Source organism: Myotis myotis, unplaced genomic scaffold, assembly GCF_014108235.1.
Source record: "Myotis myotis isolate mMyoMyo1 unplaced genomic scaffold, mMyoMyo1.p scaffold_m19_p_4, whole genome shotgun sequence".
Taxonomy (NCBI): Eukaryota; Metazoa; Chordata; class Mammalia; order Chiroptera; family Vespertilionidae; genus Myotis; species Myotis myotis.
This window is the reverse complement of record NW_023416346.1, coordinates 8,579,998-8,650,783: the sequence shown is the minus strand read 5'-3', so window position 1 is coordinate 8,650,783 and position 70,786 is coordinate 8,579,998. Positions and strand designations below refer to the sequence as shown.

Below are 70,786 nucleotides of genomic sequence, written 5' to 3'. Positions count from 1 at the left end.
GGTCTTGGGGTGTTTTACCCCATTTAACACACAGAAGGATCCAGGAGGTAGGGCTCCTTACACTCCCCATTCTGCAGCTTGGAAACACAGGGACAGGAAAGTGAGGATGAATGGTGCTGGACTTTCCTTCTTCTTTCACCACCGTGTGTTGCAGTCGGGGTTCATCGGGCTCTTTGAGAACCTTCTTCACCTTCCTGTCCAGACCCAAGGGCCGCCTGGAGCTTTGAGCAGGGACTAGGCCTTCATGCATCGACTCCAGGACGCAGCTCAGCGTTGATTTCTGCATCTTCCCCGATGGCCTCAGAAGAGTCTTCCTGGGAAGTCACGGCAGCCTGTCCTCCTTCCCTCCCAGAACTGCCCATGGGGCCCCGGTGAAGGGAACCCCAGGCCTGGCACCACCTGCCCTGGCCCTCTACTAGGGGTGCTCCAGCAGCGGCACCGAGGTGAGGACACCCTACAAGAGAGGCCCTGGGAAAGGTCAGCGACCCCTCAGAGCAAAAGCATTTCTCGGACGCCTGAGATGGAGACACGTTGATCCCGCGGTCCCTTATCGGGTCAGGGGAAAACCGGAGTCTCTTCCTCAGGTGGGAGAGATCAGAACCGATTTAGGTGTGAATGTCGGTACTGCCAGAGCCACGGGCCGCCTGTGGGTGGGATGCCTGCGGAGAGGAAGGGGGCCCTACTGCCTCCCTGCGGGGAAAGCCTCCTACAGGGCCTGTGGGCTTGAGGCGCAGCCTGGGTCCCTATCGGCCCGGCCCTCCCTCAGAAGGGCCACTCCGACAGCAGCACGGACAGGACAAGCTCGAACTGGAGGGGTGGCAGGACAGCAGAAGCATGTGCCACAGGCTCCTAAGAGGTTCCCGTGCTTGAAGGACACTGACCATCGCACCTCACCTGACGGATGCTGTGTGTGGTGGGGGGGTTCCTTTTGGGGCCAAACAGTAAGCAGTAGGCGGAGGGTTAAGTCAACCAGTTTGACTGAAAAGGCTTCCGGCATGAGCGCGCCCGGATCCCAGGAAGGTCCTGGCCTTTTCTGGGGGCAGTGGGACCGCCCTGCGGCGCTCCGAGGCCGGGAGGCGCCCAGCAGTGGTCCTCAGCTCCTGTGTCATGGCTCCGTGACGCATGCAGTCACTTTCACACCCGGTCTCTGTGTCCTCCCTGCGCTGCTCTCCTTGGACAGAAAGACTCTCTGCAGGGCGAATGCCCCGCGATGCCCAGGTGCTTCTGTGCCATTGCCTTCACTGCCTCGGGGCAGCAGCCCAGTGAGTGCTCCCATGCACGTGTGCTAATACGAGGTTGCTTTCACGCATCTCTCTTCAGTAAATGGGGATGGGAAAATGGACAGGTACATGCAAAAAGAAGAAAAAAAACTAGACCGCCAACTTACACAGACACTAGAATAAACTCAAAATGGATAAAGGACTTCAGTGTAGTCGTGAAACCATAAAAATCCTAGAAGAAAGCAATGGCAGCAATCCTGTCAGACACTTCACTTAGCAATATTTTAACTGATGCACCCCCTAGGGCAAGAGAAACATGGGAAAACATAAACAAGTGGGACTGCGTCTAATAAAAAGCTTCTGCACAGCAAACGAAACCAGGATCAGAATCAAATGGGAACACACTGTATGGGAGAACATACTTGCCAATGATACATCTGATGAAGGGCTAATTTCCAAAATATATCAAGTTCTCATACAATTCCACGAAAGGAGGACAAAACAATCCAACCACAAAATGGGAAGAGCACCTAAATGGACACTTCTCCAAAGAGAACATAGAAATGGCCTAGAGACATATGAAAAAACGTTCAGCATCACTAATCAGCAGAGAAATGCCAATTAAAATGACAATGAGATACCACCTCACACCTACCAGATTGGCTACCATCAGTAAATCAACAGACGACAAGTGCTGGTGAGGATGTGGAGAAACAGAAACCCTGGTACAAGCTCTGCAGAAAACAGTGTGGCGTTTCCTCAAAAAATTAAAAATGGAACTTCTATTGGACCCAGTGATCCTCTTCTACAAACATACGCTAAGAAGCCTGAAACACCAATCAGAAAGGATATATGCACCCCTGTGTTCCTAGCAGCACAATTTACAATAGCTAAGATCTGGAAATAGCCCAAGTGCCCACCAGTAGATAAATAGATAAAAAGGCTGTGGTACATTTACACCATGGAATACTATGCAGTAGTAAAAAAGAAGGGTCTCTTACCCTTTGAGACAGCATGGAGGGACCTGGAGAGCATTATGCTGAGTGAAATAAGCCAGTCAGAGAAAGATAGGTATCACAGGCTCCCACTCATATGAGGCATCTAATGAACAGGATAAAGTGACAAACAAAATAGATCCAGAGACATGAAAGCATGTAACAGACTGAGGATCCTCAGAGGGAAGGAGGGGGAAGAGATCAATCAAAGAACTAATAAGAAAATCTGCATAAACCATAGACACAGACAATAGTGGGGTGAAGCCCTGGGGAGGGGCAGGAGTGGAGAGGGGATCCATGGGGAATAAAGGGGCCTTCTGTAATACTTTCAACGATAAGACACATTTTAAAAACAAAGTGTGGAAAGGGGGTGTAGAATGGGAATGTGGGGGTGCACCATTGTGGTCTTTGCCACAATGAATAGGACCCCAATGCAGGCAAATGTTCACTGCTCCCTATCACTGAGTCGCACTCCCCTAGGACAGTGGTTCTCAACCTTCCTAATGCCGCAACCCTGTAATACAGTTCCTCATGTTGTGGTGACCCCCCATTTCATTGTTACAAATTGAACATAGTTAAAGCATAGTGATTAATCACAGAAACATATGTAATTATATATGTGTTTTCCGGTGGTCTTAGGCAACCCCTGTGAAAGGGTCGTTCGACCCCCAAAGGGGTCGCGACCCACAGGCTGAGAACCGCTGCCCTAGGAGGAGTTTCTGATGGATAACTTCCTCCTGGCACCCAATAAAGATACGAATTAGCCGAAGCCGGTTTGGCTCAGTGGATAGAGCGTCGGCCTGCGGACTGAAAGGTCCCAGGTTCGATTCTGGTCAAGGGCATGTGCCTGGGTTGCGGGCGTATCCCCAGTGGGAGATGTGCAGGGGGCAGCTGATCGATGTTTCTGACTCTGTCTCTCTCCCTTCCTCTCTGTAAAAAATCAATAAAATATATATTTTTTAAAAAAAGATACGAATTAAAGGAAACTAAGTTTAGAATTGAGATTTCCTCACCCACCGTGGCCCGTTCTCTGTCAGATCTGCGACCACCACATTCCAGTCCCCGAGCAGCAGATCCCAGTTTATCACGAGGAGCAGATTGGGATGGAGAGGAGGGAGGGCCCAGAGAACACGCACGTCACTCTTGGCGGACCGGCAGCAGGACCAGCCTCCGATCCTCCGGGCAGAGGCAAAGGAAGAGCGTCCTGCGGGGCAGGGAGAGCTGGAGCAGAGGGCGTGCCCACAGGAGGGCCCTGCGGTGGTGCTGGTGCCCCTGGCCTCAGGCTCCGGGCCAGGCCTTGTTGCCTGGTGTCCCGGAGGTGAGCGGGAACAGCAGCTTCCTGCTGCTGCAACAGAGGCAGCACGTCATAGAGTTACTGAGGGTCGGGATTTGGGCAGGATGCATTTCATTTCAGGAGGCACGAGTGATTCAATCTTGCCCCCACCCTGAACCTGGTCCTGTCTAGCGAGGAAGGGACCGTGTTCCACTGGAGTGAAAATGAATTCTGCATTCTCTCCCTGTGCTTTCAGGTGGGCCCAGAGCTGTGTTGTTGCAAACACGTCCGCGTCTGCAGACAGAAGTGGCTTGAGAACAGGTGCGTTTATTAGATTCTGAAGCTGTGACCGCAGCAGAGAGTGTGGGAGCTCCCTGGAGCCCGGCAAGCTGGTCCCACAGCCCCGGGGAGAGAAGGTCAGTGAGGCAGGGCGTGTCCCTCTTGAAACACAAGGGCCTGGCTTCAGCCTGGTCATGTTGGGGTGTGGGGGGGTGTGAGCAGGGGAACGTGGCATTTCGCTGTCATGAGTTCCTTACTAGGTGTCGCACCATATGCTCCCTGCTTCCGCATGTCAGCTGACTTCCTCTTTCCCACAGACCCATCCTGGAGCAAGATTCCCGTCCCAGATGTGAGGTGGCGCGCAGACTACAGAGAAGGCGGGGACCGTGCCCACTGGCAGAGGTCAGACCGGGATGGCCTCACTCCGGCAGCCACATCAGGTCAGTCCTGCCAACCACAATCCACCCTGTGCCCTGGAGACGGCTTCCGTCGTCTCCCCTTGCCCCCCACTGCGTGCTAGGCTCGCTGTTGGCAGGGGGAGGAGGAGGAATGGCAGAGCCAGTCCCTGCCCTGGGCAATGAGCCTCTTCTCGGGAAAGGGATCTGACACCCATGCATGTGGTGGAGAGCGCCTCGTTGGCCCCTGTGAGGCTTGGGGGACAGGAGAAGAGTGGGGTGAGAAGGAACAGGGTTGAGTGAGGTGGCATGGGGCTTGCTGAGGGTGGTGCTACCGGCCCACCTCTCTACATGCGGGCGCAAGAGAAGGGGCTAGCAGGGGTAACAGGGAGTCGGCGGACACCCCGTCTCCCCACCTAAAGGCCTTGTCCTCACGCCCACGTGTGGGGTACAGCAGGAGACCCGGGGCCACCTGTGAGACGGGATACGGTCCCCAGTTACAGACTAGGGGCCAGAATCCAGTGATGTGCACACACGTCCAGCATGTCAAGTTCCAGGCCAGACATCAGAGGCGCCAGGAGGCAGGGAAATACTGGGAGAGAGTGGGGGTAGCGTAACCATGAGTCAGTGTTTCCCAAATGCCCAGAAATGGTCCATCTGGAGACAGAGATTAGCTGGCCGCTGGCCTGGGCCCGGAGGTGGTCGTGGAGATGGACTGCGAACAGGAACACGGGGTCTCTTTGGGACGACAGAAAGGTTCTCAAACTGGAGTGTGGTGACGGTGGCAGAACCCTTTAAATTTCCTACCACTCCCTGCTGTGCACACTAACTGCACATTACACCTCGGTACAGGTAATTGCGAAATGCACTGCGAATGCCCCAGCCATGGAGGCCAAGCTGTGCCATCGCTTTCATGACGCCAAGGACTCCCCTGCCTCTTCTGTGTTCTGTGTTCTGGGTCCACCATCCCTGCCTCCTGCAGTGTCCTCCATGCTCCACCAGAGGGAGGCACTGTGCAAAGGCCAGGAGGAGAGCTGGTGAGTGTGCAGGCCACCTGTCTGCCTGTGTGTCCCTGAGTGTTCCTGCGCAGGCGCCCTTCAGGTGGACATAATGGTCGACTCACAATTCCACCGCCCAGGGCCGGCTCCCATAATCCACCCCGCGTCTGCAATTCCACTTCGGGTTGCCTGTTCTTCACGCCTCCCACAGACCCAGCTACAGTTTCCCTGGCAACCAAGCTGGGCCCTTAGCTTCAGCCTCAAATCACAGGAAGGCACACAGAGTGGGGAGGGTTGTTGTCCTCGTCACAGAGCGCCCTCCCCAGCTCGGGACCCAGTGGGGATGCGCAGCAGAGCCGTAACCAAGACGACAGAATGCAGCTGCCTTTCCAGCAGCCAGCCTTCTCCCTCCTCTCCGCCTGCCTGGTGTCAGGCAGCCAAGGGCAGGTGTGGCATAAACACACTCCTCACTCCCAGCAATTGTTCTGAGTGTGAGTATAGGTTAAAGGAAGTATGCCATAGACAGCTCTCAAAAGGCAAGACACATCACAGCGGATTAGCAAACCTGGCTGTAAGCCCAGGATGGTATTTGAAAGCAGTACAGGGGAGGCACTGGGGTGCTTAGGCTTCCCCACCACAGGGTGCCTCCACTGCCGGGAGCCTCTTTAAAAGAGCGGGTCCTGGGCACCCCCTCCCCCCGCCCAGAGGCTGAGTCAGTAGGTCTGGATGTGGCCCCTGCAGGAGCCTCATTGAGTCCTCCTCCCGTGAAAGCCTGGATTGCTGTCGTGGAAACAGCCTGCTAGGGTCCAGCCCCGGGGGTCCAGGGTTTCCCAAAGGTGTGGACGGAGTTGGAGAAGAATGTTTTACACGGAGACAGTGTTCAGAACTCTCTAGCTATCTTTAGTCTCCGTGGATCTTCCTGCACCTGGCTGAGGCCACAGAGAAAGATCCCAAGGCAAACTGAGCCTTTATTTTATAGTCAGAGGTAAATAAGGTAGTGGTTACCATAGTTACACTGTTCTTGTGAGGTTCACTTGTTTTGGCCACTTCCTGCACCTCCCTCAGCCCATTAGCTTCCCAGGTAAGATCTAGGGAGCATCATAAGTTCAAGCCTAATTATGCTAAGAGGGCTGTGCCCTCTAAGCTGGGACTTGTTTGTGACTTTGCTGAGGGTGGTGCTACCGGCCCACCTCTCTACATGAGAGGTCAGTCCTAGCAGGCTTGCTGCACCTCCCTCAGCCCATTAGCTTCCCAGATAAGATCTCGGGAGCGTCATAAGGTCAAGCCTAATTATGCTAAGAGGACTGTGCCCTCTAAGCTGGGACTGTTTGTGCCTTTGCCAACAGGTCAGTCGGAGGAAGCTTAATAGCTTAATCGTATATCGGCTCCCCACAACAGCCATCCTTAGGGAGGAAGCCTAGCCCTGGGCCTGGGAGACTTCCTTCCAGAGGAAGCGGGCTCTCCTCATGACCTGCCGCGCTGGCTGACAGCTCACTCGGGATGGGGGGGGGGGGGAGCCACGTGCCCAGGTACCTGTGTGCTAAAGCCAGCATTGTCCTTGCTCTCCTCCGTGGTCCTGGAACCAAAAGTGTGAAGTTGAAACCTTGCCTTCGCTAACCGATCTTACTGCTTTTCATTTCCTGTCACGATCCCGTGTGCTTAGTTACTTTAAAAGTTTGGGAGACCGTGTACAGAGGCCGTCATGGGGCAGAGCACAGGAGTTCTGTGGGAAGTACAGCGAGCTGAGATTTTACCCGTCCATGCGAAGGACCAGCTGTCAGGCTTCTCCGTGACATTCACTCAGGGGCATTTTCACTTTTTATGATCATGTGTTTTCACGTTCATGCGTGCTCTCCGGGACAGACCATATAGGCCTGGATATTTATGATGAAAACGAAAACTTAGCCAACCCATGTTTCGTGCACAGCCGTGGACATTTGCCGCAGCAAACGTTCTCCTCCAGCCACGATGGGCACTGCTGCTATGGCCTGATCCCTGGAGTTCAAACAGCATCTGTGGAGTTCCTGTAGGAGGTGAGCATCTCAGTGGGTCGGGACTATTACAGGGTGCAGGTTCTCCTAGGACTTCCTGTAGCGGGCCCAGCCAAACCAGGACATAGACGCCATCAGTGACTGGGAAGAGGGAGCCCTCACATGGGGAATTTACCAACATCCGTGGGAACATGAAGATCATGGTTTAGCCTTTTCCAGAGCACGGCGAAGGGAGGCATGGGGTAGTGGAGGTCACACCTAGCGGCATTCCTAGGATTTTGGTTTAAGGACATGGGTAGATGGCAGAGCCTGCCCATGACACAGGGAACATAGGTTTCGGGTCCCCTGGAGAATTGCAGGGCTTGTGTGACATCTGAGGGGAGGTGCCCACAGGTCTCGGCCTGAAGGGGCTCTGCGGTCCAGCTGAGATTGCTTAGGTAGACCTGGTGATGCAGCAAGCCATCAGCACACAAGGGGATACACATGAGAACCAAGCAGGTGGGAGAGATGAAGAGAAAGGAGGGCGTTGAGAGAATGGAAAGTGTTGACTGTGTGCAAGACAGCATTGGGTACTTTGTTTGCCAACATGGAGCTCTTTGGAGAGGTTCACAAGGGAACATTCCCTGGAAGGGGGACACGGAGGAGGATCGAGAGGTGACCAAACAAACAGGCTACTGGAGTCTACACTCCCAAGAAGCTTGGCTTCCAAGGAACCCAGACATGGGCATTGGAAGCAGAGGTGGGTGCACTCCGGGTGTGCCCTTTGAGGGTGTGTCCCCCATAACAAGGGGCAAAATCACAGGACGCAGGTACCAGGAACCCTGAGCGCCCTGAGGCCGTGGTGTGGATGGCAGGGTCCAGAAGACACTGGATGAGCTCAGGGGGGATGCTTGAAGGTGAGGAGTGCACAGCAGGGGTCTCACGCAGCCCTGGGTCTGCAGGAAGACGCCATCCTCACTCCCGCTCCCGTTCTTACATCTGAGACCCGTGCAGCTATGTGTGGGGAGTTACAGCAGCTTCCAAGTCAAAGGCCGCAATCGGTGGTATCCGGGAGAACACGATTGAGTTAACTCCGGAAAGGGGAGAGAATTGGACATTTGGGCAAAGGTGGCATAAGAGGGAAGGTGAGTTGTATGGGAGGGCCAGACAGCAGTCCTGTATGAGGGCAGTGGGTGCAAGGGCTTGGGGTTGGGGTGACGGCAGGAGCTGGAGTCATGGGCACTTGAATGGCCACCAAGTTCAGACAAAATGTCTCTGCAGACATTTCTCCTTGCAGGACCGTAGAAGCCCAGGAAGCCAGGAGAGCTAGGAGAGGTTTGCCTGGTCTGGGCCCTGGATGCGGATGGATTTGAAGCATCTGTAAGGCTAAGCCCTGTGGATGAGACTGGCCTGGGTCACTCACACCTGCTGGTGATGGGGCTGTGCTCTGGGGTCCCTGAGTTGAGGAACAGCGGGCTGGGCCATGGGGCAGTAGAGAGGAGCTCGCTTCTGGTTCTGGTCCCTGCGGAGGTGGGTATCCATCTCCCCACAGATCCCGACAAAGGGCACGGTGGGTTGTTAGAAGGGCAGGGAGAAACATGACTCAAGTCTTCAGCATCTTACCGAGGGCCACAGGTCTCGGGCCACCATGAGACAACTGTGAGCCTGTGCTCTCGGGTGAGGGAGCCGGGTCCAGTCCCTGAGATTTCTGCCGCTGCTACCTGGGCACAGCCGGGCACTCTAGCCACTCAGGGTCTCTGTGCAGGAGTCCGTGTTTTCCCACAGCTCCTCACCCCTGCGTGGGGGTGGGGGAGGGGAGGACCAGAGCTGAGACAGCAAACGATGGGGAGCGGGGCTGAGGCCGACCGTGACGGAAAATGGAAGAACCACGTCCTTCCTACAAATTGACCCTTTCTGTCACCGGGTTGAGACAACAGGATCCCAGTGGCTTCTTGGGGACAAGTCCCTGGTTTCCCCTTGAGAGACTCTAGGGCAGCGGTTCTCAACCTGTGAGTCGCGACCCCTTTGGCGGTCGAACGACCCTTTCACAGGGGTCGCCCAAGACCATCCTGCCTATCAGATATTTACATGACGATTCATAACAGTAGCAACATGACAGTTATGAAGTAGCAACGAAAATAATTTTGTGGTTGGGTCACAACATGAGGAACTGTATTTAAAGAGCCAGAAGGTTGAGAACCACTGCTCTAGGGCAGCTGTGGGCAAACTACGGCCCGCGGGCCGGATCCGGCCCATTTGAAATGAATAAAACTAAAAAAAAAAAAAAAAAAAAAGACCGTACCCTTTTATATAATGATGTTTACTTTGAATTTATATTAGTTCACACAAACACTCCATCCATGCTTTTGTTCCGGCCCTCCGGTCCAGTTTAAGAACCCATTGTGGCCCTTGAGTCAAAAAGTTTGCCCACCCCTGCTCTAGGGCCTCAGATCCTTCCTGTCCCCTTAAGAAGAAGGGGGTAGAGGGTACGGTTTTCTGAGCTGCAAGAACCCAATGAGGGAAGGGGGTTGTAAATGCTTCCTAAGTCACATGATCCCATGTACAGGGACCCCCAGGTGTCCTGTACAGTGGATACTATTTCTGACATTGACTTGATGGTTTTGCATTATTCGATGGGCTCTCCTCTGTTTAAAACACACTCCAGAGGCCAGGGTAGTTGAATTGCCCAGCAGTGGAGACCTGAGATCTGCCCATCACTAAGAGGGTTTGATGGCTGCTCCCCCTGGACAAAAGGCGGTGCTGTGCTCAGGGCCGGGATGTGTAGGACGCAAGGACCGGGTTCCCCTTAAAGAATACAATGTCCGAGGACAGCCGGCTGGGCAAGACATCCTGGGAGATGCTCTGGGCCTGTCAGCAGCTCTTGCGATACTCACCCAGGCCTCACCTCAGAGAGGACACTGGCATGATTCACCTCCCAAAGAAATAAGGAGGAAAACAGCGCCTTCTCCTAATAAGCATACTGACGTTCTGCACCTTCCCCAGGCTTCCTTTCCTGGCTCTGGAAACCTTTTTCTGCAGCCCAGCTCCAGGAGGCCGGCCTTGCAGGGATGGCCCGTGCTGTTACAGGAGAAGGAGCCCGGCATGGCCTGTGGAGGCGAGGACGGCCTGGAGGAGACCCCGCTGCCCTCAGTGACACCCTCATCGGCTCCTCCTCTCGGTGAGTCTGTCTGGGCCTGTCCGCTTGCTGTGATCCGTTTTAGGGTCCATTCATGGCAGGCTACACGCTGTCCTGGCTAAAGGCAGGGGGAGGCAAGGACCCCCAGGTCGCCTCTCACAGGGACAGACTGGACGGCGGGCACAGGAGCACCCGTGGGGAAGGTGTGCCGACATCCCAGAGTCACAGGTGCTCCTCTGACTGCACCGCCACTTGGGTTATGCCTTCTGCCCGACTGTGCTGTTCTTCAGCAGCAGTGCCCGCCCTCTGAACGGGAATAATATTCGTGAGGGAGAAAAGGCCCCTGCCTTGGCTTCTAATCCGCTAGCTGAGCTAAGATGCAACATGTGCGTGGTCCATGTGTACAAATGCTCAGTGACCTCAGTGAGAATGCTCACTCTCAGATCTCTACCCCACATCTCCAGGTCTTTCCCATTGGGAAGGAGCACCTGTGGCTTGTGAGTCTGTGTGATGATGTGGGAAGGGGATCTATAACACCTCTATGGCTCACAGTGCCCCAGGTGGTCTTTGTGGAAAGGACACCTCTTTAACGTTTATTTTTTAATGACAGTTTACATTCCACATGACTCTGTATTAGTTGCAGGTGTACCGCATAGCAGTTAGACAGTCATATACTTTACAAAGTGTTCTTCCGATAGTCCCAGTACCTTCCTGGCACCATACGCACATATTACAACACTAGAGGCTTGGTGCACAAAAATTTGTGCCCCCCGGGGGTGGGGTGTCCCTCAGCCCGGCCTGTGCCCTCTGGCAGACTGGGACCCCTCGGGGGATGACCACCTGCTGGCTTAGGCCTGCTCCCCGGGGGATTGGGCGTAAGCTGACAGTCAGACATCCCTCTGGCAGCCCGGGAGCCCTCGGGGGATGTCCACTTGCCAGCGGGGAGCAGGCCTAAGCTGCAGTCGGACATCCTTACCTCTACTGAGGAGGCTGGAGAGGCTCCCACCACCAACTCTGTACTGGCAGCTGTCAGCCTGGGTTGTGGCTGAGAAGAGCTCCCCCTGTGGGAGCACACTGACCACCAGGGGGCAGCTCCTGCATTGAGTGTCTGCCCCCTGGTGGTCAGTGTGTGTCATAGAGACCAGTCATTCCCAGTTGTTCTGCTGTTCAGTCTAATTAGCATATTAGCTCTTTATTATATAGGATTATTAACTATAATCCCTACGCTGTACATTATAGCCCCATGACTCTGTTGTAACGACCACTTTGCACTTCTTGGTCCCTTCTCCATTTTCACCCAGTCCCCACCCCCTCTCCTTGGCAACCGTCTGTCTTGTTCTCTGTGTCTATGAGTCCGTTTCTGTTTTGCTTTTCATTTATGTTGTGCTTTTGATTCCATATGTGAGTGCACTCCTAAGGGAGTTGTCTTTCTCTAACTGACATTTCTCTGAGCATAACACGTTCAAGGCCCATTTACTTGGAGCCTCTCTGCACGTCTTGACTCACCTCCCTTGTCTGAGCTGTGGTACTTTCCCGTCTCTGCTTCTGTGGGCCGAACTCCTGTGACTGCAACGGACACTCTCCTGGGGCTCGTCTTTCGTGTTGATGAAGATTTCCCATGCTCTATCCAGGTCAGTCGGGCAACTGTGCAATGTGTACCTTGTCACTAACAATGTGAGCACCGCTGGCACATCACCCCTCCCCTCAAAAATATTAAGTGCAGCAGAGTGATAAAGAATGCAGTGCTCACATGTGACCAGTATGACTGACTGACTGTTTCCTAAGATGAGCACAGAGAAGTGGTTGTGGCTCAGAAAACGTGAACATTAGTGGTGGCTTTGAGTAAACCAGTTGCAGTGGAATGATAGGCAAAATAAGTCGTATTGAAGGGGGTGGAGGAGCAAACGGTCTCAGGAGGAGTTCAAGCAGTTTGGCTTTGGAATTAATCCATCAACGTGCCAGTAGCTGCAAAATGACATGTGGGATGGAGGCGGGTTTCCCCCATTTGTTGTGGGGTGGTCCAGTGTACAAAGAGCAGGTGATACTTTAGGAGACGGCTCATAAGTGCAGGTGGAAGGCATGGGATCCTGAGCACAGGTGAGGGCTGGCTGCACTCAGGAGCAGGTATGCTCAGGGGAAGCAGAGTCACAGAAAAAACAGGTCCATTGAGTTTGGGAAGCACTGAGGAGTTCGACCTCAGTGCTTCTGTGTGCTGCAGGCCATAGTAGGGGAGGTCAGTGGGTGAAGTAGGATTGCTCGTGAGTGAGGTAGTGGTGTACGTAGAGTGAGAGGGAAAGTGAGAAGCAACCCCCCCGCCCCCCCCGATTATGCAGTTAAGATAAACAATTCAGTAAGGTTTATATTTGTCTCATCAAAGCTCAGGTGCTCAGGCACAAGCAGGCTGTGTCCCTATGGAGGCACAACAGGAGAGTAGGAAGGCGGTGAAAAGAGCAAGAGAGTTGTTTTGGAGCAGATTATATACCCCGGGGTAGGCTGTAGAGAAGAGGCCTGGTGGAAGGTGGGGGAGGCCGTGGGCTCTACACTGGAGGCACCAGAGGGGTTCAAGGCTGTCTAAGCAGGTGCATTAGAAGGGAGGGAGCTAGACATCCAGGGAAGCTGTTGAAGCGACAAAAGGGTGGAATGCTAGACAAAGACGGCATGGAGGGCCCCGAGCTTCCGATACCCAGGGCATGACCTTGGGCAGGGGGGTGCTCGGCTGGGTCGCGGGAGAACCTTCTGGACTGCAGAGGGGCTCCGAGTTGTCCGTGCTGGGCTCCTGTGCCCTGAGTCCCAGGAGGGTTCTGCGGAGTGAGGTCTGAGAGGACCGAGAGAATGACAGGAGACCAGTGTGCCCACAGCTGGGGAGAGGCCGTAGGGTGACGACCAGGGGTGGTACCAGTCCTGCTGGTGGGGCAGAGCAGCGACTAGGGCCGCGGGGCCACAGGAATCTCAAAACTCCTGTCCAAACCCGCCGCTGATCTTTGCAGCAGGATCCGGACTAAACCTCCAGCAGATGCTGGCAGAGAAGCCGGCAGAAACCTCACTGCGCACCAACGCGCATGCCCAGGACCCGCCAATGAGCGCGCAGAACCGGCCCTTCTGTACGTCATTCCTGTGCGCCTGTCCCGCCTGTGTCTGTGTTGAGGGCTCCGAGGGCCACTTCCCGGAGTCCGTCCGCGTTCCCCCCGTTACGGGATCCTCCTCTCCACCCAGTCAGCCTTCCCCGGCCCCGGTCCCTCTGGCCCCGCCAGCAACTCCGCGGGAAACACGGGTTTCCCTCCGAGATCGGGGCCCGGTGTCTCCGGCCAGCAGAGGGCAGTGGAGGGCCGTGCGCGGGCCAGCCCCCTCCGCCCCGCCTTTCGGTATGGAAAAAACACGGGCGCAGCGAGCAGGGGAAAGTCCTTAGGGCCCTTTGCACAGCGGCCCGCACACTCTTCCCGCAGCTCCTGGGCACGGTGGTTCATTCCTGCAGTGGCCAGTGAGCGGTTTCCTCTGTGATCAAAACCACTTGCTTTCCAAATGGACGATTCTTCCAAAGTCCTTCCTGGGTTCCTTAGCAACTTGCAGTCCCGCGACTCTGAAGGCCAGAGTCACCGCCTTTCCCCAACTGTTTGGGGTTTTCTGGGCCTTTTCAATACAGTGTTCAATAATGACAGTCACCCAGACCTCACTAGGAGACATAGTAATTCAAACGACAGCCCCATCACCCAATATTGACCATTAGGAATATTTTGTGATCAGTTTCTTAGAGATCTTTCATCAAACACCAGGTTCATTTTAAATATACTAAGGGTCATTTTTGCATCACGACTTCACCTCCTCTTTTTAAACTCAGTTATTCCTTTTGGAAAGTCATTTTTAGATTTTTAGTTACGTTACTGAAAAAATAAGGGAGGCATCTTGCAAACTGTTGGCAGTGTCTGTAAATGTGAAGTTGAACATGCAATGATCTATGATCCAGAAGCAGCATAGTATCTGTGTGAGAGCAGGGGCTGCAGTGCGGGTGGGCTGCACTCTTTTCTCTCAGCACCAGGAAGAGTACCAGCAGTTAGTGGGTTCTCAGTAAATATCTTGAGATGAGAGCCTCAGTGCACAAAATTCGTGCACAGGTAGGGTCCCTAGCCCTGGCTGGTGATCAGTGCCGATCAGGGCCTTTCAGCTGCAGGCCGGGGCCTCCTTTCCCCGGCTACCAGCTTCTGTCCAGGGCCTTCCTTCATTCCGTGCTGCCCCCTGTTGTTCAGCACACGTCATAGTGAGCAATCGAACTCCCTGTCTCTTGGTCAAACTTCGAGGGGACGTTTTGCATATTAGCCTGTTACATATATAGAATAGTGGCCCAGTGCATGAAATTCGTGCACATTAAAAGGGGATTAATTAAAGGAAATATTTTAATATTGCTATTTGCCCTTTCTCTATAATAGAATTATCAGAGATGAAAGAAAATTAGTAAAATGTATATGAAAATCTTCCTCCTGTCAGAGTCTGGGGTGCACCACGGGACCCCGAGTCAAGTTCCCACCCACCCATGTGCACCTCAAAATCGCACGAGACCCAGACCCAGTTGGACCCCCCTCATTGGGCTAGATACAGACCTTGCCGGTCCCAACCTTGTCAAGTCCTGCCGGGTGGTGGAGCGCAGCATGGCCCCAGGGCGGGGGGGTGCGGCCTCAGGGTCCCCTGTAAAGCCCCGCCGGGTGGGGGGCACGGCCTGAGGTCCTCCGGCCCAGCACCAGGGCAGGGGGCACACCTCGAGGTCCCCCATCAAGTCCCACTGGGTTGGGGGGGGGGGCGCAGCCTCAGGTCCCCTGGTCTGGTGCCGGGGTGGAGGGCACAGCTTCAGGTCCCCTGGCCCGGTGCCAGGGCAGGGGGCATGGCCTGAGGTCCCCCGGCCTGGCACCAAGGCAGGGAGCGCAGCCTGAGTTACTCTGCCCTGGCGCCGGGGTAGGGGGAGCAGCCTGAGGTCCCCTGGCCCAGCACCAGAGCGGGGGGTGCACCTTGAGGTACCCTGTCAAGCCCTGCCGGGTGGGAGGGCACAGCATCAGGTCCCCCGGCTTGGTGCTGGGGTAGGGGCACGGCCTCAGGTCCTCTGGCCCAGTGCCAGGGTGGGGGAACGCGGCCTGATGTCCCCCGGCCCAGCACCGGGGTGGGGGACGCACCATGAGGTCCACTGTTAAGCTCCTCCACGGTGGGGGCATGGCCTCAGGTCCCCTGGCACGGTGCCGGGGCAGGGGGCATGGCCTGAGGTCCCCCGTCAAGTCCCGCTGAGCAGGAGGCGCGGACTGCGGTCCTGTGGCCTGGCACCAGGGCAGGGGGCATGGCCTGAGGTCTCCCGTCAAGCCCTGCCAGGTGGGAGGCACAGCCTGAGGTCCCCTGTCAAGCCCCATGGGGTGGGGGGGTGGGAGGGCACGTGTCCTCAGGTCCCTGCTGATTGCTCCTTAAGGCTCATTATGGGAACTCAGCCTCAGCTATGGGTGCAGCCATCCTTGTGGCAGAGGGATGGTTAATTTGCATGTTTCTTATTATATAGGATGTTTTTAAATTTCACTTTACTGGTTCTTTCTCTCTCTCTCTCTCTTTCTATATATATATATATGACAGAGAGAGAGAGATTGTATGTGTATGTATCTGTGTGTGTGTGTGTATACATACACACACACACACACACACAATCCATCTTTTCCTATTCCTGGATTATAATATACAAAGAGTTTTCTACATTTATTTTTATTAGACCTTTTCAAGGTCAGGATTTCTCTATGTCATTATTATTTCTTAACATCAGATTTGATTACCTTAGCCAGATTTGAAGACCATTTAGTTTGTTGGTGACAGATTCAGGACAGAACCCAAGTCTTTCTAGTTTCTAGGATCTTTCCTTCATTCCATAAAAACTTTACTGGGATTTAACAAGAAATAGCACAGAATGGCTTTAGTAGACATGGTACATCTTTCACTGTTGCTCCCTGTTTTCATCAGCTTTCAATGTGCTGGGAGTCATTCCACAAGAATCCTGCACCGCAGCATATTCACTTCATAGAACTTTGATTCTGCAACGCATCCTTAAGTGATTTGGTCCAGTGTTTAAAAACTACAGTCACCGTAGCCAGCCACATTGGAGGGTTGGTTTGGGTCATGCAATGAGTGTCAGGGTGCATAAAGAAGAAAACGCTGCGCATGAACTAAAGGGCCCAATGAATGACATGCTATTGGGATTGGGAACGTGGTCATCTGACAGAGAGCAGTGTGCATGAAGCCAGCCCGATCTGACTGCAAAGGTCTTTCTCTCCCCAAGTCCGCTAATGCTTCTGCTTCTGCTTTGGAAGGCCACTCATAACTGAAAAAAGTCCCACATTTCTTACCAAAAACTTTCATTTTAAAGAGTAGTGTGCACAAATAATCTGAACTCATGTATACTAACAACTTCTTTCCCAAAGAGGCTACTTTTTTTCTTCTTTTTCTACATGAAATGGGAGAGGGAGAGGGGGGCTACTTTTGATTAGACATGCAATTCCTCCCTAATATTTTCTTTCTGTAGGTCTCCTGGAGGGCCTTGGGCCAGGGCTCCAGAGAATGCGCTCCCAGTTCCAGCTCTACCAGCCTTCCCCATTTCCCTAAGTCCCTTTGCTTTCTGGGCCTGCTGTTTCCTCAGTCTTAATAAGTGAAGCCCTACCCAGTTTTGGTCAGTGGTAAGAGCGCTGGCCTTCTGACTGAAGGATTTTGGGTTTGATTCTGGTCAAGGGCATGTATGTACCTGGGTTGCAGGCTCAATCCCTGGCCCCCACAGGGGTGTGTGCGCAAAGCAACCAGTCAATGTGTCTGTGTCTCTCACCTCTCTCCCCTTTCCACTCTCTCCTAAAAAAAATCAATGGAAAAAATATCCCCAGGTTGGGGGTGGCGGGGTGGGAAGAGAGAGAGAGAGAGAGAGAGAGAGAGAGAGAGAGAGAGAGAGAGAGAAGTCAGGCTATGTTATTGGTTGAAGAGGAGGGCGCATCTAGGAAAGGGTGTGGTGAGAGAGCCCCTGCTCCTAGTACAGAAACTCCTCTTTTTTCTTGTCTGTATTGGAATTCATTCCAGGAAAGGTTTAATTTACTTTGACAGAGTTTGATATCCCCTGGACTACATGGTCTCTCAGATTTCCTCTGTGCTCAGTTCTGCAGACATGAAAGGGAGAATGGAGAGGAATGAAATCATAAATATGAATAGACTGGGCCATCCTCAGAAGTACCACACACTAAAAATAAACTCAAAGCTTAGGTCCCCAACACTGTCAAGTTACTATACCTGCTCTTGTGTTAATGAAAAAATTATCTCTCATGATAATTTTTTAAAATTATAATTTTAAAGAAAATTATCTTTCATTATCTCTAATGAAAGAGAAACTTCCATCTTTTTAAAGCGAATGTATTTTTGCCCTCATATTCAAAAGACTAAAATGTACCTGTTATATAAGTGCAATGACTGCAGAATCACTAAATAATGAAACTATAGAAATTTGAGTTCTTTTTTTTTTAGCTCCTTGAGTCTTCTACAAAATATCTTTTCCAAAGAACAAGTCATAATCTTTCCTATACTTGTTAACTAATGGCATGTGTAGTATTATTTTGGCACAAACATTCTTTGTTTTTAATCTAAGAATGTAGGGAAATTGCTTTTTTCAAAACAATATACTTTTATTGATTTCAGAGAGCTAGGGAGAGGGAGATAGAAACATCAATGATAAGAAGGAATCATTGTTTGACTGCCTCCTGCATGCCCCACACTGAAAATGGAATGGGCAACCCAGTCATGTACCCTTGACCAGAATCAAAACTGGGACCTCCAGTCCACAGACCGACACTCTATCTACTGAGCCAAATTTGCTAGGGTGAGAGAAGTTTTTGTAGGCCTTGTTTTTTACATTTTGAGGGTTATAGGAACTAAAAACAAAGATGTAACTGGGAAGAGAAAAAAAAGTTTAAGGAGACAGGGCTTGAAGCAAGGAAAACTGGGATTTATTTTAACTAATCTATATTGTCTCCTCCTAGACAAGGGGAACTCATGAAAAATCTGAAGAGCTTTCATCAGTTGATTCTTTTTTATTTCAATCTTTATTGTTGAGAGTATTACTGAGGTCCTCTCTTTATTTCCCCATTGCCCCTCCCACCGGCCCTGCCCTCCCCGTTGCCAGTAAGCCTTCACCATCATATTATCTGATTCCATGGACAAAGTATACAGCATATAGATCAGGGAACAGAACAGAGAACCCAGAAATCAACCCAAGGCATTATGGTCAATTAATATTTGACCAAAAAAAAAAAAAAAAAATTTGACAAAGAGGCAAGAGCACACAATGGAGTAAGACAGTCTATTCAACAAATGGTGTTGGGAAAAGTGGACAGGTCCATGCAAAAAGAAAAGAAAGGAAAAGATAAACTAGACCACCAATTTACAACACACACAAGAATAAACTCAAAATGCATAAAAGACTTAAATATAAGTCGTGAAACCATAAAAATCCTAGCATAATACATAGGAACCATAATATCAGACATCTTTCATAGCAAAACTTTGCCTCCTACATCCCTAGGGTAAGAGAAAAAGATTTTTTTCAAAGAGTAAAGGACGGGATGCACTGCGCAATCTCTGAAACAAAGCGCCATTTGGTGTAGAAAAATTGCCCTGCCATTTTTTCTAAGAAGGAAGGGCGGGGGAGTGGTGAGCAGCTCGGATGCATGGAGCAACACTGCCCCCTGCTGACCAGAGAAACGGAACGGAACCAAACACACAATGAAAACACCATTTCCACGACTTTCCCGCGCGGAGCCTGGGGATGCGTGGCTGAACACGAAACGGACTACGGAAACAGCGCAGAAAGGCACAGAAGACGCCTAGGGGTTCCAGGGAACCAGCCCCCACAATCCCACTTTCATAGTCCCGCCCGAGGAACCCTAGAAACAAAGACAGGAAGTCCCTTGTCCGGAACAGGAAGCTCCTGAAGGGGCTGAGCACTGATTGGCCAGTCGTGCGCATGCGCAGGATATACCAGTGAAGTCCTTGCCAGTACTCCGCCTGCATATACAGTGCGAGAGGTTTTCTTGTACACTATGAAGGGACTTCTGGGTGAGGATCCTGACTAGTGAGGTCCAGATGCTGAGGCCCAACAACGGCAATCGCCCCGCTGCTACACGTACACTTCCCTTAACCACTCCCCTCGCCATCCTGCTCGCCCTGTCCCTAGCCATGACAGCTCTTCCTGTGCCACAGGCTCAGCCCTCACAGGAGACCATTGCCTCTCACTGTCACCCTGCTCCAACCTCCATCACTACCTCACTCACCAGCACCCTCTTCCATTTCAATGGAGAAGACAGAAGCAGTGAGGGTGACTTCTCGCAGGTCCCAAATCCAACCGACCGGGTCTCTGCCCTGACAGTCCCTGCTGCGCCTGGGCATACCTGCTCCCCCCTGCAGCCAGCCCTCACGCGTGCTCAGGATCCCGTGTCCTCCGCCTGCTCAGGGACTCTGCTCCTGCACTTACCATCACTCCTCTCCTGCACTGTCGCCGAGCAGGAAGGGAGAGGAAACCAAAGGGGACCTGTAGAGCCTATACGTGGCTTCCAAGGAATCCACACATGGGTATTAGAAGCAGAGGGCTGTTTGCTTTTCGGTATGTTAATTACCACCCCCAAAACAAGAGAGCACACTCCAAGACGCAGGTAGCAGAAAGCCCTAAGGACCCTGAGGACACTGGCACAAGGCAATGTTCCAGAGTTGGCATGAACCTCAGAGGAGATGCGTTAAGTGAGGGCGGATGATCAGGGGTTTCAAAGGGCACTGGGTCTACAAAAAGACCCCGTCCTCGCGCCTGCTCCCATTCTTTGTCCTGATCTACGACGAAACCTTCAGTACACTCTGGCAGCGACCTCACTGGGTTCCTATGCTCATACCCCAAACCCGGCAATATGAACACAGCACTAGGTGCTGTTAGCAACTTACCTGGTTCCCCTGGACTTCAGACCCCCGGTACTGTGGTTCCGAGAGGTGCACTAGGGAAGTACTCTTGTTGGGGCTTTTAAGCAGGTTCTTTCCATTTTACTGATATCTCACCTGTTTGACATCAGAAGCTGGGAGGGGGGTGTCAGACCTGGCTGGGCATATCTGCTCAGCAGACTGTTGTTACCTACAGTTTGCAGCCTTCAGTTTCTCTGGACAGTAGAGGGCAGTGGTGCATCGTGTTCCACGCCAGGCCTCCTCTCCCCCGCCCTTTGTGTCTGAAAAAACATACTGTGTCTTTTCCAGAATTGGTAGATACTTTCTCAATCCTAGCAACTTCGCTGCCTTAGCAACCACCTTCACTAAATTGCTCCTTTGGGAGCTATACAGGTGAAACTTCTAATTGGCAGACTGGAACACTTTGCCTTTCAGATCGCCTGTTCTTCTAAGCTTCTGCCTGGGTTGTTTAGCAACATTTATTTCTGCTTCTCAGAAGGGGATCCTCATTGGCTTTCCCCAACTCATTTTGGGTTTTATGAGCCTTTATGCATACACTAGAGGCCCTGTGCACAAATTTATGCACTGGTGGGGTCCCTCAGGGTGGCCTGCAGAGATCTGAGATCTGGCCCCAGCTTGCGCCAGGAGCCCTACAGCCTAGCAGCCCCCAGCCCAGCAGACCCACCTTGCACCCTGCCTTGCTTGATGCCACCCGCCTGCTCACCTGCTCCACCATCCAACTATGTCCTGATCTCCTCTGGGCCCATCAGGGCCAGCAGTGCCTTCACTGCTGCCCACTGCTAGTGCAGCCTCACCAATGCCCGCCTGGTGGTCAGCGCACATCATAGCAAGTGGTCATTAGAACTCCTGGTCTAATGACCCTCTGAGGGGGTAATTTGCATATTAGGCTTTTCTTATATACCATAATTCAATGATAGCAGTCAGTCAAACCTCACTGTAGAAAATTGGAGGGGGGGAGAATAAAATATAATAAAGTTATTCAATCGACAGTCTGATCCTCCAAAATTGACCATTAAGAGTGTTTTGAAATCAATTTCTTAGAGGTTTTTCATCAAGCATAAGGTGCATTTTAAATATACTAATGTTCATTTTTGCATCAGGACTTGAACCTCCTCCTGTTAAACACAGGTATACCTTTTGGACACTTGTTTTTATATTTTTAGTTATCTGAGAAGTAATAGAGACATACTGCAAACTGTTGGCAGTGTCTGTAACTGTGGAGTTGAAGGTGCGGTGGCCTATGATCCAGAAGCAGCAGAGCCCGTGTGTGAGAGCAGGGGCTGCAGTGCGGGTGGGCTGCACTCTTCCCTCGGCGCCAGGAGGAGGACCAGCACTTAGCCGGGCTCAGGAAACACTGGGAGATGTTTTCAAGTTTTACTTTTGGGTCCTTTTTCTTTAAATATGTATAGCTCGTCTTTTCCTAGTACTTGATTATAATATACAAAGAGTTTTCTTTTATATATATATGTTATTGATTTTTTACAGAGAGGAAGGGAGAGGGATAGAGAGAGTTAGAAACATCGATGAGAGAGAAACATCGATCAGCTGCCTCCTGCACGCCCCCTACTGGGGATGCGCCCACAACCAAGGTACACGCCCTTAACCGGACTCGAACCTGGGACCCTTCAGTCCGCAGGCCGAAGCTCTATCCTCTAAGCCAAACCAGTTAGGGCGAGCTTTCTACATGGTGTTTTATTTTTTCATTTGGCCCTTGGCACATCAGCATTGTTCTATGTCATTCCCATTTCTTAGAGTCATATTACCTGACCTCGGCCAGGTAAACTCCTGAGTCAAATGCTGGTGAAAAGCAAAGTGGTCCATTGAGTGTGGGACACCTGGGAAAACAGGGACTCTTGTCTCAAAGCCCATCGCCACGTGACCCCATCTCAGTGCAGGCAGGGATTTTACAGGCAGAGAGAGGAAAGCAGAACAAAGACATCGAGGGCAGGGGTTGCAGAGTGGTACGTGGCGGCCTGCACGGTACACGCCGATAAGCATCTTGAAACCTGTCAAGTGATGGTCTGGTGTGCGTCACGCGGGTCCCCATCGTGCCGGCTCTAGGGCGGAAGGTCAGCAATTCCCTGGGAACTGGGATGACTGAAGGCCACACTCTGTATGTTTTCAAGTTAGTTCCCAGGATTCTTAGACAAACATGCTGCTTATCTACCAGCTGCATTTACAGAAAGAATGTGAAAAGAATGGTGGGTGGGTTACCGCTTCCTACTGTTGCATTCCCAAGCGGCTATAATCTGAAGAATTTCCTTTACACCCGGAGGGAAAAGTAATGGAGGGGATATGCGACGGATCACCTTGGTGGGATTCATAAACTCCCATCCCCACCCAGCAGGATCAAGGGAGCAGTTGGCCATCCCTGTGGGGCCAAGCCAGGGTGGGAGAAGACACACACAACAAGTGGGTTTCATGCAGGCCTTTCTGCCAAGCTCCAGTGACCTTTAGTGTGGAAATGGCAGAACAAGTCTGGTCAGTGGAAACTACCACCGTCTTGTTCTTTGAAGTCAAATCCTGTCTTACCTGCCCTGCCCAACCCCTCCAACCCTTGCCCCTGCCATCTGTTCTGAAGACGAGTTTTGTTCCCACAGCTGCCAGGTTCTTTCCTTTGAAAATACTTTGCCTTTATGTGTGGAGTTTAAAATAATCTTCATGCTTGGGGGACCTTCTGAGTCGGAATCTGCGGTAGAACATTTGAGGTAAGAGAAAGCTGAAGCCACAATTGAGGGGGAAGTTTATAGAGGAGCATCTACGGGTGCTAATACCACTAGTCCATAAGCACAGAGGAGAGGTCCATTAGGGGCCTGGGAAGGAGAAATCCTCTCTAGTGTGTTGGCTCCTGTGAAGTGCCATTTGTTCATGGTCTCCCCTTAGTTGGAGGTAGGCAGGGGAATGGAGGTCGGAAAATAGGGATGAAAATAACAGGACAGGCAGATTAGGAAGGGCCTTGTCAGTTTTGTACCAAAGAGCAAAGCCACGCGGGGAAAAAATGACCCTGTAGATATGGCTACATAAAGTAAATTTATCCCTGCCTCTGAAAGCCACAGACATAACTAAAAGGCAAACAAGAACAACACACACACACACACACACACACACACACACACACACACACACACAGCAACAGGAAAAGAACTTGCACCATATACGACAGCATGGCAGTCTCTTTCTATACATACAGCTGTTAAAAGAAATGCGCTCAGTATTTTCAGAACACAAACAGGTTCTGGTGTGATATGAAGGAACAAGAATTCTCACAGAATGTGGGGGGCAAGACAAATGGGTCTGTGTTCCTTGCAGTGCGCACCAAGCCTGTCGCGTGTTTACGCCTTCAATCCAGAACTGTACTTCTGAAGATCTATTCTAAACAACCCAAGGCGGTTAACATATGCATGCACCACACCATGCTTTTCATGCTCCAGGGGCGGTCTTTGAGGAAGGTACCAGTGTGCTTTCCTCATCTATATCCTCTTCACTGAATCTCCCTCCAAGTCACTATTGAGTCTTCCTCCACAAAGCAGAAGCGGCCAGTTGAAGTCACCTGCTGCATGTAAGTGACGAGAGTGCCTGCCTTTTGTCACACCTGGGCTTGTGGCTGGAAACCCTGTGCCGGCTCCACGCATTACAGGGAATACTGCAGCTAGCACCAGCAGTGGTACCTGACATCTCCCACTGCCCAGCTCCGCCCTGTTGGGGGATTTATGCTGGCCACCACCCCGTGAAGCACAGGCTGTTCCCGCCCTCATCTGATACCTGTGGAAGCTGGCACACAGCCAGGGGTCTCAGGGCTCCTCGCAGAGGGCCCCAAAGTTCAGTCCGACGCTACAGATCGCACACTGCTTTGCAGGATGCCTTCCTGCCCCCAACACCAGAGGCTGATAAAAGACTCACTGGGGAAGAGGGTAAAAGAGCCGGCGAAACCTTTCAAAGCATGTAAGACATAGTTATTGCTCACCATCGAGTCCTCAGTGGAAAGGAGGAGGGGGAAGCCATGTAGGAGGTGTTTCATACATATCATCCCAGTATTAGGGAACAATTCAGTATTTACAAAGAAAAGAACCTGAAAGAAATTAATAGGTGCTCATTTCTTTTAAAAAAAAGTGTACTGAGAACACACTGCTTCCCCCTCAGTTTTATTGAGAAAGAATTGGCACACATCACTGTGTGATTTGACGGTGTACAGCAGGATGGTTTTGTTTACATATATTGTGAAGTGACTGCCAAATAGGATTAGCTAACATCCATCTTCTCCTGCTCACATAATATTGCCATAACAAGCCAATAGAGAAGAAAAGAGAACAGTTTTCTCCCTGTGGTGAGAACCTTAGGATTTATTCCCTGAACAACTTTGCTATGCATCCTACAGCAGTGTTAGCTACAGTACTCCAGTTTACATCATATCCCTCGCCCCTTTTTATCTTATAACTCAGGTTTCTACCTTTTGATCACCTTCCTCCAGTTTCCCTTTCCCCCGCCCTCCGCCTCTGGCAACCACAAGTCGGATCTCCTTTTCTGGGACTTTTCTTTTTGTAAAGATCCCACATATAAGTGAAATCATACAGGCCTTCTTTTTCTCTCAATTATTTCACTTAGCATAATGCCTTCAAAGTCCATTTATATGGTTGCAAATGGTAGGACTTATTCTTTTTAATGGCTGAATAATATTCCAGGGCTACAAACTTTTCCCACTTATCCATCAGTGGACACTTAGGTTGCTTGCATACCTTGGCTATTGTAAAACACACTCCTATGAACATGAGGGTGCAGATATCTTTTCGAGCTGTGTTTCCTTTAATTCCTTTGTTTTTCTGCATATATTCCCAGAAGCAGAACTGCTGGGTAATACGATACTTCTACTTTTAACATTTGGGGGACACTGCATAATGTTTTCCATAGTGGCCCGAGCATTTAAATTCCCACCAACAATGTACAAGGGTTCCCTATGATGCACATCCACACTAGCGGTGTTTTGTTCCTTCTTATTTAAAAAAATATTAACATATAGTTGATGTGCAATATTATGTGAGTCTCAGGTGTACAACATAGTTATTCGATATTTATATGCCTTAAGAAGAAATCACCACAGAAAAAGCCAAGACTGATCTTTCTTTACCAGGCTTACCTTCTTGCCTTTTGGATGGCAGACACATTAACAGGCATGAAGTGACATTTCATTGTGGTTTTGATTTGCATTTCCCTAATGGCTACAGATCTTGAGCATTTTTTCATGTATCTGTTGGCCTCTCTTATAGCTTTTTGGATAAAAGTCTATTCGGGTCCTAAGCTGACTTTTAAAACTGGGTTACTTGGATTTTTGCTAATACTCCTGTGAGCTCTTTCTATAGTCTGCATATTAATCCCTTGTCACATATGTGGTTTGCAAAGATTTGTTACCATGCCTGAGGTGGTCTTTTCACTTGGTAGATGGTTTCTCTTGCAGTGGGCACTTATTTCTTGACCTCTTGAAAATACAGGCGTGAGCACAAACAAAGCAAAAATATAGCTCTGGTCTTTGGGAAAATTACAGGTCAGGTGGTCCTTTCTGCTTTTTATGTCAGCCTCTTTTTTTTTTTAATATATTTTATTGATTTTTTACAGAGAGGAAGGGAGAGAGATAGAGAGTTAGAAACATCGATCAGCCGCCTCCTGCACACCCCCCACTGGGGATGTGCCTGCAGCCCAGGTACATGCCCTTGACCAGAATTGAACCGGGGACCTTTCAGTCCACAGGCCGATGCTCTATCCACTCAGCCAAACCGGTTTCGGCCTATGTCAGCCTTCAGATATAACTTTTAGTCTTTTAGACTACGTGTACTTTTAGGAAGAGAAATGAATTTTAAAATGTTAAAGTCTTTTCAGATGATTTCTCCTAAAGGTAACTAATGTGAAAAATCTCAGTTTAATAAAAGATGTTGCCCTAACCAGTTTGGCTCAGTGGATAGAGCGTCAGCCTGCGGACTGAAGGGTCCCGGGTTCGATTCCAGTCTAGGGCATGTACCTTGGTTGTGGGCACATCCCCAGTAAGGAGTGTGCAGAGGCAGCTGATTGATGTTTCTAACTGTCTATCCCTCTCCCTTCCTCTCTGTAAAAAATCAATAAAATATATTTTAAAAAAAAAGATGTTGAATTGACAAAGCAATATGAGTTTTATACGAAGCACCTTAATGTATGAAAAGTCTCTAAGAAAATGCATCACTAAGTATTGTTCATGGTCATTGATGGGTGATGGGACTGTGGTTTAGGTGACTATATTTCATCGGTCCTCCAAATTTCTACAGTGAGGTTTGACTGACTAATGGATCTAAAGAACATAATGATAAAGGGTCAAAACAACTGGGGGAAACCACTGAGGCCCATTCAGGGAAGGAGAAATGAAAATTGAGGAACCAGGGGGCACAACGTTTCCACTAGAGATACCTCCTAAGGTAGCAAGTAGCCCCAAGATCCCTGAGGCCAGCTAATCTCAGAGGCCGAGCTCCATTATTTGCGGAAAGATGTGTCCTACCATCGTGCCCCACCGTTTTTTTTTTAAGAAGGAAGGGCGGGGGAAGAGGCGAGCAGTTGTGGTGCGTGGAGCAACACTGCCCCCTCCCGCCCAGAGAAACGGAACGCCATCATCACACAACAAAAGACTCCTTGCCGCGAGTCGGGGGTCTGCGGCTGAACACGAGTACGACCGCCGCGGAAGCGGAGGGGCGGGAGCCTCGGAGAGGTTTCGGGGAAAAAGCCCCAAGAAAGGCATTTCCACAGTCCCGCCCTCGGAACCCAGCAACACTGGCAGGAAGTCCTGGCACCCGAGCAGGAAGTTCCTGGAGAGACGCTGCGCACTGATTGGCCAAGTCTGCACTGGCGCACTGATTGGCCGGTTCTGCGCATGCGCACCCGATCCCGGTGAGGCGCCTGCCAGTCCCCCAGCCTGCGGGTCCTGGAGATTGTCCTGCAGACCGTGTTGGGACCCCGGGCTGAGGAGCCCGATCTGCGATGTCCACCCGGGTGCTATCACCCGACTGCTGCAGCCGCCCCGCCGCCACACGGCAGGACCCTTACCCGTGCCCTCGCCGTCCTGCTCCTGTTCCCACTGTCCCTAGCCATGAACGAGCTCTGCTAACCTCGGGTCCAGGAGCCTGACCTGGTCAACCTGAACGCGCTCCAGGAGGGCTACTGCCCCTCCTCACGTGTCCACCTCCCCACGGCCATGCCCTGGACGTCAGGAAACCCGGCGCCGCTCCGTGAGGTCCTTTCCAGCTCCGCTCCGGTCACTTCTGAGCACCTGCCCTGGTCAACCAGCTTTCTACTCCAATGCCTCTGCTTGGAGAGCCCTCAACCCTTAGGGGAGTCCGGTGCGGAGGCCACAGCCCTCCTCGCCGTCCACCGACTTGAAGGCTGTCTCAGCGGAGGCATTAGAGGAAGGGGGCTGGACAGACGGGACATGCTTTTGAGGTGAGGGAAGAGGAGAATGCGAGAAAGGGATATGATGGAGTGGCGCGGGCTCTCTGCAGCCCAGGCGTGACCTTGGGCTGGGGGGCAGTGGGGGCATACAGGATGGAAGCGAAGAACATCCCTGAGGACGTCTAGGCTCTGTGTTGACCTAGTCTGGCTCATGGGCCCCTGAGGTCACCTGCAGGCTTCCAAGTAGTGATGACCAAGAGAGAACTTTTCACAGGACTGACCTGTTCAAGACTAAAGTGAGGGGCGGGTAGAGGGGGCTGGAGGAGGATGAAGAGGGGATTGGTACCGATGCCACAGGTGGGGCTCTGGGGTGCCTGGGCCAGTCAAGGGATAAGACCTTAACAACACAGGTCCTTTCAGTAAGCTGGATAGGTTGAAGCCTGATCCTGGACAAAACCTCCAGTGGATGGGTAAGGGGAGACTGGCTGTGACCTCACTAGCCATCTTTGCGCATGCCCAGAACCAGCCAATCGAAGCGGGGCAGCAGTTCTTGGGCAAAGCTGTCCTGGTCGCCTGTATTTCAAAGTCCCTGTAGATGTGGTTCACTGAGAGGAACCAGGAAAAAGACCTTGCTGAGGCCTTTTGGGAAGGTTTTTGTCCACGCAGTGATACAGTTATTTTGTTGACGTAAGCAGCCAGGCGGTTTCTGACCTTGTATTTTATGTCATCAGAGAAGGATTTTCCCTACAGTTTGCGGCTTTCCGTTTCTCTGGACAGTAGAGGGCAGTAGTGCATCGTGTTCCGAGCCAGGCCGCCTCCCCCGCCCTTCCTGCTTGAAAAAACTGGCCTGAGTCTTTCCCATAATTGGTAGAAACTTTCCAGGCCTCTGCAGCCTTAGCAGCCACCTTCACTAAATTGCTCCTTCTGGGGGTTCAGAGGTGAAAACTTCTAATCTACAGACTGGAACACTTAGCCTTTCAAATCGCCTTTTCTTCTAAGCTACTGCTTAGGTTGCTTAGCAACATTTACTTATGCTTCTCAGAAGGGGATCCTCATTGGCTTTCCCCAACTCATTTTGGGTTTTATGGGCCTCTGTGAATATATACTTCCCTTGTGGCAGTCACTCAAACCTCACTGTAGAAAATTTGGGGGGCAGATAAAATATAATAAACTAATTCAAATCACAGTCCCATTCTCCAGTATTGACCATTAATAGTGTTTTCTGACCAATTTCTTAGAGATTTTGCACCAAACACCAGGTGCATTTAAAATATACTAAGGTTCATTTTTGCATCAGGACTTCAACCTCCCCTTGTTAAACTCAGTTATTCCTTTTGGAAAGTCATTTTTAGATTGTTAGTTACATTACTGAAAAAATAAGGGAGGCATCTTGCAAACTGTTGGCAGTGTCTGTAACTGTGGAGTTGAAGGTGCGGTGGCCTATGATCCAGAAGCAGCAGAGCCCGTGTGTGAGAGCAGGGGCTGCAGTGCGGGTGGGCTGCACTCTTCCCTCGGCGCCAGGAGGAGGACCAGCACTTAGCCGGGCTCAGGAAATACTGGGAGATGTTTTCAAGTTTGACTTTTCTGGTAATTTTTCTTTATATATATAATTCATCTTTTTCAAGTCCTTGATTATAATATACAAACAGTTTCCAACATGCTTTTATTGTTGTTTTTTTCTTTAGGTCCTTTTGGAGTCAGCATTTCTCTATGTCATTAGCATTTCTTAACATCAGATTTTCTGATTTAGGCCAGGCCAGTTGACTAAGTGAAAACCATTTATAGATTGTTGGTGACACATTCAGGACAAAGCCCAGGTCTTTCCAGTTTCAACCCTGTTTCCTTCATGGTATAAAAAGTTCAAGTGAAACTTAAATGAATAAGAATGGCCTTGGTGGAAATGATACATCTTTCATTGTTGCTCCCTGTTTTCATCAGCTGTCAACATGTTGGGAATCTTTCCAGAAGGATCCTGTCCTGTAGCATACTCACTTGGTAGAACTTAAGTTCTGCAATGCACCTAAGGTACTTTGGTCCAGTGTTTAAAAACTACAGTCACCGTAGCCAGCCACATTGGAGGGTTGGTTTGGGTCATGCAATGAGTGTCAGGGTGCATAAAGAAGAAAACGCTGCGCATGAACTAAAGGGCCCAATGAATGACATGCTATTGGGATTGGGAACGTGGTCATCTGACAGAGAGCAGTGTGCATGAAGCCAGCCCGATCTGACTGCAAAGGTCTTTCTCTCCCCAAGTCCGCTAATGCTTCTGATTCTGCTTTGGAAGGCCTCTCATAACTGAAAAAAGTCCCACATTTCTTACCAAAAACTTTCATTTTAAAGAGTAGTGTGCACAAATAATCTGAACTCATGTATACTGACAACTTCTTTCCCAAAGAGGCTACTTTTTTTCTTCTTTTTCTACATGAAATGGGAGAGGGAGAGGGGGGCTACTTTTGATTAGACATGCAATTCCTCCCTAATATTTTCTTTCTGTAGGTCTCCTGGAGGGCCTTGGGCCAGGGCTCCAGAGAATGCGCTCCCAGTTCCAGCTCTACCAGCCTTCCCCATTTCCCTAAGTCCCTTTGCTTTCTGGGCCTGCTGTTTCCTCAGTCTTAATAAGTGAAGCCCTACCCAGTTTTGGTCAGTGGTAAGAGCGCTGGCCTTCTGACTGAAGGATTTTGGGTTTGGTTCTGGTCAAGGGCATGTATGTACCTGGGTTGCAGGCTCAATCCCTGGCCCCCACCGGGGTGTGTGCGCAAAGCAACCAGTCAATGTGTCTGTGTCTCTCACCTCTCTCCCCTTTCCACTCTCTCCTAAAAAAATCAATGGAAAAAATATCCCCAGGTGTGTGTGTGTGGGCGGGGGGGGGGGGGGGGGGGGCGGAGTCAGGCTATGTTATTGGTTGAAGAGGAGGGCGCATCTAGGAAAGGGTGTGGTGAGAGAGCCCCTGCTCCTAGTACAGAAACTCCTCTTTTTTCTTGTCTGTACTGGAATTCATTCCAGGAAAGGTTTAATTTACTTTGACAGAGTTTGATATCCCCTGGACTACATGGTCTCTCAGATTTCCTCTGTGCTCAGTTCTGCAGACATGAATGGGAGAATGGAGAGGAATGAAATTATAAATATGAATAGACTGGGCCATCCTCAGAAGTACCACACACTAAAAATAAACTCAAAGCTTAGGTCTCCAAGTTACTATACCTGCTCTTATGGTAATGAAAAGATTATCTGAAAGAGAAACTTCCATCTTTTGATGCGAAAGTATTTTTTCCCCCTTATTCAAAAGACTAGACTGTTCCTTTATATGTGTGTAGACTGCAGCATCACTAAAAAAAAAAAAAATTCCTAGAAATTTGAGTCCTTTTTTTTTTTTTTTTGCTCCTCGAGTTTTCTACAAAATATCTTTTCAAAATAGAAAATCAAACTTTTTTGTATACTTGTTAACTAATGGCATGTGTAGTATTATTTTGGCACAGACATCCTTTGTTTTTAATCTAAGAATGTAGGGAAATTCTTTTATTAAAATATATTTTTATTGATTTCAGAGAACAAGGGAGAGGAATTGAGAGCTAGAAACATCAGTGATGAGAATCATTGATAGGCTGCCTCCTGCACTCCCTCCACTGGGGATTGAGCCCCAAAACTGGCCTGTGCCCTGACCAGGAATCGAACCATGACCTTCTGGTTCATAGGTTGAACCACGAAGGCCGGCGTGAAATTCTTTAGTCATCCTAAAATTATGATTCCACAGCTTGCGCTCTTAGCTGCTGAGATGTATTGAGAATACACTATGTGTTAGGCACTCCAATAAGTCCTTTGTATATTATGTGGTGTCATTTATGACAAAAACTTTACCTGTTAGGTTAATATAATTATCCCCATTTAACAGATACGGAAGAAAATTGCTACTTAGAGAGATCAGTACTCAGGGGGTCTAACATGAACCCTATGATGACCGAGGGAAGAAGTTACCCTGGAATCTCATGATTAGGAACACTGGTGCCTTGAAATGTTTGTATCATCCCAGTGGTGACTATAATTCATTAACTGGACCTGTAGAAGTCTTTGCTTTGGATGGTCAAAAATCGGGGTCAGCCCTAACCGGTTTGGCTCAGTGGCTAGAGCATCGGCCTGCGGACTGAAGGGTCCCAGGTTAGATTCCGGTCAAGGGCATGTATCTTGATTGCGGGTACATCGCCAGTAGGGGGTGTGCAGGAGGCAGCTGATCAATGTTTCTCTCTCATCGATGTTTCTAACTCTCTATCCCTCTCCCTTCCTCTCTGTAAAAAATCAATAAAATATATATTTTTTAAAAAATCGGGGTCAAGCCCTGCCTGACCGGTTTGGCTCAGTGGATAGAGCGTCGGCCTACGGACTCAAGGGTCCCAGGTTCAATTCTGGTCAAGGGCATGTACCTTGGTTGCGGGCACATCCCCAGTAGGGAGTGTGCAGGAGGCAGCTGATCAATGTTTCTCTCTCATTGATGTTTCTAACTCTCTATCCTTCTCCCTTCCTCTCTGTAAAAAATCAATAAAATATATTTTTAAAAAATAAAATAAAAATAAAAATCGGGGTCAAATTAGTGGTAGAACTTAGGGAGAAAAAATCTAGTAAAAGTGACTCAAGTAGAAGTTAATGGCTTCATTCAGCTGATGTTTGTCTCCATAAGACCAGGTAACTCTGAGCTGAAGCAGAATGGATGTTGTACAGGGGAAGGGGATGAGAGGACCATGTATAGGGAAAGAAGACAGGTTCATGACTGGTATTGCTCAGGTTTCAGTTTCTTGTAACTATCCCAAAGGTATGGTTTGAAAGGCTGGGAATTAGTTCAACTTGCCTGTTGCTTGGATACTTGGTACAATTCCATTCCAGCAGCAGAGTTCTTTGAGACATGTTTTTGTAGGCCTTGTTGTTTTTTTACATTTTGAGCGTTACAGGAGCTACCAAAAAAGGTACAACAGGGAAGAGAAAAAAAGTTTAAGGGGCAGGGCTTGAAGTAAGGAAAACTGGGATTTATTTTAATTAATCTACATTGTCTCCTCTTAGACAAGAGGAACTCATGGAAAAATCTGAAGAGCTTTCCTCAGTCCCTTCTATTTTATTCAATCTTTATTGTTGAGAGTATTATAGAGGTCCCCCCTTTCTTTCCCCATTGCCCCTCCCACCGGCCCTGCCCTCCCCAGGGCTTCACCATCCTATTATCTGTGTCCATGGGCAATGTATAGGGCATGTAGATTATGGAACAGAACAGAGAACCAAGAAGTCGACCCAAGGCATTATGGTTAATTAGTATTTGACAAAGAGGCAAGAGCATACAATGGAGTAAGACAGTCTGTTCAGCAAAGGGTGTTGGGAAAAGTGGACAGGTCCATGCAAAAAATGAAACCAAACTACCAACTTACACCACAAACAAAAGGCATAAAAGACGTAAATATAAGTTATGAAATAATAAAAATCCTAGAATAATATGTAAACAGCAAAATTTCAGACTTCTCACATAGAAAAACTTTCCCCCATATATAGGTCAGGGGAAGAAAAACAGTCATTTATTTCCCAAAGAGTAAAGAACCCACTGCGCAATCTCTGAAACAAAGCGCCATTTGGTGTAGAAAAATTGCCCTGCCATTTTTTCTAAGAAGGAAGGGCGGGGGAGTGGTGAGCAGCTCGGATGCATGGAGCAACACTGCCCCCTGCTGACCAGAGAAACGGAACGGAACCACACACACAATGAAAACACCATTTCCACGACTTTCCCGCGCGGAGCCTGGGGATGCGTGGCTGAGCACGAAACGGACTACGGAAACAGCGCAGAAAGGCACAGAAGACGCCTAGGGGTTCCAGGGAACCAGCCCCCACAATCCCACTTTCATAGTCCCGCCCAAGGAACCCTAGAAACAAAGACAGGAAGTCCCTTGGCCGGAACAGGAAGCTCCTGAAGGGGCTGAGCACTGATTGGCCAGTCGTGCGCATGCGCAGGATATACCAGTGAAGTCCCTGCCAGTACTCCGCCTGCATGTATACAGTGCGCGAGGTTTTCTTGTACACTGTGATGGAATTTTGGGCTGAGGGAACTGAACAATGATGCCCAGGTGCTGTGTTCCAATCCCCTCGACATCCTTCTCCTGCTCCCTCTGTCTCTAGCCATGACAGAGTTCATCCTCTGACACAGGCTCAGCCCTTATTCCTGGGAACCCTCCTGGTAACCTCAAGGTCCAGGAGCCTGACCTGGTCAACCCTGACACGTTCTCAAAGAGGTTTTACTGCTCCTTCCCTTGTTGTGTCCACTTCCGCATAGACATGCTCTGCACATCAGGAAATCCGGCGCTGCTCTGTGATGTCCCTTCCAAGCATTGCCTCTCTGATCACCTGTGCACACCTTGGTAAACCAGCTCTCTTCCTCTAATGCCTGTGGTTGGAGAGCATTCAATCTGTGGCGAATTTCAGTTTGGATCCCACAGCCCTCCTCACCACCCAGTAGGCCCCTGCTTACCCAGTATGCCTAGGCCAGTGGTCGGCAAACTCATTAGTCAACAGAGCCAAATATCAACAGCACTTCTTCAAAATAGACTCGCCCAGGCCGAAAACCGACTTCTGCGCATGGGCCGCAAAGTTTCGATTGCAGTGTATGCGCAACCGCACGTGGTATTTTGTGGAAGAGCCACACTCAAGGGGCCAAAGAGCCGCATGTGGCTCGCGAGCCTCAGTTTGCCAACCACGGACCTAGGCCTATAAACTCCCCATCTAACAAAGCTCTCTTGCTCCTTTCTCCCCCTCCACACTCTCCTGCTGTGTCCCTGCTTGTATGTGAGCACCTGAGCACTGATGACAAAAACACAAACCTCACTGAATTGTTCATCTTATATGCATCACCAGGAGACCGTTGCCTCTCACTGTCACCCTGCTCCAACTTCCATCACTACCTCACTCACCAGCACCCTCTTCCATTTCAATGGAGAAGACAGAAGCAGTGAGGGTGACTTCTCGCAGGTCCCAAATCCAACCGACCGGGTCTCTGCCCTGACAGTCCCTGCTGCGCCTGGGCATACCTGCTCCCGCCTGCAGCCAGCCCTCACGCGTGCTCAGGATCCCGTGTCCTCCGCCTGCTCAGGGACTCTGCTCCTGCACTTACCATCACTCCTCTCCTGCACTGTCGCCCAGCAGGAAGGGAGAGGAAACCAAAGGGGACCTGTAGAGCCTATACGTGGCTTCCAAGGAATCCACACATGGGTATTAGAAGCAGAGGGCTGTTTGCTTTTCGGTATGTTATTTACCACCCCCCAAACAAGACAACACCCCAAGACGCAGGTAGCAGAAAGCCCTAAGGATCCTGAGGATGCTGAATAGATAACAGTGTTGGGAAGTTGGGGTGCACCTCAGAGGAGAGGCTTTAAGTCAAAGAGGGAGAAGCAGGGTTTGCAAGCAGTACCAGGTCGCAGGAAGACCCCCATCCTCACTCCTGCTACCATTCTTACCTCAGTGACACACAGAGCTACCAGGTTGAAAGACGCAAGGTCACCCAATTCAAAGGCCTACATCGGTAATATAGGGGGAGAGAACAAGATTGAGTGAACTAAAGAAGGAAATCCTGGAAGGAAACAGAAGAGTTTTGGGGAAAGTGGCATAAGAGGGAAGGTGAGTTGTACGGGAGGACCAGACAGCAGTCCTGTATGAGGGCAGTGGGTGCAAGGGCTTGGGGTTGGGGTGACGGCAGGAGCTGGAGTCATGGGCACTTGAATGGCCACCAAGTTCAGACAAAATGTCTCTGCAGACATTTCTCCTTGCAGGACCGTAGAAGCCCAGGAAGCCAGGAGAGCTAGGAGAGGTTTGCCTTGTCTGGGCCCTGGATGTGGATGGATTTAAAGCATCTGTAAGGCTAGGCCATGTGGATGAGACTGGCCTGGGTCACTCACACCTGCTGGTGATGGGGCTGTGCTCTGGGGTCCCTGAGTTGAGGAACAGCGGGCCGGGCCATGGGGCAGTAGAGAGGAGCTCGCTTCTGGTTCTGGTCCCTGCGGAGGTGGGTATCCATCTCCCCACAGATCCCGACAAAGGGCACGGTGGGTTGTTAGAAGGGCAGGGAGAAACATGACTCAAGTCTTCAGCATCTTACCGAGGGCCACAGGTCTCGGGCCACCATGAGACAACTGTGAGCCTGTGCTCTCGGGTGAGGGAGCCGGGTCCAGTCCCTGAGATTTCTGCCGCTGCTACCTGGGCACAGCCGGGCACTCTAGCCACTCAGGGTCTCTGTGCAGGAGTCCGTGTTTTCCCACAGCTCCTCACCCCTGCGTGGGGGTGGGGGAGGGGAGGACCAGAGCTGAGACAGCAAACGATGGGGAGCGGGGCTGAGGCCGACCGTGACGGAAAATGGAAGAACCACGTCCTTCCTACAAATTGACCCTTTCTGTCACCGGGTTGAGACAACAGGATCCCAGTGGCTTCTTGGGGACAAGTCCCTGGTTTCCCCTTGAGAGACTCTAGGGCCTCAGACCCTTTCTGTCCCCTTAAGCAGAAGGGGGTAGAGGGTATGGTTTTCTGAGCTGCAAGAACCCAGTGAGGGAAAGGGGATGTAAATGCTTCCTAAGTCACATGACCTCATGTACAGGAAGCCTGCTAAATTAAATTCTGATATTTAACTGATGGTTTGCATTATTCAATGGGCTCTCCTCTGTGGAAAACACACTCCAGTGACAATGGGCACCCGAGTTGCCCAGGAGTGGAGAACTGAGACCTGCCCATAACTAGGAGGGTTTGATGACTGCCATTCATGGACAAAAGGCAGTGCTTATGCTCAGGGCTGGGATGCATAGGACAGAAGGGCAGGGCTCCCCTTGAAGTATAGATTGTCTGGCCCTGGCTGGTTTGGCTCAATGGATAGATCATCAGCCTAGGGACTGAAGGGTCCCAGGATTCAATTCCGGTCAAGGGCACATGCCCGGGTTCCTGGATCAATCCCTGTTATGGGGCGTGCCAGGAGGCAGCCAATCAATCAATGATTCTCTCTTATCATTTATGTTTCTATCTCTCTCTCCCTCTCATTTCCTCTCTAAAATCAACAAAAATGTATTTAAAAACAAAGAACAGATTCTCTGAGGACAGCCGGCTGGGCAAGACATCTTGGGAGATGCTCTGGGCCTGTCAGCAGCTCTTGCGATACTCACCCAGGCCTCACCTCAGAGAGGACACTGGCATGATTCACCTCCCAAGGAAATAAGGAGGAAAACAGCGCCTTCTCCTAATAAGCATACTGACGTTCTGCACCTTCCCCAGGCTTCCTTTCCTGGCTCTGGAAACCTTTTTCTGCAGCCCAGCTCCAGGACGCCGGCCTTGCAGGGATGGCCCGTGCTGTTACAGGAGAAGGAGCCCGGCATGGCCTGTGGAGGCGAGGACGGCCTGGAGGAGACCCCGCTGCCCTCAGTGACACCCTCATCGGCTCCTCCTCTCGGTGAGTCTGTCTGGGCCTGTCCGCTTGCTGTGATCCGTTTTAGGGTCCGTTCATGGCAGGCTACACGCTGTCCTGGTTAAAGGCAGGGGGAGGCAAGGACCCCCAGGTCGCCTCTCACAGGGACAGACTGGACGGCGGGCACAGGAGCACCCGTGGGGAAGGTGTGCCGACATCCCAGAGTCACAGGTGCTCCTCTGACTGCACCGCCACTTGGGTTATGCCTTCTGCCTGACTGTGTTGATCTTCAGCAGCAGTACCCGCCCTCTGAACGGGAATATTCGTGAGGGAGAAAAGGCCCCTGCCTTGGCTTCTAATCTGCTAAGCATGGTTAGATGCAACATGTGCGTGGTCCATATTCTTCTTGACTCACCTCCCTTCTGAGATGTCTCATTTCTAACTGCTACTGGTTCTGTAGTTTGTTGCCCCATTGACTGGAACAGATGCTCTTTCCTTGTTTTCTCTCACGTTGACTCAAGATGACCCATATTTATGCTGGTCAATGGGGCATACTGTGGAATGTGTTCCTTGTTGAGAACAACAGGAGGTTAAAAGAGGAGGGTAAAGTCCTGATGCAAAAATGAACCTTAATACATTTAAATGCATCTTGTGTTTGATGAAAAAATCTCTAAGTATCTGATCACAAAATATTCTTAATAGTTAATATTGGAGGATGGGACTGCTGTTTGAATCACTTTATTATATTTTATCTGCTCCTCTTCATCCTCCCCTCCCCCCAATTTTCGATACTGAGGTTTGAGTGACTGCCATAAGGTAAGTATAGATTCATAAAGGCCCATAAAACCAAAATGAGTTGAGGAAAGCCAATGAGGATCCCCTTCTGAGAAGCATAAGTAAATGTTGCCAAGTAACCTAGGAGGTAGCTTGGAAGAAAAGGCGATTTGAAAGGCTAAGTGTTCCAGTCTGTAGATTAGAAGTTTTTACCTCTGAACCCCCAGAAGGAGCAATTTAGTGAAGGTGGCTGCTAAGGCAGCTGAAGCTGCTGAGGCCTAGAAACTTTCTACCAATTATGGGAAAGACTCAGGCCAGTTTTTTCAAGCAGGAAGGGCGGGGGAGAGGCGGCCTGGCTTGGAACATGATGCACTACTGCCCTCTACTGTCAAGAGAAACGGAAAGCCACAAACTGTAGGGAAAATCGTCTTCTGAGTGGACTTTCCAAGCCAGATTAAGGTGAAGAGATATGATGATGAATATCACTAAATGAAAAAGAACCTGCTCAAAAGGCCTCAGCAATGCCATTTCTGTAGTCTTGCTCTGGGAACCAAAACAATTGGCTCAAGTTCAGTTATATTTGAACAGCTGTGTCCATAAGCTGGTGCTGTGCTCAGATTGGCTGGTTCTGGGCATGCGCTCTGGGAGCCAGTGAGGTCGCTGCCAGTATTGAGTCCTGAGGTTTCCTCTCCGATCTAGCTGCAACCTATCAGTTTATAGGATAGGACCTGTGATGTCCAGAACTTGTCCGAGAAGCCAAGCCGCCCACCAGTGGCATAGGTACCAATCTCCTCTTTATCCTCCTCCTGGCCTCTCCTCCCCCTCCCTAGTCTTGGAACAAACATGTTCTGTGAAATGTTCCCCCTTGCTCATCACTCCTTGGAAGCCTGCAAGTGACCTCTCGGCCCATGAGCTGCACTAGGTCAACATTCAGTCTAGAAATTCTCAGGGTCATTCTTCACTTCCTCCACGTCCTGTATGCCCCCACTGCCCCCCAGCCCAAGGTCACGCCTGGGCTGCAGGGAGCCCCGCGCCACTCGACCATATCCTTTTCTCGCATTCTCCACTTCCCTCACCTCAAAAGCATGTCCCGTCTGTCCAGCCCCCTTCCTCTAATGCCTCCGCTGAGACAGCCTTCAAGTCGGTGGACGGCGAGGAGGGCTGTGGCCTCCGCACCGGACGCCCCTAAGGGTTGAGGGCTCTCCAAGCAGAGGCATTGGAGTAGAAAGCTGGTTGACCAGGGCAGGTGCTCAGAAGTGACCGGAGCGGAGCTGGAAGGGACCTCACGGAGCGGCGCCGGGTTTCCTGACGTCCAGGGCATGGCCGTGGGGAGGTGGACACGTGAGGAGGGGCAGTAGCCCTCCTGGAGCGCGTTCAGGTTGACCAAGTCAGGCTCCTGGACCCGAGGTTAGCAGAGCTCGTTCATGGCTAGGGACAGTGGGAACAGGAGCAGGACGGCGAGGGCACGGGTAAGGGTCCTGCCGTGTGGCGGCGGGGCGGCTGCAGCAGTCGGGTGATAGCACCCGGGTGGACATCGCAGATCGGGCTCCTCAGCCCGAGGTCCCAACACGGTCTGCAGGACAATCTCCAGGACCCGCAGGCTGGGGGACTGGCAGGCGCCTCACCGGGATCGGGTGCGCATGCGCAGAACCGGCCAATCAGTGCGCCAGTGCAGACTTGGCCAATCAGTGCGCAGCGTCTCTCCAGGAACTTCCTGCTCGGGTGCCAGGACTTCCTGCCAGTGTTGCTGGGTTCCGAGGGCGGGACTGTGGAAATGCCTTTCCTGGGGCCCTTTCGCTGAAACCTCTCCGAGGGCTCTGCGACTTTCTATGCTGTCTTCGCGGTCCCGCCCCTCCGTGATGCTTCCGCGGTCGTACTCGTGTTCAGCCGCAGACCCCCGACTCGCGGCAAGGAGTCTTTTGTTGTGTGATGATGGCGTTCCGTTTCTCTGGGCGGGAGGGGGCAGTGTTGCTCCACGCACCACAACTGCTCGCCTCTTCCCCCGCCCTTCCTTCTTAAAAAAAAAACGGTGGGGCACGATGGTAGGACACATCTTTCCGCAAATAATGGAGCTCGGCCTCTGAGATTAGCTGGCCTCAGGGATCTTGGGGCTACTTGCTACCTTAGGAGGTATCTCTAGTGGAAACGTTGTGCCCCCTGGTTCCTCAATTTTCATTTCTCCTTCCCTGAATGGGCCTCAGTGGTTTCCCCCAGTTGTTTTGACCCTTTATCATTATGTTCTTTAGATCCATTAGTCAGTCAAACCTCACTGTAGAAATTTGGAGGACCGATGAAATATAGTCACCTAAACCACAGTCCCATCACCCATCAATGACCATGAACAATACTTAGTGATGCATTTTCTTAGAGACTTTTCATACATTAAGGTGCTTCGTATAAAACTCATATTGCTTTGTCAATTCAACATCTTTTTTTTTAAAATATATTTTATTGATTTTTTACAGAGAGGAAGGGAGAGGGATAGACAGTTAGAAACATCAATCAGCTGCCTCTGCACACTCCTTACTGGGGATGTGCCCACAACCAAGGTACATGCCCTAGACTGGAATCGAACCCGGGACCCTTCAGTCCGCAGGCTGACGCTCTATCCACTGAGCCAAACTGGTTAGGGCAACATCTTTTATTAAACTGAGATTTTTCACATTAGTTACCTTTAGGAGAAATCATCTGAAAAGACTTTAACATTTTAAAATTCATTTCTCTTCCTAAAAGTACACGTAGTCTAAAAGACTAAAAGTTATATCTAAAGGCTGACATAGGCCGAAACCGGTTTGGCTGAGTGGATAGAGCATCGGCCTGTGGACTGAAAGGTCCCCGGTTCAATTCTGGTCAAGGGCATGTACCTGGGCTGCAGGCACATCCCCAGTGGGGGGTGTGCAGGAGGCGGCTGATCGATGTTTCTAACTCTCTATCTCTCTCCCTTCCTCTCTGTAAAAAATCAATAAAATATATTAAAAAAAAAGAGGCTGACATAAAAAGCAGAAAGGACCACCTGACCTGTAATTTTCCCAAAGACCAGAGCTATATTTTTGCTTTGTTTGTGCTCACGCCAGTATTTTCAAGAGGTCAAGAAATAAGTGCCCACTGCAAGAGAAACCATCTACCAAGTGAAACGACCACCTCAGGCATGGTAACAAATCTTTGCAAACCACATATGTGACAAGGGATTAATATGCAGACTATAGAAAGAGCTCACAGGAGTATTAGCAAAAATCCAAGTAACCCAGTTTTAAAAGTCAGCTTAGGACCCGAATAGACTTTTATCCAAAAAGCTGTAAGAGAGGCCAACAGATACATGAAAAAATGCTCAAGATCTGTAGCCATTAGGGAAATGCAAATCAAAACCACAATGAAATGTCACTTCATGCCTGTTAATGTGTCTGCCATCCAAAAGGCAAGAAGGTAAGCCTAGTAAAGAAAGATCAGTCTTGGCTTTTTCTGTGGTGATTTCTTCTTAAGGCATATAAATATCGAATAACTATGTTGTACACCTGAGACTCACATAATATTGCACATCAACTATATGTTAATATTTTTTTAAATAAGAAGGAACAAAACACCGCTAGTGTGGATGTGCATCATAGGGAACCCTTATACATTGTTGGTGGGAATTTAAATGCTCGGGCCACTATGGAAAACATTATGCAGGGTCCCCCTAATATTAAAAATAGAAGTATCGTATTACCCAGCAGTTCTGCTTCTGGGAATATATGCAGAAAAACAAAGGAAAAAAAAGGAAACACAAGCTCAAGAAGATATCTGCACCCTCATGTTCATAGGAGTGTGTTTTACAATAGCCAAGGTATGCAAGCAACCTAAGTGTCCACTGATGGATAAGTGGGAAAAGTTTGTAGCCCTGGAATATTATTCAGCCATTAAAAAGAATAAATCCTACCATTTGCAACCATATAAATGGACTTTGAAGGCATTATGCTAAGTGAAATAATTGAGAGAAAAAGAAGGCCTGTATGATTTCACTTATATGTGGGATCTTTACAAAAAGAAAAGTCCCAGAAAAGGAGATCCGACTTGTGGTTGCCAGAGGCGGAGGGCGGGGGAAAGGGAAACTGGAGGAAGGTGATCAAAAGGTAGAAACCTGAGTTATAAGATAAAAAGGGGCGAGGGATATGATGTAAACTGGAGTACTGTAGCTAACACTGCTGTAGGATGCATAGCAAAGTTGTTCAGGGAATAAATCCTAAGGTTCTCACCACAGGGAGAAAACTGTTCTCTTTTCTTCTCTATTGGCTTGTTATGGCAATATTATGTGAGCAGGAGAAGATGGATGTTAGCTAATCCTATTTGGCAGTCACTTCACAATATATGTAAACAAAACCATCCTGCTGTATACCGTCAAATCACACAGTGATGTGTGCCAATTCTTTCTCAATAAAACTGTGGGGGAAGCAGTGTGTTCTCAGTACACTTTTTTTTTCAAAAGAAATGAGCACCTATTAATTTCTTTCAGGTTCTTTTCTTTGTAAATACTGAATTGTTCCCTAATACTGGGATGATATGTATGAAACACCTCCTACATGGCTTCCCCCTCCTCCTTTCCACTGAGGACTCGATGGTGAGCAATAACTATGTCTTACATGCTTTGAAAGGTTTCGCCGGCTCTTTTACCCTCTTCCCCAGTGAGTCTTTTATCAGCCTCTGGTGTTGGGGGCAGGAAGGCATCCTGCAAAGCAGTGTGCGATCTGTAGCGTCGGACTGAACTTTGGGGCCCTCTGCGAGGAGCCCTGAGACCCCTGGCTGTGTGCCAGCTTCCACAGGTATCAGATGAGGGCGGGAACAGCCTGTGCTTCACGGGGTGGTGGCCAGCATAAATCCCCCAACAGGGCGGAGCTGGGCAGTGGGAGATGTCAGGTACCACTGCTGGTGCTAGCTGCAGTATTCCCTGTAATGTGTGGAGCCGGCACAGGGTTTCCAGCCACAAGCCCAGGTGTGACAAAAGGCAGGCACTCTCGTCACTTACATGCAGCAGGTGACTTCAACTGGCCGCTTCTGCTTTGTGGAGGAAGACTCAATAGTGACTTGGAGGGAGATTCAGTGAAGAGGATATAGATGAGGAAAGCACACTGGTACCTTCCTCAAAGACCGCCCCTGGAGCATGAAAAGCATGGTGTGGTGCATGCATATGTTAACCGCCTTGGGTTGTTTAGAATAGATCTTCAGAAGTACAGTTCTGGATTGAAGGCGTAAACACGCGACAGGCTTGGTGCGCACTGCAAGGAACACAGACCCATTTGTCTTGCCCCCCACATTCTGTGAGAATTCTTGTTCCTTCATATCACACCAGAACCTGTTTGTGTTCTGAAAATACTGAGCGCATTTCTTTTAACAGCTGTATGTATAGAAAGAGACTGCCATGCTGTCGTATATGGTGCAAGTTCTTTTCCTGTTGCTGTGTGTGTGTGTGTGTGTGTGTGTGTGTGTGTGTGTGTGTGTGTGTGTTGTTCTTGTTTGCCTTTTAGTTATGTCTGTGGCTTTCAGAGGCAGGGATAAATTTACTTTATGTAGCCATATCTACAGGGTCATTTTTTCCCCGCGTGGCTTTGCTCTTTGGTACAAAACTGACAAGGCCCTTCCTAATCTGCCTGTCCTGTTATTTTCATCCCTATTTTCCGACCTCCATTCCCCTGCCTACCTCCAACTAAGGGGAGACCATGAACAAATGGCACTTCACAGGAGCCAACACACTAGAGAGGATTTCTCCTTCCCAGGCCCCTAATGGACCTCTCCTCTGTGCTTATGGACTAGTGGTATTAGCACCCGTAGATGCTCCTCTATAAACTTCCCCCTCAATTGTGGCTTCAGCTTTCTCTTACCTCAAATGTTCTACCGCAGATTCCGACTCAGAAGGTCCCCCAAGCATGAAGATTATTTTAAACTCCACACATAAAGGCAAAGTATTTTCAAAGGAAAGAACCTGGCAGCTGTGGGAACAAAACTCGTCTTCAGAACAGATGGCAGGGGCAAGGGTTGGAGGGGTTGGGCAGGGCAGGTAAGACAGGATTTGACTTCAAAGAACAAGACGGTGGTAGTTTCCACTGACCAGACTTGTTCTGCCATTTCCACACTAAAGGTCACTGGAGCTTGGCAGAAAGGCCTGCATGAAACCCACTTGTTGTGTGTGTCTTCTCCCACCCTGGCTTGGCCCCACAGGGATGGCCAACTGCTCCCTTGATCCTGCTGGGTGGGGATGGGAGTTTATGAATCCCACCAAGGTGATCCGTCGCATATCCCCTCCATTACTTTTCCCTCCGGGTGTAAAGGAAATTCTTCAGATTATAGCCGCTTGGGAATGCAACAGTAGGAAGCGGTAACCCACCCACCATTCTTTTCACATTCTTTCTGTAAATGCAGCTGGTAGATAAGCAGCATGTTTGTCTAAGAATCCTGGGAACTAACTTGAAAACATACAGAGTGTGGCCTTCAGTCATCCCAGTTCCCAGGGAATTGCTGACCTTCCGCCCTAGAGCCGGCACGATGGGGACCCGCGTGACGCACACCAGACCATCACTTGACAGGTTTCAAGATGCTTATCGGCGTGTACCGTGCAGGCCGCCACGTACCACTCTGCAACCCCTGCCCTCGATGTCTTTGTTCTGCTTTCCTCTCTCTGCCTGTAAAATCCCTGCCTGCACTGAGATGGGGTCACGTGGCGATGGGCTTTGAGACAAGAGTCCCTGTTTTCCCAGGTGTCCCACACTCAATGGACCACTTTGCTTTTCACCAGCATTTGACTCAGGAGTTTACCTGGCCGAGGTCAGGTAATATGACTCTAAGAAATGGGAATGACATAGAACAATGCTGATGTGCCAAGGGCCAAATGAAAAAATAAAACACCATGTAGAAAGCTCGCCCTAACTGGTTTGGCTTAGAGGATAGAGCTTCGGCCTGCGGACTGAAGGGTCCCAGGTTCGAGTCCGGTCAAGGGCGTGTACCTTGGTTGTGGGCGCATCCCCAGTAGGGGGTGTGCAGGAGGCAGCTGATCGATGTTTCTCTCTCATCGATGTTTCTAACTCTCTCTATCCCTCTCCCTTCCTCTCTGTAAAAAATCAATAACATATATATATAAAAGAAAACTCTTTGTATATTATAATCAAGTACTAGGAAAAGACGAGCTATACATATTTAAAGAAAAAGGACCCAAAAGTAAAATTTGAAAACATCTCCCAGTGTTTCCTGAGCCTGCTAAGTGCTGGTCCTCCTCCTGGCGCCGAGGGAAGAGTGCAGCCCACCCGCACTGCAGCCCCTGCTCTCACACACGGGCTCTGCTGCTTCTGGATCATAGGCCACCGCACCTTCAACTTCACAGTTACAGACACTGCCAACAGTTTGCAGTATGCCTCCCTTATTTTTTCAGTAATGTAACTAACAATCTAAAAATGACTTTCCAAAAGGAATAACTGAGTTTAACAAGGGGAGGTTGAAGTCCTGATGCAAAAAAGAACCTTAGTATATTTAAAATGCACCTTGTGTTTGATGAAAGATCTCTAAGAAATTGACCCCAAAACACTCTTTATGGTTATTACTGGAGGATAGGAACGTGGATTAAACTACTTTATTATATTTTATCCCTCCCCTATCCAATTTCCTACAGTGAGGTTTGAGTGACTGCCATCATTGAATCATCTATAGTAATAAAAGCATAATATGCAAATTGATTGAACAAAGGAACAGCACAACGAATGCTTGGATGACCCTCTGCAGGCGATTGATGGTGGGACTCTGTCATCCATCACCCCAAAGAGGGAGGCCCAGGCCACCTGGCTGGCAGCCACAAAGGGAGGCCATGGCCACTAGGAGGCGGCTGGAGGCACTGTCCTGGATGGGCGGGGCCTCCCTCTGTGTAGCAATGGATCTGGGGCACCAGATCCACCCCACAGAGGGAGGCCCAGGCCATTGGTCAGCTATGGTGTGGTGTGTGAGGCTGGCCAGCAATCGCCCCACAGAGGGAGGCCCAGGCCAGCCAAGCGATCACACCCCATGTCTGTTGCCCACAGAGGGAGGCTACAGGTGGCCGGGGAGTGGGGGGTAGCTTTGCACAGATGACAAACAGTGGCAGCAGCGGGGGCGGGGCCAGCTGCTGGCAGCCTGGGGAAGGAAAGCCCAGATAGGCCCTGATTTCTGGCCAGGCCTAGGCCCTACCCGAGGAATCCTGGATTGCAAGAGGGTTTCCCAGGATTGCAAGAGGGCGAAGGCAGGACTGAGGGATAACCCCCACCCCCCACCCCCTGCAGGAATTTCATGCACAGGGCCTCTAGTGTATGCATAAAGGTCCATAAAACCCAAAATGTGTTGGGGAAAGCCAATGAGGATCCCCTTCTGAGAAGCAGAAATAATTGTTGCTAAACAACCCAGGCAGCAGGCTAGAAGAACAGGCGATCTGAAAGGCACAGTGTTCCAGTCTGCAGATTAGAAGTTTCACCTGTGAAGCCCCTGAAGGAGCAATTTAGTGAAGGTGGTTGCTAAGGCAGCGAAGCTGCTGGGACTGAGAAAGTATCTACCAATTCTGGAAAAGACACAAGTATGTTTTTTCAGACACAAAGGGCGGGGGAGAGGAGGCCTGGCGTGGAACACGATGCACCACTGCCCTCTACTGTCCAGAGAAACTGAAGGCTGCAAACTGTAGGTAACAACAGTCTGCTGAGCTCATATACCCAGCCAGGTCTGATCTCCCCAGGGTGCTTATGTCAAAGGGGAAGGGGAGGGGCTTCAGTACCTGCTCAAAAGGTCCAGCAAGACTACTTACCTTGTAGCTCTGGGAACCACCATAACAGGGGCCTGAAGTCCAGGCAACTCGGAAATTTTCTAACAGGCCAAGGTGCTGCATTCCGATTGGCGGCTTCTGGGCACGCGCGCAGGAGTCCAGTGAGGTCGCTGCCAGTCGCAAGCAGGTCAAACTCGTGGCCTTGTGGGTCTCGTCCTAGATCAGGACAATGAATGGGAGCAGGCGTGAGGACGGGGTCTTTTTGTAGACCCAGTGCCCCTTGAAACCCCTGATCATCCGCCCTCATTTAAGGCATCTCCCGTCCCTTGGGCTAATCTCTGCTTTTTCTGACCATTACTGTCATCAGGTATGTTTTTTGAGACATCCTCTGTCCCGTTATTTTGGAAATCTAGGGGAAAATGGGAATTTTATTGCAAGAATCATGGCTGAGTTTCTCTGGTCAGCAGGTGGCAGCATGGAGCCACGAAATCCTCTCTCCCCCTCCTTTTGTGTTTGGAAAAAATGCTGGGAGCCATTTCTGGAAGAATTGCTCAATTGTTTCTGAACAGGAGCTGGCTGGTTCCTTCCTGGGGCTGAACTGTTCCATTCTTGGCAGTCCTAGTGAAAATGAGGTGCCTTGGTTCCTTAGCCTCAAGTATTTCTGATTCTCTGAATGGTCTTCCCATTGGCTTTGAACCAGTATATTTTTTTCAGTTAGCCCTAAGCACGCAAACCTCAATGCAGAATATTTGGGAGACTCATAACATATAATAACGTAATCTAAACCCCAGTTTTATCACCCACCGATGACCATTGATAATGTGTAATCCATTTCTTTAGAGGTCTTCCCATCCATAAAGGTGCACTGCACACAGAAGGAGATTCTTATTACATTGTGACTACAACATATTGTATTAAACTCAGGTTTTTCGTGTGAGTTAGCTGTTCTAAAAATAATTTGTAAGGACGTGAATAATTTTTATTCCTTTTTCTTCTTAGTCGCCTATATACTCTTAAAGAGTGAAAATGCGATATTTGATAATGGAGATAAAAAACAGAAATAAACCGTGACTCCTATCTCAAAGAGAAACACTATACCAGGGGTGGGCAAACTTTTTGACTCGAGGGCCACAATGGGTTCTTAACCTGGACCAGAGGGCCGGAACAAAAGCATGGATGGAGTGTTTGTGTGAACTCATATAAATTCAAAGTAAACATCATTACATAAAAGGGTAAGGTCTTTTTATTTTTAGTTTTATTCATTTCAAACGGGCCGGATCGGGCCTGCGGGCCGTAGTTTGCCCACGGCTGCACTATACTGTTACCTTCCTAAGGAAGGGAGCTATCTTTTTGGCTTTGTTTTTGCTTAACATTATATTTTCAACATAGGAAATCCACTTGTTTTGTCTGTCCTCCAGCATCCTTACTTTATTATCCCCATGGTAAGGGCCAACTGCTCCCTGCTTCTGTCCAGTGGGCCTGGGGATTTACAGAACCCACTGAAATTTACCATTTAGTCACTCCATTATTTTCCCCTCAGGCCCTAAGGGAAATTGGTCTGATTTTAGCCATTTAAGAAGACAGAGAAAAGACAAAGGAAGAATAATCACCCACGTCCCAAACAGTTTCAACATGTTTTGCATATCACTTTCATTTTTACAGTCATTGTGAAGTTTTTATGGTTGATAGTATGCTATTCCTGTATTTTCTTGAAATTCAACTTTGCTGATACTGAGCCAAATGTTTTGTCCACTCCACCTACACGGTTTTAGAAATATAAACAATACTGGTATGAAAACTTTTTGAATAAATACACACCCACATTTTAGACAATTTGCCTTGCACAGGAGCCTACAAGTTGCTACATACTGCTCCATGCCCTTACCCAGGAATGTAAGTCAGAAAATCAGATGTTAAGAAATGCTAATGACTTAGAGGAATGCTGATCCACAAAGGGCCAAATTAAAAAAAAAGCAAACATGTAGAAAACTGTTTGTACATTATAATAATTGAGGACTAGCAAAAGATGGATCTTAGATATATAAAAATAAAAACGATCACAAAAGTAAACTTTTGAAAACATCTCCCAGTATTTCCTGAGCCCGGCTAAGTGCTGGTACTATTCCTGGCGCCTAGGGAAGAGTGCAGCCCACCCGCACTGCAGCCCCTGCTCTCACACACGGGCTCTGCTGCTTCTGGATCATAGGCCACGGCACCTTCAACTTCACAGTTACAGACACTGCCAACAGTTTGCAAGATGCCTCCCTTATTTTTTCAGTAACGTAACTAAAAATCTAAAAATGACTTTCCAAAAGGAATAACTGAGTTTAAAAAGAGGAGGTGAAGTCGTGATGCAAAAATGACCCTTAGTATATTTAAAATGAACCTGGTGTTTGGTGCAAGATCTCTAAGAAACTGATCACAAAATATTCCTAATGGTCAATATTGGGTGATGGGGCTGTCGTTTGAATTACTATGTCTCCTAGTGAGGTCTGGGTGACTGTCATTATTGAACACTGTATTGAAAAGGCCCAGAAAACCCCAAACAGTTGGGGAAAGGCGGTGACTCTGGCCTTCAGAGTCGCGGGACTGCAAGTTGCTAAGGAACCCAGGAAGGACTTTGGAAGAATCGTCCATTTGGAAAGCAAGTGGTTTTGATCACAGAGGAAACCGCTCACTGGCCACTGCAGGAATGAACCACCGTGCCCAGGAGCTGCGGGAAGAGTGTGCGGGCCGCTGTGCAAAGGGCCCTAAGGACTTTCCCCTGCTCGCTGCGCCCGTGTTTTTTCCATACCGAAAGGCGGGGCGGAGGGGGCTGGCCCGCGCACGGCCCTCCACTGCCCTCTGCTGGCCGGAGACACCGGGCCCCAATCTCGGAGGGAAACCCGTGTTTCCCGCGGAGTTGCTGGCGGGGCCAGAGGGACCGGGGCCGGGGAAGGCTGACTGGGTGGAGAGGAGGATCCCGTAACGGGGGGAACGCGGACGGACTCCGGGAAGTGGCCCTCGGGGCCCTCAACACATACACAGGCGGGACAGGCGCACAGGAATGACGTACAGAAGGGCCGGTTCTGCGCGCTCATTGGCGGGTCCTGGGCATGCGCGTTGGTGCGCAGTGAGGTTTCTGCCGGCTTCTCTGCCAGCATCTGCTGGAGGTTTAGTCCGGATCCTGCTGCAAAGATCAGCGGCGGGTTTGGACAGGAGTTTTGAGATTCCTGTGGCCCCGCGGCCCTAGTCGCTGCTCTGCCCCACCAGCAGGACTGGTACCACCCCTGGTCGTCACCCTACGGCCTCTCCCCAGCTGTGGGCACACTGGTCTCCTGTCATTCTCTCGGTCCTCTCAGACCTCACTCCGCAGAACCCTCCTGGGACTCAGGGCCCAGGAGCCCAGCACGGACAACTCGGAGCCCCTCTGCAGTCCAGAAGGTTCTCCCGCGACCCAGCCGAGCATCCCCCTGCCCAAGGTCATGCCCTGGGTATCGGAAGCTCGGGGCCCTCCATGCCGTCCTTGTCTAGCATTCCACCCTCTTGTCGCTTCAACAGTTTCCCTGGCTGTCTAGCTCCCTCCCTTCTAATGCACCTGCTTAGACAGCCTTGAACCCCTCTGGTGCCTCCAGTGTAGAGCCCACGGCCTCCCTCACCTTCCACCAGGCCTCTTCTCTACAGCCGTCCCCGGAGTATATAATCTGCTCCAAAACAACTCTCATGCTCTTTTCACCGCCTTCCTACTCTCCTGTTGTGCCCCCATAGGGACACAGCCTGCTTGTGCCTGAGCACCTGAGCTTTGATGAGACAAATATAAACCTTACTGAACTGTTTATCTTAACTGCATAACCAGGGGGGTTGCTTCTCACTTTCCCTCTCACTCTACCTATACACCACTACCTCACTCACGAGCAATCCTACTTCACCCACTGACCTCCCCTACTATGGCCTGCAGCACACAGAAGCACTGAGGTCCAGCTCCTTAGTGCTTCCCAAACTCAATGGACCTGTTTTTTCTGTGACTCTGCTTCCCCTGAGCATACCTGCTCCTGAGTGCAGCCAGCCCTCACCTGTGCTCAGGATCCCATGCCTTCCACCTGCACTTATGAGCCGTCTCCTAAAGTATCACCTGCTCTTTGTACACTGGACCACCCCACAACAAATGGGGGAAACCCGCCTCCATCCCACATGTCATTTTGCAGCTACTGGCACGTTGATGGATTAATTCCAAAGCCAAACTGCTTGAACTCCTCCTGAGACCATTTGCTCCTCCACCCCCTTCAATACGACTTATTTTGCCTATCATTCCACTGCAACTGGTTTACTCAAAGCCACCACTAATGTTCACGTTTTCTGAGCCACAACCACTTCTCTGTGCTCATCTTAGGAAACAGTCAGTCAGTCATACTGGTCACATGTGAGCACTGCATTCTTTATCACTCTGCTGCACTTAATATTTTTGAGGGGAGGGGTGATGTGCCAGCGGTGCTCACATTGTTAGTGACAAGGTACACATTGCACAGTTGCCCGACTGACCTGGATAGAGCATGGGAAATCTTCATCAACACGAAAGACGAGCCCCAGGAGAGTGTCCGTTGCAGTCACAGGAGTTCGGCCCACAGAAGCAGAGACGGGAAAGTACCACAGCTCAGACAAGGAAGGTGAGTCAAGACGTGCAGAGAGGCTCCAAGTAAATGGACCTTGAAGGTGTTATGCTCAGAGAAATGTCAGTTAGAGAAAGACAACTCCCTTAGGAGTGCACTCACATATGGAATCAAAAGCACAACATAAATGAAAAGCAAAACAGAAACGGACTCATAGACACAGAGAACAAGACAGACGGTTGCCAAGGAGAGGGGGTGGGGACTGGGTGAAAATGGAGAAGGGACCAAGAAGTGCAAAGTGGTCGTTACAACAGAGTCATGGGGCTATAATGTACAGCGTAGGGATTATAGTTAATAATCCAATATAATAAAGACCTATATGCTAATTAGACTGAACAGCAGAACAACTGGGAATGACTGGTCTCTATGACACACACTGACCACCAGGGGGCAGACACTCAATGCAGGAGCTGCCCCCTGGTGGTCAGTGTGCTCCCACAGGGGGAGCTCTTCTCAGCCACAACCCAGGCTGACAGCTGCCAGTACAGAGTTGGTGGTGGGAGCCTCTCCAGCCTCCTCAGTAGAGGTAAGGATGTCCGACTGCAGCTTAGGCCTGCTCCCCGCTGGCAAGTGGACATCCCCCGAGGGCTCCCGGGCTGCCAGAGGGATGTCTGACTGTCAGCTTACGCCCAATCCCCCGGGGAGCAGGCCTAAGCCAGCAGGTGGTCATCCCCCGAGGGGTCCCAGTCTGCCAGAGGGCACAGGCCGGGCTGAGGGACACCCCACCCCCGGGGGGCACAAATTTTTGTGCACCAAGCCTCTAGTGTTGTAATATGTGCGTATGGTGCCAGGAAGGTACTGGGACTATCGGAAGAACACTTTGTAAAGTATATGACTGTCTAACTGCTATGCGGTACACCTGCAACTAATACAGAGTCATGTGGAATGTAAACTGTCATTAAAAAATAAACGTTAAAGAGGTGTCCTTTCCACAAAGACCACCTGGGGCACTGTGAGCCATAGAGGTGTTATAGATCCCCTTCCCACATCATCACACAGACTCACAAGCCACAGGTGCTCCTTCCCAATGGGAAAGACCTGGAGATGTGGGGTAGAGATCTGAGAGTGAGCATTCTCACTGAGGTCACTGAGCATTTGTACACATGGACCACGCACATGTTGCATCTTAGCTCAGCTAGCGGATTAGAAGCCAAGGCAGGGGCCTTTTCTCCCTCACGAATATTATTCCCGTTCAGAGGGCGGGCACTGCTGCTGAAGATCAGCACAGTCGGGCAGAAGGCATAACCCAAGTGCCGGTGCAGTCAGAGGAGCACCTGTGACTCTGGGATGTCGGCACACCTTCCCCACGGGTGCTCCTGTGCCCGCCGTCCAGTCTGTCCCTGTGAGAGGCGACCTGGGGGTCCTTGCCTCCCCCTGCCTTTAGCCAGGACAGCGTGTAGCCTGCCATGAACGGACCCTAAAACGGATCACAGCAAGCGGACAGGCCCAGACAGACTCACCGAGAGGAGGAGCCGATGAGGGTGTCACTGAGGGCAGCGGGGTCTCCTCCAGGCCGTCCTCGCCTCCACAGGCCATGCCGGGCTCCTTCTCCTGTAACAGCACGGGCCATCCCTGCAAGGCCGGCGTCCTGGAGCTGGGCTGCAGAAAAAGGTTTCCAGAGCCAGGAAAGGAAGCCTGGGGAAGGTGCAGAACGTCAGTATGCTTATTAGGAGAAGGCGCTGTTTTCCTCCTTATTTCCTTGGGAGGTGAATCATGCCAGTGTCCTCTCTGAGGTGAGGCCTGGGTGAGTATCGCAAGAGCTGCTGACAGGCCCAGAGCATCTCCCAGGATGTCTTGCCCAGCCGGCTGTCCTCGGACATTGTATTCTTTAAGGGGAACCCGGTCCTTGCGTCCTACACATCCCGGCCCTGAGCACAGCACCGCCTTTTGTCCAGGGGGAGCAGCCATCAAACCCTCTTAGTGATGGGCAGATCTCAGGTCTCCACTGCTGGGCAATTCAACTACCCTGGCCTCTGGAGTGTGTTTTAAACAGAGGAGAGCCCATCGAATAATGCAAAACCATCAAGTCAATGTCAGAAATAGTATCCACTGTACAGGACACCTGGGGGTCCCTGTACATGGGATCATGTGACTTAGGAAGCATTTACAACCCCCTTCCCTCATTGGGTTCTTGCAGCTCAGAAAACCGTACCCTCTACCCCCTTCTTCTTAAGGGGACAGGAAGGATCTGAGGCCCTAGAGCAGGGGTGGGCAAACTTTTTGACTCAAGGGCCACAATGGGTTCTTAAACTGGACCGGAGGGCCGGAACAAAAGCATGGATGGAGTGTTTGTGTGAACTAATATAAATTCAAAGTAAACATCATTATATAAAAGGGTACGGTCTTTTTTTTTTTTTTTTTTTTAGTTTTATTAATTTCAAATGGGCCGGATCCGGCCCGCGGGCCGTAGTTTGCCCACAGCTGCCCTAGAGCAGTGGTTCTCAACCTTCTGGCTCTTTAAATACAGTTCCTCATGTTGTGACCCAACCACAAAATTATTTTCGTTGCTACTTCATAACTGTCATGTTGCTACTGTTATGAATCGTCATGTAAATATCTGATAGGCAGGATGGTCTTGGGCGACCCCTGTGAAAGGGTCGTTCGACCGCCAAAGGGGTCGCGACTCACAGGTTGAGAACCGCTGCCCTAGAGTCTCTCAAGGGGAAACCAGGGACTTGTCCCCAAGAAGCCACTGGGATCCTGTTGTCTCAACCCGGTGACAGAAAGGGTCAATTTGTAGGAAGGACGTGGTTCTTCCATTTTCCGTCACGGTCGGCCTCAGCCCCGCTCCCCATCGTTTGCTGTCTCAGCTCTGGTCCTCCCCTCCCCCACCCCCACGCAGGGGTGAGGAGCTGTGGGAAAACACGGACTCCTGCACAGAGACCCTGAGTGGCTAGAGTGCCCGGCTGTGCCCAGGTAGCAGCGGCAGAAATCTCAGGGACTGGACCCGGCTCCCTCACCCGAGAGCACAGGCTCACAGTTGTCTCATGGTGGCCCGAGACCTGTGGCCCTCGGTAAGATGCTGAAGACTTGAGTCATGTTTCTCCCTGCCCTTCTAACAACCCACCGTGCCCTTTGTCGGGATCTGTGGGGAGATGGATACCCACCTCCGCAGGGACCAGAACCAGAAGCGAGCTCCTCTCTACTGCCCCATGGCCCAGCCCGCTGTTCCTCAACTCAGGGACCCCAGAGCACAGCCCCATCACCAGCAGGTGTGAGTGACCCAGGCCAGTCTCATCCACAGGGCTTAGCCTTACAGATGCTTCAAATCCATCCGCATCCAGGGCCCAGACCAGGCAAACCTCTCCTAGCTCTCCTGGCTTCCTGGGCTTCTACGGTCCTGCAAGGAGAAATGTCTGCAGAGACATTTTGTCTGAACTTGGTGGCCATTCAAGTGCCCATGACTCCAGCTCCTGCCGTCACCCCAACCCCAAGCCCTTGCACCCACTGCCCTCATACAGGACTGCTGTCTGGCCCTCCCATACAACTCACCTTCCCTCTTATGCCACCTTTGCCCAAATGTCCAATTCTCTCCCCTTTCCGGAGTTAACTCAATCGTGTTCTCCCGGATACCACCGATTGCGGCCTTTGACTTGGAAGCTGCTGTAACTCCCCACACATAGCTGCACGGGTCTCAGATGTAAGAACGGGAGCGGGAGTGAGGATGGCGTCTTCCTGCAGACCCAGGGCTGCGTGAGACCCCTGCTGTGCACTCCTCACCTTCAAGCATCCCCCCTGAGCTCATCCAGTGTCTTCTGGACCCTGCCATCCACACCACGGCCTCAGGGCGCTCAGGGTTCCTGGTACCTGCGTCCTGTGATTTTGCCCCTTGTTATGGGGGACACACCCTCAAAGGGCACACCCGGAGTGCACCCACCTCTGCTTCCAATGCCCATGTCTGGGTTCCTTGGAAGCCAAGCTTCTTGGGAGTGTAGACTCCAGTAGCCTGTTTGTTTGGTCACCTCTCGATCCTCCTCCGTGTCCCCCTTCCAGGGAATGTTCCCTTGTGAACCTCTCCAAAGAGCTCCATGTTGGCAAACAAAGTACCCAATGCTGTCTTGCACACAGTCAACACTTTCCATTCTCTCAACGCCCTCCTTTCTCTTCATCTCTCCCACCTGCTTGGTTCTCATGTGTATCCCCTTGTGTGCTGATGGCTTGCTGCATCACCAGGTCTACCTAAGCAATCTCAGCTGGACCGCAGAGCCCCTTCAGGCCGAGACCTGTGGGCACCTCCCCTCAGATGTCACACAAGCCCTGCAATTCTCCAGGGGACCCGAAACCTATGTTCCCTGTGTCATGGGCAGGCTCTGCCATCTACCCATGTCCTTAAACCAAAATCCTAGGAATGCCGCTAGGTGTGACCTCCACTACCCCATGCCTCCCTTCGCCGTGCTCTGGAAAAGGCTAAACCATGATCTTCATGTTCCCACGGATGTTGGTAAATTCCCCATGTGAGGGCTCCCTCTTCCCAGTCACTGATGGCGTCTATGTCCTGGTTTGGCTGGGCCCGCTACAGGAAGTCCTAGGAGAACCTGCACCCTGTAATAGTCCCGACCCACTGAGATGCTCACCTCCTACAGGAACTCCACAGATGCTGTTTGAACTCCAGGGATCAGGCCATAGCAGCAGTGCCCATCGTGGCTGGAGGAGAACGTTTGCTGCGGCAAATGTCTACGGCTGTGCACGAAACATGGGTTGGCTAAGTTTTCGTTTTCATCATAAATATCCAGGCCTATGTGGTCTGTCCCGGAGAGCACGCATGAACGTGAAAACACATGATCATAAAAAGTGAAAATGCCCCTGAGTGAATGTCACGGAGAAGCCTGACAGCTGGTCCTTCGCATGGACGGGTAAAATCTCAGCTCGCTGTACTTCCCACAGAACTCCTGTGCTCTGCCCCATGACGGCCTCTGTACACGGTCTCCCAAACTTTTAAAGTAACTAAGCACACGGGATCGTGACAGGAAATGAAAAGCAGTAAGATCGGTTAGCGAAGGCAAGGTTTCAACTTCACACTTTTGGTTCCAGGACCACGGAGGAGAGCAAGGACAATGCTGGCTTTAGCACACAGGTACCTGGGCACGTGGCTCCCCCCCGCCCCCCCCATCCCGAGTGAGCTGTCAGCCAGCGCGGCAGGTCATGAGGAAAGCCCGCTTCCTCTGGAAGGAAGTCTCCCAGGCCCAGGGCTAGGCTTCCTCCCTAAGGATGGCTGTTGTGGGAGCCGATATACGATTAAGCTATTAAGCTTCCTCCGACTGACCTGTTGGCAAAGGCACAAACAGTCCCAGCTTAGAGGGCACAGTCCTCTTAGCATAATTAGGCTTGACCTTATGACGCTCCCGAGATCTTATCTGGGAAGCTAATGGGCTGAGGGAGGTGCAGCAAGCCTGCTAGGACTGACCTCTCATGTAGAGAGGTGGGCCGGTAGCACCACCCTCAGCAAAGTCACAAACAAGTCCCAGCTTAGAGGGCACAGCCCTCTTAGCATAATTAGGCTTGAACTTATGATGCTCCCTAGATCTTACCTGGGAAGCTAATGGGCTGAGGGAGGTGCAGGAAGTGGCCAAAACAAGTGAACCTCACAAGAACAGTGTAACTATGGTAACCACTACCTTATTTACCTCTGACTATAAAATAAAGGCTCAGTTTGCCTTGGGATCTTTCTCTGTGGCCTCAGCCAGGTGCAGGAAGATCCACGGAGACTAAAGATAGCTAGAGAGTTCTGAACGCTGTCTCCGTGTAAAACATTCTTCTCCGACTCCGTCCACACCTTTGGGAAACCCTGGACCCCCGGGGCTGGACCCTCGCAGGCTGTTTCCACGACAGCAATCCAGGCTTTCACGGGAGGAGGACTCAATGAGGCTCCTGCAGGGGCCACATCCAGACCTACTGACTCAGCCTCTGGGCGGGGGGAGGGGGTGCCCAGGACCCGCTCTTTTAAAGAGGCTCCCGGGCAGTGGAGGCACCCTGTGGTGGGGAAGCCTAAGCACCCCAGTGCCTCCCCTGTACTGCTTTCAAATACCATCCTGGGCTTACAGCCAGGTTTGCTAATCCGCTGTGATGTGTCTTGCCTTTTGAGAGCTGTCTATGGCATACTTCCTTTAACCTATACTCACACTCAGAACAATTGCTGGGAGTGAGGAGTGTGTTTATGCCACACCTGCCCTTGGCTGCCTGACACCAGGCAGGCGGAGAGGAGGGAGAAGGCTGGCTGCTGGAAAGGCAGCTGCATTCTGTCATCTTGGTTACGGCTCTGCTGCGCATCCCCACTGGGTCCCGAGCTGGGGAGGGCGCTCTGTGACGAGGACAACAACCCTCCCCACTCTGTGTGCCTTCCTGTGATTTGAGGCTGAAGCTAAGGGCCCAGCTTGGTTGCCAGGGAAACTGTAGCTGGGTCTGTGGGAGGCGTGAAGAACAGGCAACCCGAAGTGGAATTGCAGACGCGGGGTGGATTATGGGAGCCGGCCCTGGGCGGTGGAATTGTGAGTCGACCATTATGTCCACCTGAAGGGCGCCTGCGCAGGAACACTCAGGGACACACAGGCAGACAGGCGGCCTGCACACTCACCAGCTCTCCTCCTGGCCTTTGCACAGTGCCTCCCTCTGGTGGAGCATGGAGGACACTGCAGGAGGCAGGGATGGTGGACCCAGAACACAGAACACAGAAGAGGCAGGGGAGTCCTTGGCGTCATGAAAGCGATGGCACAGCTTGGCCTCCATGGCTGGGGCATTCGCAGTGCATTTCGCAATTACCTGTACCGAGGTGTAATGTGCAGTTAGTGTGCACAGCAGGGAGTGGTAGGAAATTTAAAGGGTTCTGCCACCGTCACCACACTCCAGTTTGAGAACCTTTCTGTCGTCCCAAAGAGACCCCGTGTTCCTGTTCGCAGTCCATCTCCACGACCACCTCCGGGCCCAGGCCAGCGGCCAGCTAATCTCTGTCTCCAGATGGACCATTTCTGGGCATTTGGGAAACACTGACTCATGGTTACGCTACCCCCACTCTCTCCCAGTATTTCCCTGCCTCCTGGCGCCTCTGATGTCTGGCCTGGAACTTGACATGCTGGACGTGTGTGCACATCACTGGATTCTGGCCCCTAGTCTGTAACTGGGGACCGTATCCCGTCTCACAGGTGGCCCCGGGTCTCCTGCTGTACCCCACACGTGGGCGTGAGGACAAGGCCTTTAGGTGGGGAGACGGGGTGTCCGCCGACTCCCTGTTACCCCTGCTAGCCCCTTCTCTTGCGCCCGCATGTAGAGAGGTGGGCCGGTAGCACCACCCTCAGCAAGCCCCATGCCACCTCACCCAACCCTGTTCCTTCTCACCCCGCTCTTCTCCTGCCCCCCAAGCCTCACAGGGGCCAACGAGGCGCTCTCCACCACATGCATGGGTGTCAGATCCCTTTCCCGAGAAGAGGCTCATTGCCCAGGGCAGGGACTGGCTCTGCCATTCCTCCTCCTCCCCCTGCCAACAGCGAGCCTAGCACGCGGGGGGGGGGTGGGGGGGGCAAGGGGAGACGATGGAAGCCGTCTCCAGGGCACAGGGTGGATTGTGGTTGGCAGGACTGACCTGATGTGGCTGCCGGAGTGAGGCCATCCCGGTCTGACCTCTGCCAGTGGGCACGGTCCCCGCCTTCTCTGTAGTCTGCGCGCCACCTCACATCTGGGACGGGAATCTTGCTCCAGGATGGGTCTGTGGGAAAGAGGAAGTCAGCTGACATGCGGAAGCAGGGAGCATATGGTGCGACACCTAGTAAGGAACCCATGACAGCGAAATGCCACGTTCCCCTGCTCACACCCCCCCACACCCCAACATGACCAGGCTGAAGCCAGGCCCTTGTGTTTCAAGAGGGACACGCCCTGCCTCACTGACCTTCTCTCCCCGGGGCTGTGGGACCAGCTTGGAGGGCTCCAGGGAGCTCCCATGCTCTCTGCTGCGGTCACAGCTTCAGAATCTAATAAACGCACCTGTTCTCAAGCCACTTCTGTCTGCAGACGCGGACGTGTTTGTAGCAACACAGCTCTGGGCCCACCTGAAAGCACAGGGAGAGAATGCAGAATTCATTTTCACTCCAGTGGAACACGGTCCCTTCCTCGCTAGACAGGACCAGGTTCAGGGTGGGGGCGAGATTGAATCACTCGTGCCTCCTGAAATGAAATGCATCCTGCCCAAATCCCGACCCTCAGTAACTCTATGACGTGCTGCCTCTGTTGCAGCAGCAGGAAGCTGCTGTTCCCGCTCACCTCCGGGACACCAGGCAACAAGGCCTGGCCCGGAGCCTGAGGCCAGGGGCACCAGCACCACCGCAGGGCCCTCCTGTGGGCACGCCCTCTGCTCCAGCTCTCCCTGCCCCGCAGGACGCTCTTCCTTTGCCTCTGCCCGGAGGATCGGAGGCTGGTCCTGCTGCCGGTCCGCCAAGAGTGACGTGCGTGTTCTCTGGGCCCTCCCTCCTCTCCATCCCAATCTGCTCCTCGTGATAAACTGGGATCTGCTGCTCGGGGACTGGAATGTGGTGGTCGCAGATCTGACAGAGAACGGGCCACGGTGGGTGAGGAAATCTCAATTCTAAACTTAGTTTCCTTTAATTCGTATCTTTTTTTAAAAAATATATATTTTATTGATTTTTTACAGAGAGGAAGGGAGAGAGACAGAGTCAGAAACATCGATCAGCTGCCCCCTGCACATCTCCCACTGGGGATACGCCCGCAACCCAGGCACATGCCCTTGACCAGAATCGAACCTGGGACCTTTCAGTCCGCAGGCCGACGCTCTATCCACTGAGCCAAACCGGCTTCGGCTAATTCTTATCTTTATTGGGTGCCAGGAGGAAGTTATCCATCAGAAACTCCTCCTAGGGCAGCGGTTCTCAGCCTGTGGGTCGCGACCCCTTTGGGGGTCGAATGACCCTTTCACAGGGGTTGCCTAAGACCACCGGAAAACACATATATAATTACATATTGTTTCTGTGATTAATCACTATGCTTTAACTATGTTCAATTTGTAACAATGAAATGGGGGGTCACCACAACATGAGGAACTGTATTACAGGGTCGCGGCATTAGGAAGGTTAAGAACCACTGTCCTAGGGGAGTGCGACTCAGTGATAGGGAGCAGTGAACATTTGCCTGCATTGGGGTCCTATTCATTGTGGCAAAGACCGCAATGGTGCACCCCCACATTCCCATTTCACACCCTCTTTCCACACTTTGTTTTTAAAATGTGTCTTATCGTTGAAAGTATTACAGAAGGCCCCTTTATTTCCCATGGACCCCCCTCTCCACTCCTGCCCCTCCCCAGGCCTTCACCCCAGTATTGTCTGTGTCCATGGTTTATGCAGAGTTTCTTATTAGTTCTTTGATTGATCTCTTCCCCCTCCTTCCCTCTGAGGATCCTCAGTCTGTTACATGCTTTCATGTCTCTGGATCTATTTTGTTTGTCACTTTATCCTGTTCATTAGATGCCTCATATGAGTGGGAGCCTGTGATACCTGTCTTTCTCTGACTGGCTTATTTCACTCAGCATAATGCTCTCCAGGTCCCTCCATGCTGTCTCAAAGGGTAAGAGACCCTTCTTTTTTACTACTGCATAGTACTCCATGGTGTAAATGTACCACAGCCTTTTTATCTATTTATCTACTGGTGGGCACTTGGGCTATTTCCAGATCTTAGCTATTGTAAATTGTGCTGCTAGGAACACAGGGGTGCATATATCCTTTCTGATTGGTGTTTCAGGCTTCTTAGCGTATGTTTGTAGAAGAGGATCACTGGGTCCAATAGAAGTTCCATTTTTAATTTTTTGAGGAAACGCCACACTGTTTTCTGCAGAGCTTGTACCAGGGTTTCTGTTTCTCCACATCCTCACCAGCACTTGTCGTCTGTTGATTTACTGATGGTAGCCAATCTGGTAGGTGTGAGGTGGTATCTCATTGTCATTTTAATTGGCATCTCTCTGCTGATTAGTGATGCTGAACGTTTTTTCATATGTCTCTAGGCCATTTCTATGTTCTCTTTGGAGAAGTGTCCATTTAGGTGCTCTTCCCATTTTGTGGTTGGACTCTTTTGTCTTCCTTTTGTGGAATTGTATGAGAACTTGATATATTTTGGAAATTAGCCCTTCATCAGATGTATCATTGGCAAGTATGTTCTCCCATACAGTGTGTTCCCATTTGATTCTGATCCTGGTTTCGTTTGCTGTGCAGAAGCTTTTTATTAGACGCAGTCCCACTTGTTTATGTTTTCCCATGTTTCTCTTGCCCTAGGGGGTGCATCAGTGAAAATATTGCTAAGTGAAGTGTCTGACAGGATTGCTGCCATTGCTTTCTTCTAGGATTTTTATGGTTTCACGACTACACTGAAGTCCTTTATCCATTTTGAGTTTGTTCTAGTGTCTGTGTAAGTTGGCGGTCTAGTTTTTTTTCTTCTTTTTGCATGTACCTGTCCATTTTCCCATCCCCATTTACTGAAGAGAGATGCGTGAAAGCAACCTCATATTAGCACACGTGCATGGGAGCACTCACTGGGCTGCTGCCCGGAGGCAGTGAAGGCAATGGCAAGAAGCACCTGGGCATCGCGGGGCATTCGCCCTGCAGAGAGTCTTTCTGTCCAAGGAGAGCAGCGCAGGGGACACAGAGACCGGGTGTGAAAGTGACTGCATGCGTCACGGAGCCATGACACAGGAGCTGAGGACCACTGCTGGGCGCCCCCCGGCCTCGGAGCGCCACAGGGCGGTCCTACTCCCCCCAGAAAAGGCCAGGACCTTCCTGGGATCCGGGCGCGCTCATGCCAGAAGCCTTTTCACTCAAACTGGTTGACTTAACCCTCCGCCTACTGCTTACTGTTTGGCCCCAAAAGGAACCCCCCCACCACACACAGCATCCGTCAGGTGAGGTGCGATGGTCAGTGTCCTTCAAGCACGGGAACCTCTTCGGAGCCTGTGGCACATGCTTCTGCTGTCCTGCCACCCCTCCAGTTCGAGCTTGTCCTGTCCGTGCTGCTGTCGGAGTGGCCCTTCTGAGGGAGGGCCGGGCGATAGGGACCCAGGCTGCGCCTCAAGCCCACAGGCCCTATGGGAGGCTTTCCCCGCAGGGAGGCAGTGGGGCCCCCTTCCTCTCCGCAGGCATCCCACCCACAGGCGGCCCGTGGCTCTGGCAGTACCGACATTCACACCTAAATCGGTTCTGATCTCTCCCACCTGAGGAAGAGACTCCGGTTTCCCTCTGACCCGATAAGGGGCCACGGGACCAACGTGTCTCCGTCTCAGGCGTCTCAGAAATGCTTTTGCTCTGAGGGGTCGCTGACCTTTCCCAGGGCCTCTCTTGTAGGGTGTCCTCACCTCGGTGCCGCTGCTGGGGCACCCCTGGTAGAGGGCCAGGGCAGGTGGTGCCAGGCCTGGGGTTCCCTTCACCGGGGCCCCATGGGCAGTTCTGGGAGGGAAGGAGGACAGGCTGCCATGACTTCCCAGGAAGACTCTTCTGAGGCCATCGGGGAAGATGCAGAAATCAACGCTGAGCTGCGTCCTGGAGTCGATGCATGAAGGCCTAGTCCCTGCTCAAAGCTCCAGGCGGCCCTTGGGTCTGGACAGGAAGGTGAAGAAGGTTCTCAAAGAGCCCGATGAACCCCGACTGCAACACACGGTGGTGAAAGAAGAAGGAAAGTCCAGCACCATTCATCCTCACTTTCCTGTCCCTGTGTTTCCAAGCTGCAGAATGGGGAGTGTAAGGAGCCCTACCTCCTGGATCCTTCTGTGTGTTAAATGGGGTAATACACCCCAAGACCTCAAACACTGATGGCTTACATGCAGGGTTTTAGAAAAGCAGTGCATTCATGCATCCAGATATGACATGGAATGCAAAATGACTGGCCATGGTAACGCCCTGCTGACTTTTTGCAAACTGTTCCCAACAATAATTTTAACAGCAATCAACGTGTGACTAACAGGTTTTCTTTTCGTACGCATTCCTAGACTTCCAAAACGTAGACCTTTACTCAGTTCTAAACATTTGCACCATGCTGACACACCCTGGTATTTTAAAAAATATACTTTTATTGGTTTCAGACGAAGGGAGGGGGGAGAGAGAGAAACACCAATGATGAGAGAAAATCATGGATCAGCTGCCTCCTGCATGGTCCCCCCCTCTCACTGGGGATCGAGCCCAAAAGGCAGGCATGTGACCTCCTGGTTCATAGGTCCATGCTCAACTCTTGATCTAGGCCGGCCAGGCCTGACACACCCATTTAATGTTAACCTTCATCCTAATTGGTTGTTTGTATAGTCAGTAGGTTGCTCAAGACTATGGAAATAAAAATTTACTTTAGTACAAATTTATTGTAGTAAAAATAAGAACAATATTAATAAAATTTCTAACAGAAAAAATAGAGAAACCCAATTCCATCGGAACTGGTTCTTTGCAGATGAGAGAGAAACGAGTTACCAGTAGGAGGAATGAAAGGGGTGGTTTTCCTACAGACCCAGCAAATAGGAAAGGGCAATATGGTATCGCTACATCCAACTCTACCTATACAAATGCAGCAGCTTACAACAAGAGGCTCAATTACGCAAAAACCATAAACTACGAAAACTCTCCCGGGTGAAAGAGTGTGCATAGTCCAACATCTTTTATAGAAATCTAAGCGGAGTTAAAGTCCTTTGGAAAAGAATCCAGAGAGTAAATACCAGACACAAACAACGCATACTTTTCAAATTGCACATCATTCTGAATAGTGTGAAGCAATCTTTCGCCATCCAATTCCACCCCCCCCCCCAAGGAGAATCATCCTTTGTCCAGTGTACCCATGCTGTATGCACTACCACCGCCCAGAGGTCACTTAGTAAGCCTCTCAGTTATCAGGCGGACTGTTGAGGTAGCCCATGGCTTGTGTTGAAGTAACTGTTATGTTACTACTAACGAGCGTCTGCATTGCACTAATGGAAAAAGCAGGCACAGACACGTTAACAAACTTGCTCAGTGTCGCCCAGCAGTACGTGAGGAGCCACGGGCCTGGAGGCATTGGGGAAACTCACTGTGATGCGGGTTTGTTGCATCAAGGCTAAGATCCAATGGCCACTACAAAGGATTTCGATTTACAGCACACATGGAACACAGATTGATTTTGGAGCATGGGACTGCACAGTAAATAGGCAGCTGACTGCAATGGAAATCCTTTAGGTGGGAGTTTGACAGGAGTGGGACCAGGACACTTGGTGGAAATGACGCTCTGAGAGCCTCCTCAGTCCAGCCGACAGCACGGCAGCCTCTGGCCTGAATGTGCTGCCTTGGGTCTGTGCATCGGAGAAGGCCAGCCGGTGGTCACTTCTACATCCTCACAATGGACAGCGCAGCCTGGCAGCAGGAACAAGACCGTTGCCCTGTCCCACTAGTTCCCAGACAAGTTGTTTACATAAGTGGGAACCCAGGAACTTAAAATGCGCCCCCTGTGATCCACACCCAGGGAATCCCACTTTGTGTGGCCACCACAGTGCCCTAGAAATGATGATTTTTTTTCTCTGCCAGGAAACTCTCAGGAACATTATTAAATCCTTTAGTAGCCAGCCGGTCTCTAATGTACTGACTCTTTCCGGTGAGACACACGGCTGAGGAGACCAACCGGAAACCTCAGAGGCAGAGAACATAATGAACACGAGAGCCAAGGGCAGGGCAGGGGACCTCTGAGACGACCTCATAACCCCACTGGCCTTCCTCCCTGAAGGGTGCACTGTACCTCCAATCCATTCTTTCATGGCCGGTGGGTGGAGGTAGGCACAGGAGATGACATTTTAGACGCCATAATGACACAGGCTTTTCTCCGGGACCATGCAAGACCCATGAAGTGAGATTATGGGACGCATTATCCCCACCCTCTCAGCCTCTGGTCCTTTCCTGCACCCAACTCCATTCCCTCAAGCCTAGAGCAACCGGCACTTGGGCAAATGTCTTTCCTTCAACTATGAGACACGGACCCTGACCTGAGGAGATCTCTCTCCCTCTCCTGCTTTCAGCTGTCCTTTCCCTGATCTCAGCTGCGGTCCCAAACCAGACAGCTTTCTCCAGCAGCTAAGGGACCCAGCCTGGTCCCTTCCTCTGGTGGCCTAGCCTGGAGAGGGCTTGTTCTCACAGAGAAGGCCCCGTTCCAGGAGCCAAGAGCCACGACTCGTACAGAGCCACCCTGGGCATCCATGGCAGTGGTATACACACACACACACACACACACACACACACACACACACACACGGCCTTATCCGACCATAAAATAGAGGAAAATCCTGCTTTTTGCAACTACAGGTGGACTTGACGGGATTATGCTGACTGAAATAACTTGGAGAAAGACAAATACTGGATGTTCTTGCATATGTGGAAACTCAAAAACCAAACTCATAGAAATATAGATTAGAATGGTGGTTGTCAGGGCATGGGGGAAATGTTGAGTAAATTTCCAAATTCTAGCTATGAGTTAAGTCATGGGGATCTGATGTACCCCGCGATGACTCTAATTAGCAACACTGTGTTCCTTATTGAAAGTAGCTGAGCGAGTGGATCTTACATGTTATCGTCACACACACAAAATGGTAATTATGTGAGGGGATGGAGATGCTAACACACCTTACTGTGGCCATCATTTCATGATATAAATGTGTATCAAATCATTGCGCTGTACACTCTAAACGTACATGTGTTACACGTTGATATGTCAAAGCTGAAAAACATTGTCCACCCCCCCTCCCCCGTCAAGTGGGCATCCCTCCAGCCATGTTCTGTGCCCTCTGATAGCTGCCATCATTCCCTGAACTTACTCTTAGTATTGAAACCACAAGTTGAGCCGGATTCTGTCCTCCTCGCCCTCCTGCAGCGCCGGCGCCAATCCTTTAGTGGAGAATGGTATTTAGAAGCCAGGACCTGGGGGCTAGGTGTACTAGTGCCATTGCAATGCTGCTGGAACCAGCAGTATTGGAATATACGCATGTACACAATCGCACACACACACATATGCATTTCTGTCACCATTCCCACGCATTCTCGTGGACACATACTGAAAACCTTGAGTTCACATGGAGGCCTCTGACTGCAGCATACCACCTCCGAGTTTGTTCTGGTTTGCCTCTTGCCCCATTGGGAACTCCCCTTTCTCAAGCGAGAGTCCTGGCTCCCATCGCCCTGTACATTTCCCGAGCTGATGGGTCCCAATGTATGTAAGCCAGCCCTTCCCCACAGAGAGCCCTCCTCACACACGGTGATGAAGCATCCCCTGCTCTTGACCGCCTCAACCCCTCAGCACTGCATCCCTGAGCCAGCTAGCCTTCCAGCACCCAACCCTGGGTCATCCTCCTGGCCGCCTGGGGCTCTCTCACCCCTGCAGCCTGTCCCCCAGTGTGGATGCCTCCTCCCCGTGCTCGGGTCTGACCCCCAACTTGCTTCCTTGCTCTGCTGCACCTGATACGGTAGCTGCAGGACAGAACTGCTCTGGCACAAAAGGGAAGGGAACGTGAGACAAAGGGGAGGGAAGCGCAAAAGGTGAGCACATTTAGGACCATCAGGTAATTCAGGTGAATCGGGCCCAAGCATGGCAACACCACGAAGCCCCTGACTTCTTTCTCACTAGTCTCCAGCTTCCCTTTCCTGCCCCTCTCCTCTGCCCCAGGTCCTCTCTCATTCATAACATCCTCCCCTCCATCCAGCGGAAAATGTCATCCTGGGCGTGATTCCTGCACTATCATTGCATCGGCCGCTTGGCTGACCTTCAGAGTGGACGGTGTCCTCCCTGAAGCTCCGACGCTCAAGCCCTCTGCCTCTCATGATGGAGCTGAAAGTTTCCCTCCTCTTTTAGCCATTTCAGGTGTGAGCAGGAGGGCAAGCTCACAGGCTACTTCCTGGAGCCTCAGGTCCTTGGTCTGGAAGATGAGCGTGACCCCAACCCCCTCACGGGCCGGAGGAGAAACAGAGATCGCAACACCAGGCACCTCCCATGCGCGCTGTGTGTCAATCCCAGCGCGGAGGCACTTTACCAGGCTCACGGGACTCCTGGACCTCCAGGAACAGGCCGCGTGCATTTCCCCCTCAGCACTGTTGCACTTGCTGTTCCTTGTGCCTGGCATGCTTTTCCCGAAAGCCATCTACGGCTCTCCCTCACTTCCTCCCGGTCTCTGCTCCATCAGCACCTTTCCAGGAGGCCTTCCCCGATCACCCGGAATAAAACACTCTTCCCCCTCACCTGGCCTTATCTTGCTCCTTAACACCGCTCACTCTCACCGATGTGACAGGTTTACCGACAACTCCATGAAATCAGAGACTTTGCCAATTACTGCTCCGTTGTACCCCCAAGTCCTGGAACACACAGCCCGTGCTCAGAAGACGGACTGCGCCCCGGGCTCTTGACACACACTGCTAGGATGGACAGGACCCTCTGGTATGGGCACCGGCCTCATTGTACTGATTATGATCCATATGGAGGCTGCAGGGGACAAGTGATGCGCCCAAGGACACGCAACCAGGACTTGGGGCTCCAGGCTTCGGGATCATACCTGCCAGGTGCCAACACCCTCAGTTCCTGGACGGAGACCTCACAACCAAAAAGAACAAAGACTTTACCAGAGCCACAGACTCCCATACCCAGGGACACCAAATACAGCTCACTGAACACAACCAGAGCAGACGCCAAAAACCTGTCCAGGAGCTCACAACGGGAGGCAGACTCCCCAGCAGAGCAGAGACCATGCGCACTGAGACAATCCGCCCCGAAAGACCAAAGTCCTCAGCCCAGGACTCTAAACGGCCGACGCTGCGTGTCCTAGGACAGACTCCCAAGCAGCAGACACCCCCCAAGTTAATTCAAGGACCGCGCTAACAGAAGGACAGAAGTTCAAAGAACTGACACCTTACGCCAGGGTCCCCAGACAGACCAGAGAACCCGCACCCGGACACAGACCCCCAAACAGCTCAGAGCCTGGATGCCTGAGGGTGAAGCCTCCCCCCCCCCCCCCAACAGCCAGTTCAGCGACATCACAACCTGGGCCCGGAGTCACAAGCTGCTGGAGACCTCACACCCTGGGGGGGCAGACACCCGCTCCGAGGTCTCCCTCGGACACAAATGCCCGGGGCGCAGGAGGTGCACACCAGGTGCACAGGCACACAAGGCCCAGGAGGCGCTCAGACCAGGGCACACAGTCCACCCCAACATCCCGCTCATCACCGGCCCGAGGCTCGGAGAGCACCGGCACCGGCAGCACCCGGGGAGTCACAGCAGCGAGGCCCGCCCCGAAGGCCTGACGCCCTGCTTCCCAGGCAGACGCACCCAAGCTGCGCGGAGGCCCTCCGGGTCCTCAGGTGCTGGCCTCTGCGGACCGAAGCTGCGGTGCCCCGCGCGCCGCTCCAGGCGGGCGACGGAGGGACGGGAGCCGAGGCTGCGGGGCTCACGTGGAGACAGCCCGTCACCGGTTCGCCCGGCCTCGGACCCCGACCACAGGCCGGCGGCACCGATCCTCGCCGCTGACCCGGCGCCACGTAGGCCGAGATCGGACAGTCGGTGGGCGAGCGGTCAACTCGGAGCAAATCCGACATCTGAGAGGCCACGCGACGCGCACACGCCTCACCCTCAGCTCCGGCGCTGCCGCCACCTCGCGGCCCAGACCGAGGGCCAGGGACCCGGCGGGGGGACGGGGGCCCGGACCCGGGTCCAGCGGCAGCCGCTCCGCGCCCTGGAAGGGCTTCCAGCCTCCGCCTCCGGAGGCCAATCACCGCCCCGCACGGCCCCGGCCCCGCCCCCACAGCTGGGAAGCAGTCTCTCAGCCAATCGCCAGCCGGGCTGGACGTGACGTGCGGAGACCCGGGGGTGGAGCTGGAGGCGAGAAAAGGAGGGGCGCAGCCTCCCACCAGGTGGCTCCGGAGCGGCCCGCCCTACCTCCCAGCCCCGCGCGGGTAGCTCCCGGGAAGGGACTCCCCTCTCGCGCGCCCCTCGGCGGTGGGAACCGGGAAAGCGCGTCGATGCAGATGAGATGTCCTGGTTGGCAAGCCGCGGCTCGCGAGCCACATGCGGCTCTTTGGCCCCTTGAGTGTGGCTCTTCCTAAGCCTGACGAGTACCCTAATTAAGTGAATAACAATGTACCTACCTATATAGTTTAAGTTTAAAAACTGTGGCTCTCGAAAGAAATCTCAGTCGTTGTACTGTTGGTATTTGGCTCTGTTGGCTAATGAGGTTGCCGACCACTGCATGGACCACTGTAAGCTGGGCCGTCAGGAGGAGAACCCCACAGCCCGCTGCGGGTGGGGCCCTTGAAGAAGCCTTCCTGACCTGAAGTTTACCTCCCGCAGGGGCCAGCAGGATAACAGGGGCCGGACCAGCGTTTCCCGTGAGCTGGGCACTGAGAGGGCCTGTGCCTCCCTGGGTCATGCAGAATCGATGGGGGGGGGGGGGGTCGGGGAAGGGGGCGCAGCCAAAGTCCCCCAAGGGTCAGGAGGGCTAGAGCACCTGCCTGGGGCCAGAGGCCTGGTGTGGGGCAGGCCTCGTCCTTAACTGTCAGTAGTAGATGAGACGGACAGCAGGACAGCAGGATGTTTGGTTTTGTTAGGGAAGCGGCCATCTCCCAGGCCATCTCCCACACCGTATTAGTGAGGTAGGACACAGGCTTTGTCACCATCTTGTCACCTCTGAGCACGTTCCCTAGGAGAATCCTGGGCCTGTCTAGCTATGCCTCTTGCCACACCTTTGCATTTATTTATTCACTCTCTCAGTCATTTGTTCACCAAAGGAGAGGCCCAGGCTCAGTCAAGGGCAGAAAGCATGTGTTTGAGCAGAAAGAGTGGCCACCCCGGAGATGCAGATCTAGGTAGCGACCCAAACTGCACCCTGAAAAGAACAGAGAAAGTCGGGGTTTACAAAGCAAACCCCACAGAGTGTAATTCTTTCATGCAAATGAACCCTAGCTGGCTAGGTTAGCAGGGGTTGCTCAGTCACAATATGCACAGGAAGAGGGCACAGACTACAGGAAGGAGGCCGAGCCCATATGTTCTTAGAGCAGTTGTTCAGCATCGGGGTAGCCCCTTCATAGCAGCTCTGAGAACTGAGGCACAGGGTGTGCTTGGGCCCCGCCTCCCTATTCGGCTCCGACTCTATTTTAAGTGACTTTCTTAGCAGTGCTCATTCCATGTCATTTATTTTCCATCTTCACATTCATTCTCGCCAGCTTCTGTCAGGCACTATAATGGGAGTTAGGAAGAGAGCCGTGTGGAAAGAGAACGAACCTGGCCCCCCACCCCCGGAGCTGACATTCTGTGGGGACAGAGAGCACAAAAATGCCAGCAGTTTACCAGGTGTTGTTAATGGCTGCGATGAGAAGTAAATGGGAGGGGAGCATTTCTAGAGAGCGTGGTCCAGCCAAGTTTTTCTAAGCTCGTGACATTTGAGCTAAAACCTAGAGGAGAGCATCCCAGGGGGAGTAAGAGCCAGTGGGAGAGTGGGAGTGGAACTCAGGCTAAGGTGTATGAGGAAGGAACAGTGTGGGGGCTGGTGTGGCTGGGACCGCATGATGAAGGGAGAGGTAGAAGCTGAGGGCAGAGGGGTGATGGGGACCGGACACGTAGGGCCTT

At 51.3% G+C, this 70,786-nt stretch overlaps 1 protein-coding gene across 9 annotated transcripts; it reads right to left on the bottom strand.

The window, feature by feature from the left end:
- Positions 1–32,153: 32,153 nt before the first annotated feature.
- On the bottom strand, positions 32,154–68,934 carry LOC118653645. 9 transcript variants are annotated; one of them, XR_004966846.1, is made up of 11 exons: positions 68,495–68,927; positions 59,180–59,244; positions 58,782–58,904; positions 57,780–57,964; positions 55,783–55,888; positions 52,669–52,759; positions 46,605–46,778; positions 43,675–43,782; positions 37,464–37,617; positions 35,124–35,180; positions 32,154–32,591 (listed from the first exon to the last, which is right to left on the bottom strand). XR_004966846.1 is itself a non-coding variant. In XM_036304274.1 (6 exons), the coding sequence occupies exons 1-5, from the start codon at positions 68,758–68,760 to the stop codon at positions 55,786–55,788; spliced, it is 627 nt and encodes a 208-aa protein (XP_036160167.1). In that variant the 5' UTR covers positions 68,761–68,934; the 3' UTR covers positions 54,901–55,022; positions 55,783–55,785. The 9 variants fall into 9 exon arrangements, 3 of the variants coding, with proteins under 3 accessions (XP_036160167.1, XP_036160169.1, XP_036160168.1); XR_004966843.1 differs by having other exon boundaries at positions 32,158–32,591; positions 52,669–52,843; positions 68,495–68,926; XR_004966845.1 differs by lacking the exons at positions 35,124–35,180; positions 37,464–37,617 and having other exon boundaries at positions 32,163–32,591; positions 52,669–52,843; positions 68,495–68,925.
- Between the last annotated feature and the right edge of the window lie 1,852 nt (positions 68,935–70,786).

Coding starts and splice junctions, on each gene's coding strand:
- LOC118653645 (XM_036304274.1), bottom strand. CDS start 68,760: ATGTCGGATTTGCTCCGAGTTGACCGCTCGCCCACCGACTGTCCGATC. Junction 66,070..68,494: donor AGGGCCTCCGCGCAGCTTGG/GTGCGTCTGCCT, acceptor TCTCCACTAAAG/GATTGGCGCCGGCGCTGCAG. Junction 58,905..59,179: donor CAGAAGTGGCTTGAGAACAG/GTGCGTTTATTA, acceptor TCTTTCCCACAG/ACCCATCCTGGAGCAAGATT.